This window comes from Lissotriton vulgaris, chromosome 2_1, assembly GCF_964263255.1.
Source record: "Lissotriton vulgaris chromosome 2_1, aLisVul1.2, whole genome shotgun sequence".
Taxonomy (NCBI): Eukaryota; Metazoa; Chordata; class Amphibia; order Caudata; family Salamandridae; genus Lissotriton; species Lissotriton vulgaris.
Genome location: NC_141687.1, coordinates 1,350,998,522 through 1,351,070,610, shown reverse-complemented (window position 1 = coordinate 1,351,070,610; position 72,089 = coordinate 1,350,998,522). Strand labels below are relative to the sequence as shown.

Below are 72,089 nucleotides of genomic sequence, written 5' to 3'. Positions count from 1 at the left end.
GCTATATCTTATTTGAGTGGTGATGCAGCCAATTGGGCAGTACCACTTGTATGAAATGACGATGCCATGTTATCTGACTGGGCGGCATTTCGTGCTGAGTTTGAGAAAGTGTTTGATAGAAGGGCCACCACCTTTAGCGCAGACAAGGAACTGTTGGAGTTGAAACAAGGGAGACAGGACTTGGTATCGTATCTTGCAACCTTTAACAGGTTGGTGGCAGAGACTGCATGGCCAGAGGAGAAGCAAATGTCGCTGTATTACCAAGGTCTAAGAGAAGGGTTGAAGGACATTATCGCTCAAATAGACCCACAACCCCTCACATGTGCAGACATGATAAATCTTTCCCTACGGTTAGATGGGAGGCTCACCAAGAGGGGAGGAGAACGGCGTAAGGCAGAGAGGGGTTATTATTGGTCTGATTACACCCCACGTAAAGATGGTAACCCTACAGAGACAGGCAGCGAACCGATGGAGATAGGAGCAGTTAGAGCACCGTTGTCCAGGGGAGAACGTGAGAGCCGTTGGACCCTGGGGTTATGTATGTATTGCGGGAAAAAGGGGCATTTCATAAAATAATGTCCTGTAAAACCCAAAAATACAGAGAGCTGGCCTAGAAATAAGAGGGTGGCCGTGTCATCCACATCCGATGAGGACACACCACCAATGGTAGGGGAAGATACGAATCTGAAGCTCCCTTCACTCACAGCCTCAGCCATTCAGGACCACGAATCACACATAGTGCTTCCTATGACCTTAGAAAATCAGGACCAGGTTCATCAAGTAATGGGGATGGTAGAATAAGGAGCAACAGGGAACTTTGTGGATAGAAGTTTGGTTTCTACTTTGGCTCTTTGAGGGGTACTTAGGGATAACCCGGAAGAAGTATGGGCAGTGGATGGAAAACCATTAAAGTCAGGTCTCATAACAGAACAAACAGAAAGTTTAGTCTTGTCTGTGCCGGTAAGCGGAGGTATACACCGGGAAGAGCTAAGATTGAACATTATAGACGCTCCCCAGTACAAAGGTATTTTGGGTATGCCCTGGCTGAGCCATCACAATCCCACTGTACAATGGAGGAACAAAACTATACAGTTTTTAGACCCTGAATGTCGGGATCATATTATTCAAGATCAAGACACACAAGTGATTGCCTTGTTGAACTCATACAGTATAGCCACTGCAGCAGAAAAGGTGGTGGTCCTACCTCAGTGCTATCAGGAATACTGTGATGTATTTAGCGAAGTCACGGCGGAGCAGCTACCTCCGCATAGAGAATACGATTGTCGTATTGATTTAGTGGACAGAGCCATAGTACCTACCCGTCGAGTGTATGCCTTATCAGCCCAGAAACAAAACACTTGAAAGACTACCTGGAACACTACGTAGAGATAGGCTTTATTAGACCTTCCCATTCTCCCGCAGCTTCTTCTCTGTTTTTTATCTTAAAGGCTAATGGTGATCTGAGGGCGTGCGTGGATTATCGTAGGCTAAATAAGATTACCATTCGGAACAGGTATCCTTTACCCCTCATTACGGTGCTGTTGGACCAGGTCCGCAACGCTAAGATCTACACGAGACTCGATCTAAGTGGCGCTTGCCATTTGGTTCGCATTAGGGCAGGGGATGAATGGAAGACCGCATTTAAGACCCATTATGGCTTATACGAATATCTGGTAATGCCTTTTGGGCTTTGCAATGCCCCTGCCGCGTTCCAATTCTTCCTGAATGATGTTTTAAGGGAGTATATAGATGTCTGTGTTGTGGTGTACATTGATGACATCTTGATATACTCTGAGGAGGTAGACACACACACGTCTCAAGTCATTTTGGTACTCCAGAAATTGAGGGAGAATAATTTGTACTGTAAGTTGAGCAAGTGCAAGTTTGGGGTGACAGCTGTTGAGTTTCTGGGGGTGATGCTTCACCTGGATGGGTTGCGTATGTCCGATCGCAAGGTATTAGCAGTTCAAGAATGGCCCACACCCAAGTCAGTGAAAGAAGTACAGAGCTTCTTGGGGTTTGCTAATTACTACAGACGATTTATTTTACATTTTTCACAATTAGCAGTGCCATTGACTCGTTTGCTCCGAAAGGGAGCTGTTTTTCTTTGGTCACAAGAAGCCAACAACGCCTTTGAATATTTGAAAGAGGCATTCACCTCTGCTCCTGTTCTGGCCCACCCCAAACCAGAGATACCCTTTATAGTTGAAGCTGATGCTTCCGATGAAGCAATAGGAGCCATTCTATCACAAAGAGATCCGGATACTGGGCAACTGCACTCAGTGGCCTACCAGTCCAAGAAGTTGAACTCCGCTGAAAAGAAGTATACTATTTCAGAAAAAGAGCTGCTAGCAGTTAAAAAAAGGCCTTCCTAGAATGGAGACAATATCTTTGGGGGGCTGTATACCCAATCACAGTCTACTCGGATCATCGAAATCTTCAGTTTATGAAGACGGCCAGACATCTGACTCAACGTCAGATGAGATGGATGCTATTCTTTGCCGAGTATGACTTTGTAATAACTTTTAGCCCAGGGTGTGAGAACAGGAAAGCTGACGCATTGTCCAGACAGGAGGAGGGTAACCCCTCGACAACACCCGTTATGGAATCAATCATAGAATCCTCAAAGATGGTTTGTGTTTTAAGCGCTGAAAATTTTCTAGATAAGATAAGGAGAGCAAAATCTACATCACTCTGGGATTCTTGGGCCGCTAAGGAAGGAACACGAACCATGAAATAGGGGTTGCCTTTTGTGAACAAACAGTTGTTCTTGCCCTCCATTGCGTTACAGAAAGAGGCTTTCCAGTGGTGTCATGTTTCTCCACTGGCAGGCCATCAAAGAGCACTCAAGACGATACATTTGGCACAAAGACACTTTTGGTGATTGACGCTGAGAAAGGATGTCATTTTGTGGGTAGCTGTATCAAAAGAAGGGAGTTAGAGAGGTGATCAATAGATCAACGGACACGGTTTACCACCCAGGGGGGTGGGTGGAAGGTCCAGTTGCAGCTGTGTCCGTGTTTTGCACTAAGGAAACAAGGGAGGTCGCTGTACTGTTCCTATGGAGAGTGTGGGAAGTGTTTAGCTGGCATGACCACAGATGTTAGAGTAACATCCTGGGGCATCCATTTTGTTGGATGTAATGGCCTCACACACCCCGAAGGATGTCATGCTTCATCATCGGCAGTTGCTCCTCGTCGGGGAGGCGGTGCAATCCCCGACGGGCTCACCTCAAAGAGGGGCTCTTTGGCGGAGATCTTTTTCCAACTGCCTTATGGTGAGGTGGGGGTGTGTGGACCGGGCTAGGTGTGGTGGTGTGTGGGGTATTAAAATGTAGCAAGGGGTACCGGAATTCAATTTATTCTGGGGGTCCCCTGGCTGCAGTTAAAAAGAGGGGTTAGGCTCACTAGGTGTCAGCAGGTTAGGTCAGGTGACCCTAGATGAGGCTAAAGGTGATGAGGGTCGACATGTTTCACGCTGTGGGTCTAGTCACCCGCGATTCATCAGGACCGTATAAATGTGCAGGGGCAAACATGCTAGTGTCATGTGTGTCTTATGTTACCTCTGTGGGTACTCCTATGCCTAAAGGTTGAGGACTACATGCCACATGAGGGGTCGGCGGAACTAGACATCGGGGAAGAGCCCAAGGTGTATGCTCTATCCTCCCGTGTCCGCGCAGATCGACCTACCCTTCTCCGCCGAGCTCGAGTAGATGCTCACAGAGGTAACATAAGACACACATGACACTAGCATGTTTGCCCCTGCACATTTATACGGTCCTGATGAATCGCGGGTGACTAGACCCACAGCGTGAAACATGTCGACCCTCATCACCTTTAGCCTCATCTAGGGTCACCTGACCTAACCTGCTGACACCTAGTGAGCCTAACCCCTCTTTTTAACTGCAGCCAGGGGACCCCCAGAATAAATTGAATTCCGGTACCCCTTGCTACATTTTAATACCCCACACACCACCACACCTAGCCCGGTCCACACACCCCCACCTCACCATAAGGCAGTTGGAAAAAGATCTCCGCCAAAGAGCCCCTCTTTGAGGTGAGCCCGTCGGGGATTGCACCGCCTCCCCGACGAGGAGCAACTGCCGATGATGAAGCATGACATCCTTCGGGGTGTGTGAGGCCATTACATCCAACAAAATGGATGCCCCAGGATGTTACTCTAACATCTGTGGTCATGCCAGCTAAACACTTCCCACACTCTCCATAGGAACAGTACAGCGACCTCCCTTGTTTCCATTTTGTGGGTAGCGCAATGCGATGTTTGTGCACGATCTAAGAATGACAGTGGAAGGAAGAGAGGGAAGTTGATAACGATGCCAACCCCTTGTAAACCCTGGCAAACCTTCAGTTTAGACTTTGTTACTGGCCTACCACCTGATAAGGGCAAGACAGCTATCCTAGTGGTTATTGACAGTTTAACCAAACTAGGACACTTCATACCATGTATTAATCTTCCTACTGCTGGGCAAACTTCACAACTGCTTCTCTCAGAAGTGATTCGGCTGCATGGGGTGCCGGAAGTAATTGTTTCTGACCGGGGCCCTCAATTTATTGCTAGATTCTGGAAGCTGTGGTAAATTCTAATTACCCATGCTTAATTTATGCGGTAAAGTTCAATAGGAATAACTCAGAATAATAAGAGGCAAAATCCGTGATATTTGAGGTTTCTCAAAAAGGGTTTTATTCCTTAAAAAGGAATTGGGCATTTGGCTCGAGCCAAGGTGGCATACCATTCCGTCACCACATAGGTTCGGGAAGGGACTGACAGACCATACTTTATTGACAGTTATTCATATATATAGTCAATGCATTACAGTAAAGGCATATGCAGAAGGCGTAACAGCTGAGAAGAGAGATAAAAATGCTCATACGTAACAGAAAAGGCGTTGCAATAGGCGTGCATGAAGGCGTGTACTAGAAACGTCATTTATCATGATGTCACAAGTAGGTGGATCCATAAGAGAATCCTGCAGTGTCAGCAGAAATACATGGCAGAGATGCGCACGCAGCAGCATGACGTGTGATTGACGTGTAACTGGAGGGTGAAGGGGACTTGACATTTAGCCCTACAAGTGGAGACATAAGTCTGGGATGTCAGATCAACCTAATCCCAAATCGTATCTAATATCTCATGTTTAAGGAACTGTATTATCTGGAAGGGAAAGGTCTCTCGGACGGAGGCTATTCTATACTGGTTGTGAGTGCGTGTATAAGCGTCTACGTGTCTGCCTGAGATGCGAGGGGGCATGGGTCTACCATGGCAACAGGAGCTATGAATTACTTGCACGGAGACAGTAAGGCCGGGCCCTTTGCTCTGCAGCTGGGAGGATGTTTACCTGAACTACGAGACAGGAATGTATTTTCGAGGAGCGGAGCAGATAATTCGAAGGTTGAATACAGTCTTGGCAGGCAGTAGGCTGAGCTAAGCGCCGTGAGCCGCGCAGGGAGTAAGGCAGAGGTCACGGGTACAGAGGCAGACCAGGCTGAGGCATTCAGAGTCAGAAGGCAGGAAAAGGCTTGATGGCAGAATTCAGGGCCTACTTCGCCTGGGCTGGAAAACGTGTAAAGTACACCACGAAAAGACGTTGGCATGGCATATTTAGAAACGGAATATTCAACCCGTTCATGGCGGATCTGAAAGAGGACAGGTTAACGTTGGACGCAAATGTATTTGCGTCTTCATAGCTGGCACAGGAGGGAAGTTACATGCACTTCAAGCTAGTACATGGAGACGGTGGGGTACACGTTAGGGAACACTTCTTGACCATAAAATTTATATTTCCTCATTCCCTCCTTGTTCCCTACGGACCCTTCATGATACATCAATCCTCATGAATCGATCAATCTGTTCACGCAACATCATTTGCTCTTCTTTCTTCTTTTCGCGTTTTGAATGGGAATTTGAATGCGGAATGCATGATGTGGCGCACAGGCCGCAAATCGCCAGCCCACATTGTAGACATAGGCAGCAACTTAATACTATGAGAAGGGCAATGCCTAGGAAGGATAGGATCTTCCATCCCCAAGCGGTCAACGTTGTCCAGAACCAACCGGACCAAGTCCAGGTGCCTGGATTCTGGTGTATCAAACTTGCAATTTTATGAAGACGTGTGATAGCTTTATATACAGTTGGCGCGTTTTCTGGAATGAAAACACAGCAACTTGACCCGATGACCTTACAAGCTCCACCTCTATCTGCCAAGATGACGTCAATAACAAGACGATTTTGAAGAACAACAACCCGCATCGCGGACTGCTCCTCTGTTAAGTTGCCTAGAGCTGAAGTAGTTTCATTCACTACTGCTTCGAGGGTTCTAGTTAATTTGCGTATCAGTTTACTATTAAAAACAGCACCTAAGTAGGGGAAGAAACCTTTATTGAAGTCTGTATATTGCTCCCATGCCGTTTCAGTGTAATCGACAATCGGGAGATCCCTTCGGAGTCTATTGTTTACTAAATTGGTATTTCTGTGATAATCAGGAGGGGCTAGGAAAACAGGTGGCAAAAGGAATGCAATGTAACAGGTACCATCCCAATCTGGAGGTAAGCGTATGTATGCGGTATGGCCGCAAACAAAGTAGGAATGACGTGTAGCTCTGAATGTAGACTTGCCTTGATCACTGAATCCGACCACAGTAGTGCATTTACTATGACCTAAATGTACTGAACCATTCTTTCGGACACATAATTCTCCTGTAACTGGTAATACTGACATAGCAGGTAGAACTGGTGCAGCTTCGGATTCAACAGTTAGAATCATGAGGTTAATTGTATAATTACCTAATCCATATACTTCATTTTCTAGATCAGTTCCTGTCCTAATGGGAAATCCCTTCTTGTCAGGGTAGCAGGCTTTAAGCAGAACTAAGTTCAGGTTTCCCCAAACCCAGCTTCCTTCATATACAGCACTATCAGAATCTAGGGAATTAATCAATCTAAACCATGCGCCACATGAGCCATTGTGAGTGAACGGGTACGGAAAGAGGGGCAGAACTCCCTGGTATTTCTGGTAGGGAGGGAGTCGGCCACATATCCAACAATTGGTAGCGTTATTAGTCTGATGGGAGTGATGTAACATACTAATGAATGTGTTGTTGCTCAGCGCAAGTCTGTAAGACAGTTCATGTGGAGGTAATTCACTAAAAGAATGTTCAGCAGTGACGTTATAAGCAGATTGTGCACGCTTGAAAATAGGGTAGTATATATGCAGTAAGATACTAGCAGCAATAATCAGAAGACTTAGGAAAAACATAATCAGTAACGTCACTATACAGTGACTACGAAGTGATTTACGATATGCACGTTTCTTGAGTTGTCTCTGTCTATCTCTCTCTCTATCTCAATCTAGGGGATACATGTCAGAAACTAATTTAACCGATTCACCTAGGGGAGGACTTAAACAATTAAACTGTCTGACTTGCTAGATCGTAACTTCAGTCTATATTCTTCAGAGGCGGTTTTCTCAACCAAAGGGAGTTTTGAATCAGTCTGTGTAGGAGGGCAGGGCTTAGAGTCCAAGTCCGAAGGGAGTCCGTGAAACTTCTTGACGTGGCTGGAATGCAGCCACCCTTTCCTGCCCTCAACCTTAATAGCTGTCCTCGTCGTTAGAAGAACCAATTTCGGGGTTTGCCAGCGGGGCTCCAACGGACTTCTCCGGTCGAAGTTGCGCACGAAGACAAAATCCCCAGGGACCACTTCGTGGGGCTTCACCTCGGTGTTGTCGGGAAAAGCTGCAGCTACCTGTGAACGACAAGATTGTAGTGCAGACATCAAGGAGGCAAGGTAATCTGTCAGCATAATACAGTCAACATCTGTGATTTTGCGAGGTATTGGCGTCCCCCACATATTCGGTGGCCTACCAAAGACCACTTCATACGGGGATAGCCCGGTTCGAGAGTGCGCCACCATCCTCATATAGAAAAGGGCGACTGGCAAAGCAACTATCCAGTCAACGCCTTTCTCTCTACAGATTTTTGAAAGTCGGATTTTTAGAGTCTGATTATGGCGCTCCACGAGACCTGCTGCCTCGGGATGCCGGACACAGTGGAACTTCCACTGATAGCCTAACAGGAGTGTAATGTGTTTCACAAGTTCGGATGAGAATGGCTGACCGTTATCTGAGTACACGATACGGGGCAAACCATACCGTGGGAAGAATTCGCGAACCAGCTGCTTGGCAGTGGTCGGAGCAGTGTAATCTGGGACTGGATATGCTTCTGTCCATCGGGAAAGTGCACATACGACTACAAGGACATATTTGAAACCTCGACAACGTTCCATCTGGATATAATCCATCTGGAGGACTTCAAAAGGGTGATCGGGAGGCTGAAATCCACCTTGCTCTACGGGGATGCTTTTACCTGGATTAAACTGACAACAAATCATGCAAGTACGCACTTTTTGTTTGGCTGCTGCTCGTAAGTTTTTATTGTACCATATGTGTTGAATACTGTCTAGCATAGCTTTTTCTCCTAGGTGTGCTGGACTATGTATCGTGTTAATGATGACCTGAACCATAGAGTCGGGGAGAAACCATGTAGATTTTCCCTTCGTCATCCATCCCTGTTCTGTTTGGATCCCTCCTAGTTCAGTCCACTTCTTGATTTCGTCTGGTGTGGCATGTGTCTGTATGTCAATTACATCATGTGCGGGATCCCTGACTGTCATACAGTGTGTCGGTGTCGGTACTATTTGTGTCGGGTCAGTTACATGAGTTCGATTTTGAGCAGTTTGCTTAGCTGTTCGGTCTGCCAGATCGTTACCCTGGGAGATCGTATCGGTGACTTTTGTATGTGCCTTACATTTCATGATAGAGATTGCAGTAGGTAGATGTATTGCATCTAACAGAGCTTGAATGAGGGGACCGTGTTGAATGTTGGCACCGTGAGAAGTTAAGTAACCTCTCTCTCGCCAAAGGACTCCAAAGTCGTGAACGACTCCGAATGCATAACGTGAATCAGTGTATATGTTAACTTTCTTACTCTTGGCTTGAATACATGCTTGTGTCAGAGCGATGAGCTCTGCTGCTTGGGCTGACAGGGTGTCGATACAATTGGTTTCAATGACTTCGGTGTCTGTCGTGACTGCGTAGGCTGCCACTAATTCTCCTGTACTTGTTCTCATACATGAACCGTCCACATAAAGTGTCATGTCTGGATCTGATAATGGAACATCTGTCAAGTCTTGTCTGGGTTTTGTGGTAATAGTAATGACTTCAATACAATCATGTGCCAATGGATCTACTCCATTTAATGGCAAAAGCGTGGCAGGATTTAATGTGCTACAGCGTCTGATTTCTATGTGTGGTTGAAACAATGTCAATTCATAACCTGTCAGTCTTGCTATGGTCAGGTGTTGGGTCTGTGTTCGATTTAAAAGGACTTCCACGGAATGTGGAACTTGTACTGTCAACTGATGTCCTAACACTATGGAATCGCTCTGTCTGATTGCTAAAGCTGTCGCTGCAACTGACTTCAAGCACGCAGGGAGGGCCTGGGCTACTGGATCTAATGTGCTAGAAAAGTAAGCACACGGTTTGTGTGAACCTGCTTGTTCCTGAGTGAGTACTGACAAGGCAGTACCTTCACGTTCTGTGACAAAAAGTGTAAAAGGTTTACTGTAACATGGTGTTGCTAAAACAGGTGCTTGACATAAGGCTTTCTTTAAGTCTTCAAAGGCTTGTGTATGTTCCTGAGTCCAAGGGAGGACAGTCGATGTCGCTGCCTCCTGAGTTGTCAACTGAATGAGTGGTTTTGCTAGAAATGCATATTGGGGAATCCATTGTCTGCAGTACGAAGTGAGGCCTATGAAAGCCCGCACCTCCTTCTGTGCCTTGGGTGGTGACATGTTTACAATTAACTGGATGCGGTCAGGAGTGAGCTGTCTCCCCACTTTGGACAGCAAGTGACCCAGGTACACAACTTGCTGAACACAGAATTGCAGCTTCGAAGGGGATACCTTGTGCCCCTTGTCAGCCAGGAAATTCAAAACTGTCAGTGATGCTTTTTCACATTCGGGTTCACTTCGAGCGGTGATCAGCAGATCATCGACATACTGAAGTAGGGCAGTGTTAACTGGCATATGGATACTGTCGAGTTGTCTTTTCAATGCTTGGCTATAGATGCTGGGGCTTTCTGTGAATCCTTGAGGTGCGCGTGCAAATTTGAAGCTTCGTCCATTTAAACTGAATCCGAACAGATATTGGCTCTCCGGATCGATCGGGACGCTAAAGAAGGCGTTCTTGAGGTCAATTACAGTAAAGAACGTTGCTTCTGAATCAATGGCTGTCAGTAATGAGGAGATATCTGGGACCACGGGATACTGTGGTACAATGCATTTATTCAATTCGCGCAGATCAATAACTAATCGATAAACAGGTGGTGCATTTGGATCAGTACGTTTAAGAACTGGAATGATAGGAGAATTACATACATTGGAGTCGGTTTCCACAACCACTCCTTGTGCAATGAGCTCGTCAATGATTCTCAGTAAAGCCACTACAGCATCTGGGGGTAACTTGTATTGTCGAATCCGTGGTAATACCACTCCTGCTTTGAGTGTGACTCGATATGGTGTAATGTGCATACAACCTACATCAGTGGGGCCTTGTGCCCACAAATGTGCAGGGACATTCTGTAACCGGTGATCCATGTCTCTCAATACATAGTGGCCTTTAAAATCTCGTAAGAATAATCGTACTCCTTCCGGAGAACAGCATATAATAGCTCCTAGAGCTTTCAATGTCTTTATACCTAGCAAGTTTTCTGGGCATGATTTTGTAAGCAATAAATCTGTAGTCCGTGTCAAAGGACCAACTGCAAGAGGAAGGGGTTGTGATACTTCATTAATAATGGGTTTTCCTGAAAATCCAAGGGACACATTCTGTGAGCCTGAGAGGGGTGCCCCTGGAACCTCATTGTGACTTATCGTGGTTCTGCTTGCCCCTGTATCAATGAGAAACTTTCTGTCTTTCCCTAATACTTGACTGTGTACATAAGGACCCTCTTGATCTACAGGAACCTCAATAAGAGGCAAGCCAAACTCCCTCTCTAGGCTGTTTCATGTGTATCGCTGATAATCGGGGTAATCATTTTGTGCATACTGGTACATCTGTTGTGTCGTATTTTGTGTTGCGGTAATAGGCTGTTGCTGTGGTACTGCTACGGTCTGTGGTGAAGCTGGCATAGGCGGAATATGTTGTATATTCTGGGGTACTAGTTGTTGGGCCTGATCTTGTCTAGGTGGACGCGGTCTCTTCTTGGTCTTACCCGTGGAGATATTGTGTTTCAGAACTGCACAGTCGTTTATATAATGACCTGGCTGTTTACAATAGTTACATACTCCCTTAACAGGTGCCGTCGAATTACTGGGCTGGGTCGCACCCTTTTTATGACCGTCAGCAGGAACTGACTGGGCAACTAACATTTTCATTTTTGTGTCTTTCATACGTCTTTGTTCGTGTTCTTGTTCTTCTCTAATTCTATTCTGATGGTACTGTAACATTTGTAACATTTGTGAAGGAGTATTAGCTTGCCAAGTGCTTTCGACTTTCAATACTCTGTTCTTAACCTGGGGCAGGGAATTCTCGACTAATTTCGTTACAAAAAGATGTGGATATGACTCGCTACTTGCTTTCAGGCCGCTATTAATACCAAAACATTTCTCAAATCGGGTATAGAAATCACTAGTGTCTTCATCGGGTTTCTGTTTGCAGGCTGAGATTGCACCCCAATCTTCCTTTTTCGTACTTAATAAACGCGGCAGTACTTGTACTAACAATCCTGGTAACGCCTTGACTTTGTCTCCATGCCCTAGGCCTGCGACTCGAGTATTTTCTTCATTTTCTAAAGCAGCCCAATCAATCTTTGCATCTCCCACCTCCCATTCTTTTTCTTTGAGTTTCTCGTAAATACCAGGAGGCAGTAATACTTTCAATATTTTCATAAGGTCTGGATAGGTGTAATCGCCCATTAGTAACATGTCTTTTATTTCACGGTGAAAACCTGCGGGATCTTTGTCATGGCTAGGTACTCATTTTTTCATTTCCAATAATTCTATTTTAGTTATGGGTGTGTACACAAACACGCGTCTAAGCGTATTATCTGCATTCTGAACTGGGTGCACTTCTCTAAATGGATTCTGTCTGTCTATGTAATACATTTTTCTTTCCATGGCATGTGCTGAGTCAGTCTGTGGACACAAGAAGGCATTATATCTGTGTCGATGTTCTAGAATCACTTTAATTAGATCGGTACCTAGACCTCTCCATTTATTCATGAGCAGTTCTGCTAATATATCAGGCAGGGGACCTGGATCGGAATGTTGGCTTCTATACAATAGGAGTAGGTGTTGTATCATGTATGTACCAGCTAAACGCTGTTCACTCGGTGTCATGTTCAAAAACGTGTGTGCTAACGCATCATCACCATATTTCTCAGAATTGTCAGCCCATTGCACTGCTGACCTGGCTAATTCTTGTTCGTCCATAGAATCGAGTACATGGTACCCCATTCGTTCTCGAAGCCTGTTGTCAGTGGCTTGGAATAAGTGTTCAGGAGTTCTCGGGTTACACATAGCTTCCTGAAAAATTCTTTTACTTTCTGGGCGCACTGGACGCATTGAATTATTATAAGGTCTTCCTTTACCTACATAAGCTATCATCTCTCTAACTGGTAACTGTGTTTGTTCTGCTGTCTCTTCTTGTTCGTTCTCCTCCTCTGAGGATTCAAGTTTGTCTGAATCTATTTCTGGTGGTGGCTGTCTTCTTTCATGCATTTTTGTTATTGCATTTCTGATTCTTCGGTACATATTATCTATACAGGCCTGTTTATCATGATTCCCATCTGCTATATTCTGTCCCCACCTATGGAGTGCTTTTACGTCATCCGGGTTCATACCCGGCCTATCCACTTCTCTTATTAGACAGTTTATAAGAAACCGTAATATCTTGGCTTGAGTATCCACTTTCTGGTAGGCCAAGGCCTCCTTAATACTTTCAGGCCCTACTCCTGTTTGGACAAACTGATATATTTTATCTAGATGATCTACCATTCCAGGTAGTGTTAATAAAAAGTTTGTGACTCGTCGCAATCGTACTGATGCGAGCAACATTCTTTCGTCATTCTTTTTACCAGGTACTGGATCATATCTACAGTCTGCAAGACGATCTCCATATATTGCAATATCGGCTGTTCGAGGTGTACGTTGTTGTGCTAGGTCTCTATAAGTCCACCGATGGGTGGGTGGCGGGGTTTGGAAACCTGTCGCTCCTCCGGACGCGCCTCCTGAGGCGCCGGCTCCGAAGGGATTCGTTGGGTGTAAAGCAGGGGGGTTAGGTCCAGGAAGAGGTGGAAGAACGGCTGGAAGACCAGGAGGAACGGGAGGAGGAGTAGCTTGTCGCGGAGGTGGGGGCTGACCACCTTGGCCGCCAGGAGGAGGTGTGCGTGGCGGTGCGGTATTAACATATTCAGGGCTACATCGTCTAAATAGGAAGAAAGGAAAATGTCCTTTGCTGTTTTCTGATGCACTTTAGTCGGGAGCAATGGGGGTGGTAGATCTTTCGGTACTTCCGGGGTGGCCTTAGGCAAACCCTCAGCCAAAAGAGGATACATACCATTCATAAGGGCGTTTCGTTGTCTATCTACTTGTTCTATTTTTACTCGGATACCTTCCTCAACTAATACGTTTTCTCGGGCCTTTTCAGACCCCTCTCTACTTTTCTCTTCTTTTCTGTGTGCTTTTTCTGTACGCCTATGCGATTCTTTACGCCATAGTTCAATGGCATCTTTCTGTGACTGTCTGGCTTTCTTTTTCCATAATGCTTCTTCTACTCTCATGATGCAATCTGCATCCCATGTCCCAGCAGCGGGCCATCTCTGATTCTCTGATAGATCTTTAGTGTAGTCCACCCATAAGTCGAGATATAAAACGGCGTCTAGGCCGTGCTTGTGGTACATGAAGTACCCTGGAGTGTCCCTAGGTGGAATGGAAACAGCTTCTTCTAGTATCCCTTTTCTAGTTTTTATTTGTCTTAATTTGGAGAATAACGGCATCTTAAAATCTGGCTACTTGGTTCTTACTCAGATATGAACACAATGAACACGATAATCACAATAAAGAAGATCGAACAATCACTCATACCACGACATTTAGATAACACATTAAAACATTTCAGAACGAACGACAATAATTAGAATAAAACTTACTAACTACGTGATACTGGATGTACTGCTAAACAGTACAGATACACCGTAAACAGTGCAAACTAGATATACTGCTAAAACAGTACAGATACACTGCTAAACAGTGCAGACCAGGTCTGTGTACCCAAACCCGTCTTGACCGGCACAAACCAATGCGCACGTCTAGATGCGTCCCCAGCAACGGTACTCACCAGGAAGCACGGAAACAGAAGGCCTCGGAAACTCTGGACTGGACTGGACCGGACTGGATTCGGACTCGACTCGTGACGCAGATACTTCGGAACTTCAGAACCTGGTGGGCCTCAGTATACCTCGGATCTTGCTCTCTCAGCTAGGCTCTGGTCGGGATCCTCCGCACTCCTCACCGCCTCGTCTGGGTGTTGATTGCAGCCTCAGTCACCTCCGTTGGCCTGAGGGAGATACAGGAAATCCTGCGGGTACGCGTAGTTGTCCGTCCGGCTGTGGCAGGGGCCAGGCCTGCAACGCACCGCCGGCGCGTGAGATGGGGGAGGGGTCCCTATTCGGGCGCCAATTATGTGGTAAATTCTAATTACCCATGCTTAATTTATGCGGTAAAGTTCAATAGGAATAACTCAGAATAATAAGAGGCAAAATCCGTGATATTTGAGGTTTCTCAAAAAGGGTTTTATTCCTTAAGAAGGAATTGGGTATTTGGCTCGAGCCAAGGTGGCATACCATTCCGTCACCACATAGGTTCGGGAAGGGACTGACAGACCATACTTTATTGACAGTTATTCATATATATAGTCAATGCATTACAGTAAAGGCATATGCAGAAGGCGTAACAGCTGAGAAGAGAGATAAAAATGCTCATACGTAACAGAAAAGGCGTTGCAATAGGCGTGCATGAAGGCGTGTACTAGAAACGTCATTTATCATGATGTCACAAGTAGGTGGATCCATAAGAGAATCCTGCAGTGTCAGCAGAAATACATGGCAGAGATGCGCACGCAGCAGCATGACGTGTGATTGACGTGTAACTGGAGGGTGAAGGGGACTTGACATTTAGCCCTACAAGTGGAGACATAAGTCTGGGATGTCAGATCAACCTAATCCCAAATCGTATCTAATATCTCATGTTTAAGGAACTGTATTATCTGGAAGGGAAAGGTCTCTCGGACGGAGGCTATTCTATACTGGTTGTGAGTGCGTGTATAAGCGTCTACGTGTCTGCCTGAGATACGAGGGGGCATGGGTCTACCATGGCAACAGGAGCTATGAATTACTTGCACGGAGACAGTAAGGCCGGGCCCTTTGCTCTGCAGCTGGGAGGATGTTTACCTGAACTACGAGACAGGAATGTATTTTCGAGGAGCGGAGCAGATAATTCGAAGGTTGAATACAGTCTTGGCAGGCAGTAGGCTGAGCTAAGCGCCGTGAGCCGCGCAGGGAGTAAGGCAGAGGTCACGGGTACAGAGGCAGACCAGGCTGAGGCATTCAGAGTCAGAAGGCAGGAAAAGGCTTGATGGCAGAATTCAGGGCCTACTTCGCCTGGGCTGGAAAACGTGTAAAGTACACCACGAAAAGACGTTGGCATGGCATATTTAGAAACGGAATATTCAACCCGTTCATGGCGGATCTGAAAGAGGACAGGTTAACGTTGGACGCAAATGTATTTGCGTCTTCATAGCTGGCACAGGAGGGAAGTTACATGCACTTCAAGCTAGTACATGGAGACGGTGGGGTACACGTTAGGGAACACTTCTTGACCATAACATTTATATTTCCTCAAAGCACTGGTGTCAAGCCTTGCAAATCAAGTCCTCTCTATCCACGAGCTTCCACCCCTAAACTGATGGCCAGACTGAGAGGTTGAATCAGACTCTGAAAAATACCTGCGCTGTTATGCAGCTACAGCACAAGACTCGTGGGTTTCCTTGTTGTGGATGGCTGAACTAGCTTATAACAATGCCTGGCATTGTTCTGCGGGAGTGTCTCCTTTCTATGCAACTTATGGGATTGATGCTAATATTCTTCCTGTACACATACCTGAGAGTGTGTCAGAGCAACCATCCGTGTATGGTAGAATGAAGAAGTTGCACGCAGTACAGCGGCAACTTACTAAACATTTAATCAAGGCCAAGACTGAGTACAAGTGATGGGCTGATGCGCACCGTCGTGAAGGTCCAGATTACCAGGTTGAGGATAAGGTCTGGCTTTCTACCAGGAACATTTGTTTCAAGCTGCGTAGTGTGTTTCATCCTCATTTCATTGGTCCCTATGTAATAGTGAAGAAAGTGAAACCTGTTGCGTTCAAACTGAAGTTGCCTGATTCCCTTCGGATCCATCCTGTCTTTCATAGTAGTCTTCTGAAGCCTGCCTTGTCCTCTGTACGGAGAGCTCCCCCTCTGGTTCTCAGTGATGGTGGATATGAGTATGTGGTGAGGTGCATACGTGACTCTAAGTGGAGGTGTGGGGTTCTATGGTACCTGGTTGCTTGGAAAGGGTATTCGGCTGAGAATGACTCATGGGAACCTTGTGGTAATGTACATGCACCTACTGCTGTGCGTCGCTTTCATGCCTGGGCCTAGGAGACGCTGAGAAGGGTGGCCTACTGTCAGGATCCGCGAACTTGTGCGCCTACCTGGCATCTAAAAACGATGGTACATGGTTGGATATGCAGGTTGCTGTTGCACATGTGGGTGGCATTGTGAATGACTTTAAGTGCGGAAGGCTGCCTTCAAGAAAGAGACCCTGAGGCATGCACTACAAAATAGCACGTACTTCGTTATTGAGCACAGTACATGGGTGATTTAACACAACAAAGTTTATGAGCGGTTTAGGTGCACATAGCATCATGATGTACTCTGGAATGAGATAGCTCTCTTGGATTCACATATGACCTTTCTTATTTCCTGAATGTCTGTTTTGTCAGGATCTGCCAACTTGTGCGCCTACCTGGCGTCTAAAAACGACATCTCCCATGAGCCTTGAAAAGTGGGAGGTATTTAATGATAAGTCGCGCTGAAGCGGATGCGCGTAATTCTGTTTCCTGTGTTCCTGATTTGGCGTCTTGGAGTTCCTTGTCACTTGTTGTTCCCCGCGAGCCCTGGATTCAGTGGTGCGAAGGTTTCCTTTGGTTCTACTTGTCTTTTCCCCGGAGCGGTGAGTCGAACCAGTGTGGCTGCGCATTTGTGTAGAACGGAACGCTGTGTGTCGGCCGACCACGCGTTCCCGTTCAGAACTTGAGCCTGCATTATTGTTTGCCTGCGGAGCATTGTGGTGAGAGCTACATGTTACAGTAGCATAAGAACAGTCCCCTATTCAGTAGCGGAGCACGGTGTGTTTCCTACCACGCGTTGCTGTTACCAGAGGTTTCTGGATATTTCGTTTGCGGAGCTAAGTGTGTCTGTTGGCCACTAGCTGCCGTGTTTGTTTTGATTCTCTTCCTGTGTAATGTACAGCGGAGTTCAGTAGTAGCCACTACGTTATACCGTGTGTACAAAAGACTACGGCTAATGGATTAGCTATTGAATCAAGACTCTATAGGAATATGAAAGTGTAATATTCCTGGATTTAATACTGCGATATGGGATACATATATAGAGATGCAAAGAGGTCGTACTAATCTCTATAGCTCTTTGGATTGTGAAGGAAGCTTTCAACCAGTATAGAAAGCTTTGTTTTCTTATTTGTTTTGGAGTGAGATTTTGGGCCTGACTATTTCAGTTACGTTTCAAGAATTACCATTATGAGTGGTTTCTTCTGAAGGAAGTGTGCTTCTATTATCCTTCAGGTATTCCTCATCTTAGTGAGAATATATGAGAGTAGCCTTTATTTTGGTGGTGTGTTGTATAACTGTGTCTTTATGTTTATGTCATTTCAGAGCCTTTTATCCCAGCAGTTCCTTCCCCTTCACTTATATCCCTCGCCTAATGGTTTGAACTCCCTGTTACTTAAAGTCAGAGAGTTGGTAACATTTGGAGGTGGACCCCTAAGAGCAACGATCGGATCCTGTGGAGTGTAATCCTGACATGTTTGCCATATGTAGCCAATAGATCTGATGGCGTCTGATTTTAATTATCTATGTTTTGTAGTTACCCCTGATGAAGGGTTTTTGCACCCGAAATACATTTGGTCATATCAACATATGCACATATCTTTTATAATTAAGGAAGAATTATTTTTTGTTCTCAGCAAATGTGAAGCAACATTTTGCAGTGTCAAAAGAAGATTGGAAATGGATTGAATAAAGATTTCATAATGTATAAGGAAATCTGAGTTTACATATTTGTAGAGCTGTGATAAATGTTGAATGCATATTTTTGACCAGCAGCCCTAAGGCGGCTAGCAGAGCAGGCCCAAACAAGTACACTTAGGTGGTCTAGCTATCTTGAAAATAAACCTTTTGGCAGACCTAAACCTTTATTTTTAATACTTATAAGTTACCCCTAAGTTAGGTCCTAAAGTATCATAGGGCAGGGTGTATTGTATTTTAAAAGTAGAATGTGTGTACTTAAGTTTGACATTTCCCGGCAGTGAAAAACTCCTTACGTCTATCTTTCCAATAGCTTGACTAATACTAGGTCAGCTATTACGCACCTTCGATTGGGATTAGATAGAGATATGCTGTTTACACTAAAATGAATTGAAATTTAAAATCCTCTTTAATATTAAAGTCGGATTTTAAGTCACATTTCTTAATATATCCCTTTTATAAAGTTCAAAACAACGAACAAGGGCTTTGACTCACCTACAGTAAAGCAGAGTCTATTAATATAATCAACAAAGAAGATGCCAATACTGAGTGCAATTCCGAACAGACCTTTTTGTTTCCAAGGCTAACAAACAATCAATTATTAGCCATATATTGGAATTTATCCATCAATATTTATTTCTTTTATAGAAATTTTTTATCAACACAACCACAATGAAAAACTTTCAATATATATATGTATAAAGAACAATCGAAAAAGAAGAATTTGGGGATAAGACATACACTCCATAAAATAGACAATTGAAACATATATTCACCCTCTCTTGAAAAACATCCGTCTTCCAATCATACTTACACTCCTTTCAACTTACAACATACCAGACATATAACACAATAGACAACATGGGAAACAGAATAGTCAATGACTTAATCCAAAGACTGTTCAAACAACATGAAAGAAAAACTATTTCTCTAAATACTTAATATATAACAGTTTTTGAACACTAATATATACAATTATTTTGACAGAAACCCAAACAAACAAGGTCGACGCGTTTCGAACCGGACCCTTTGTCCGATTCTCATCAGGACCAGACAGAGAATCTGAAAGAGGAAACACAGATTTCCTTTAGAATTGGCAAAACTTTTTTATAAAGGAGAACAAAGCGACCATCAACGTGCAGAGCTGCCTACCTGAGTGTTCAAGGCTTTTTAAAGCTGTTAATTCTCAAGAGAAAGGAGAGGTAGTCTGTAAACAAGGTCCTTGTTTACAGAAATAACCTGGTGATGGTGGTTTTAGGTCTCTGCGCACTTTTTCACTGTGGTCCAGTGTAAAGTGCGTGCGCTCTCTGTGTGTGTGGTGAGAGTGACCTGCCCTCCCATAGGAATGCATGGGGAATATGTGTGACCATGGTAGTTCCTGATGTGTGGGGAGTGCAGGGTCGAGTTTGGTATGTGCGAACTCGTGAGATTGAATGCTGCGCAATGATGTATGCGGCATGATTGTGTCTGGCATGTGATTGGCTGGAGCTGGCTGGAGTCAGGATAGGTCTGCCCCGGTGGTGAATGGAGAGGTTAGCATGCTGTGAGGGAGGGGTACACCTGGAACCTGAATAGGGCTGGTCCTTCCCTCCACAATGCTGGCTTCACCCCCTGTGGTGCGTCTGATGTCCCTAGCCTGGCCAGTGAAAGGGAGTTCCCCATAACCAGTTGTAGCTGGTTCTCCCTTGCCTGCACCTTTTACAACAAAGGATTTTGCTGTATAAATGAGGGGCTGTGACCCCATGTCAGTGCTCTTGTTTCCTGACTAGAATCAACCAGGGGCGTGCTGCTGCTGGGGCCCAGGGGAAGGCTTGCCTCCCTGGGCCCTGCCCAGCCTCTGGATGCCCTGGATGCTGGAGGACTTCTTTTGGACCCTTCTGCCTTGCTGAAGTGTTTCCAGGACCTTTTAAGAGACTTCTGGGGGCTGCCCCAGCACCCTGGTTGTTCTGGCTTTCATTTCCCATGCCCCTAGCTCTCCCTGCGCTTTGTCCCCCTCTAGGAGCGCTTTATTTGAGCTCTGCAGCATGGATCAGCTCCCTGTCCTGCTCGGATTGATATCAGGTGCCTACCCGGCATTTTTGCCTGTGTTTTTGGCGCCGTAATGACCGCGGGGTTTATTGCATTTAAATTATGTCGGGTGCCCACCCCGACGTTTGTGTCTGTTTCCAAGGGTGCCCACCCATCCTTTTTGCCCAAGATTACCGCCGCGGCCCTCGCACCACAAACAGGAAGTCAGGCACCGTAGTGCCTGACGTGGGCGGGACTTCCGGTTTTCGGAGGAAGTCCCGCCCGCCGCCGCGTTCTAATTGGGCAGCGCTGCCGGAAAGGAAGCCGGCGCAGGGAAGGCCTCCCCCGGAACAGTGACCTGAGGAAAGCCCCGGGGCCGCCAGGAGAAAACTGCCGGATGTTGCGGGGCTCCCATGACCAGGAGGGAGCCCCGAGAAGGTAGGAGGCAGCGCGGAGCCTGGTTAGCTTGTCCCCGAAGTCCTGGTCCAGAGATGGGGGACCGGGGGAAGACGCGCCACAAGAGGAATGTCCCGGGTAGCCAGTGCGGCCAGAGGATCAGAGGCCCCATCCAGAGCCTCAAAGACCTCGCCAGGAAGTGACCAGAGTCCCAGGTGCGGAACAACAGCCGCCACCACCGCGATAGGAGCAGAGTCCTCCCCGAGGAGGTGCCGGTGAGTGGGGCGGTGTTGTGCGTCTGTGAGGGGCAAGTTGGGATTCTCCTTCTGAGTCCCCGAGCAGGACTCCAACGTTTGGGGACCACAGCTGCGGAGCGGGCTCGCAAGAGGGCGAGCCGCTCTACCTTGGGGGCCATTTGTTATAAAACCCCTGTGAGGGGCTTGGGCCATAATTGTTTTCCGAGTCCCCCGAGTGGGGCTCACCAGCCAGAGGGGCCCGTGATTTCGCCCCGCATTTTGCCCCACAGTGCTAGGGGGGGCATGTGCATCTTAAGAGCCTCAGATGGCTCCAACCTTTTGGGACACATTTGTTCTAGAGCCTAGGGGGCTCTAATGTGTACACTGTTTGTCTCTAGAGCCAGATGGCTCTAGCATGTGGTGCAGTGTTATTCCTAGGGCCAGTGAGAACCCATGCCGCAGTTTTACTGATGTCTCAGCTGCCCAGCAAGTAGTGGGCAGCTGCACCGTGTAGGCTTTTGTTTCTTTTAGGGGGACCTGTTCTTTGTGAATCCCGGAGTGAGTCGCACTCCCTTCACCCCTACCTTGGCCTGTCTCAGCTGCGCAGCACTTAGTGCCAGCGCAGCGTTTAGGCCCTTGTGATTGTCATCAGCTGCCCAGCAAGTAGTGGGCAGCTGCAACGTTTAGGTTTTGCACCGGTGGTGCACCCCTGACTGGCGCTGCGATGGCAGCGCGCCCTGACATTCTGGACACAGGGCTTTTGAGCCCCTTCTTGGATGGCCAGTTGGCCAGGGGGCTGGTATGTGGATAGGGCACAAGGCCCTAAGGTGATTGTTGCGCAATGTGATTACCTGTTAGGTTTGTGATGATAATTGCCTGATATGATTTATGTGCTAGAGTGGTGTGGTGCTAGGAAATGTAATGCATTTAGTATGTTTTACGCACCCTGTGTTTTATTCCTCTAAACTTGGGTTTATGATTATGAGGTTATTTTACCTATGTAGGTTTATGCTAGTGAGATGTTTTCACTCTGTGAGTTACGCCCCTAAATGTGAGTTATGCTTAGGGGGTAGGGTCTAATGTGTTTAGACTAGTGAGAGATTGCCTACTGTAGTTATGCTGTTTAGGCCTAAAAGTGATTGCTGCGTAATGTGCTTTGCCTTTATACTTGTCTTATACTTCTAAAGGTGCTCATGCTTAGAAGTTTGCTTTGCCTAGTATAGTTTATACCAGAGAGGTTATGTGTCCATGCGTGATCTAGGCTTATGGTTATTAGTATTGCGTAGTGTGTACCTACCTGTTACCAGTGGTTACTGGTTGTGATCTATAATTGTTATTTGGTGTTACAGTTATTCTAAGTGCTAGTTCTACTAAGTGCTGATTCTGACAGTGGCCCAAGTGGCCCTGTCCTGGGGTAAATAATCCCTTGTGAATATTGCCGTGCCAGTTGGCACAATGTATATTGTGTGATTACTATCTGATGTGTTTTGACAATACAAAAGTTATTTTTATATAACCTTGTGTGGAGTTGCTTTTGTGGTGTGCCTAGGATGTTGTTGCTGATGTGTGCGTGCGCAAATGCTTTACACATTGCCTCCGGGATAAGCCTGTCTGCTCGTGCCAAGCTACCAAGGGGGTGAGCAGGGGTTATCTTGGCGTGTGAATCCCTTGCCCTGACTAGAATGGTGGTTTCTGCCTGGTTTTGGCGCAAGCCTTAGCCAACCGGAAATCGCCATTTCTAAGAAAACCCAAATAAGTAATAGGGCTACTTCAAACAGATTCTCTCCTACAAAAAGTAACACATGGTGTGCAAACCAGCTGTTGGAAGGAATGGCTAAGGAAACATCCCCAATGCACCCTGATCAAAGGACTACCTATGAATGGTAAACAACTGTCAATACTTAACAAGGCTTTGCGCAAAGAAGTTTTTCAGTGGTGCCACAACGCTCCTAGTGCAGGACATAATGGTATCGAAAAGACTCTTGACAGAATCCTACGTCAATTCTAGTGGCCTTCAGTCAGAAACGATGTAAAGGACATGATACACAGGTGAGAGACATGTATGCAAGCCAAAGTAGACCATGGAAAACACCAAGGAATGCTACAACCACTTCCTACCCCTATGGTTCCCTGGGAGACAGTTTATTTAGACTTCATAGTTGGATTACCAAAAGACAATGGCTGTACCGCCATCCTCATAGTAGTGGACAGTCTCACCAAGATGGGCCATTTTATTGCATGTGCACAGGAGCCCACCTCCGGACAATTGGCTAAGATGCTTATGCAACATGCAATCCGGTTACATGGCCTTCCAACTAATATTGTCGCGGATAGGGACCCACAGTATACAGCACGATTCTGGAAGGCCTGGTGTGCTGCCTTTCATATGAAGTCCTCTAAATAAACCAGCTTCCACCCTCAAACAGACGGACAAACTGAGAGACTCAATCAGACTCTGAAACATATTTAAGGTGCTACATCACAGGAAACTCTGAAGCATGGGTTTAGTTGTTGTGCCTAGCAAAAATAGCCTACAATAGTGCACAACATCAGTCAACCAAAATTGCTCTCTTCTACAGTAGTTATGGATTTCATCCACAAATCATACTGTTAGTACGTCCTGCGATCAACCAAAAGATGCCTGAAGTACAAACCAGGATAACTCACATACAACAGACCCTAAAACATACCTACCGTAATCTCCAAATCGCCAAAATGCAATATAAAGCAAATGCTGACAAACACCGTAAACAAAACCCCATATATCATGTGGGTGATGTGGTATGGTTGTCTACCAAAAGCATTTGTTTTCGTAAATGCAGCATCTTCAACCCCAAATTTATTGGACCATATAAAATCAAGAAAATCATCTCTCCAGTTGCGGTGCGCTTAGCCCTTCCAAGGTCCATGAAAATACAGCCTATCTTTCATGTATCGCTTTTAAAACCCTCTTATACACCAGTCAAAAATAGGCCTTCTCCTATATGGGTGAACAATGAGCCAGAATTCGAAGTGGAAAAATATTGGATTCCAAGATGAGAGGCTCACAACTGTGGTACCTGGTATCATGGAAAGGATATGGCGTAGAGGAGAATTAATGGGTGCCTGCTACGGGAATGCATGCTCCAAGGTGCATCAAATCCTTTCATGCTAAATATCCGAAAAAAATCTGGTTCATGTCAGCGTTCTTCGGAAGACGGATGTGCTGTTACGGTACTCACACGGACGAACGCTGCCACACCTCCGAACCACTCTAGGAGAAGAGAGGCGAGTTGGGAAGAATATGCCACAGTCCATCGGGCAATGCAGGCAAGGTGGCCAGAAGGAGACACAACTACAACCCTGATTCGGCCGTCAGACGGGAAACAACATTACTCAGAGGCCCATGCAGCGTGTCGCGTGCACACAGGAAATGATGCAATTCACAACCCGGAAAGGCTATGAAAGCCGGCAAGAACAAAGGAAACGCCGCAGATTATTCCACGCGTTTTTGTGCTCCGGAGAAGAAGGAGTTCCAGGGAGTTCCGGTGTGGTAAGGGTGTCTGTGACACCAATTACTATTCTCCCTCAAGTGTTTAGATATTGGAAGAGGCACGCTGTACAGTATACGGCAACAAACATTTTGGGATGTATACTCCAAAAAGGGTATAACCAGGTACCTTCAACCTTGTGTACATTTTTGGATTAATATTGAGAAGATTCGTCTCTGCCAGTAATATGCTAATCCTCGTAAATTCCAGGTGGTATAGTACCTGCTTTTAAGGCTATACTAAGTACGATAATTCTGAACTATTGCTTTATCACTGATGCAATCGAACTTACAGATTGGGTTCAGTGTTTTGAAACCATTTATATTATAAGGCTTACTACCCAGAAATTATGAACCATTTCCATATGGATATGTTAAGTGTAAAGTGTTTTTTTGTTCATATTCTAACAGGGGGACAGTAAGAGGTTGAAGCCAAGCCATGTCCTTCATCCCCCTGTGATGTTAGACATATCACACGCATAGGTGGGTACAAGCCAGCCTGATAGCATGCAGCTCCTTGTATTATACACATAGGCCTATTGTTAATATTCTTGTTTTTGTTTACAGCACCTTGTGAATTGAATCTGGGTTTATAGATATAAACATTATTCTATAGAAGATGCATTAGTCATTTGGAAGCTATCGATGAATACAAATCGTCCTTCTTAATGCTACTGCAGGAACCTTGCTATTTTTCTTTGCAGGTAGAAGTGAGAGAGAATGTATATGAATGTACTTTACAAGCATTTAGACTGTTTCTTATTTCAATATCTAAATAAGTTTGTCTCTCCGCAGGTCTCCTTCTCTGCTGTTCCCTTCCTTCCCTTCCCCCAATTGACCACCTTAAACTTCCATGCTATAATAGCAAATCGGAATAGGTGGACCAATTTGAGCAATGAAACGATACTAAGAAGCGGACAAGGTGCCCGTGACAGGGAGGGTTCTCTCCAGGATAAGCTGACGCTCTACTGGATGCAAGATGGATAAAGAGCAGATGTAATAAAGGCTTGTTTTGGGAGTTGGTGAGGACATGGTAAAGCATAAAGTTTCTTTTTTGGGGTCTGGACACTCGAAGTTTGCATTGATGCACAGTGATGATTGAAGGTGTAGGTCTTTAGGGCATTCCTCAAGTGGATGGGAGGTGACCACATTGGGTCTGACCTTCAATGGAGTGCTAGATTCTTGGAAAAATGCAGGAAAAGGCTTCAAGCCTGATTCACAAAGGTAAACTGAGACGAAAGCAGCTGCAGCCGGCTCAGGTAAGTGCGTTGGGGCAGGGCACGGCAGGGGGGAAGCCGACAGAGGCCGGAATAGGTATTATTTATTTAATTATGCCTATTCCGTCATCCTTCAGCTTCCCCCCCGCTGTGCCCTGCCCCGCCCTACCGTGCTAACCTGAGCCGGCAGCCGTGGGACAAAAGTCTAACTTTACGACTTTTGGTATTCACAAAAGGTATTTACTACTCGTAAATGCCCTTTGTGAATACCAAAAGTTTAACTTTATGACTTTCAGTATTCACAAAGGATAGTTATGAGTAGTAAATGCCCTTTGTGAATACCGAAAGTCATAAAGTTAGACTTTTGTCTCATCTTACCTATTTAAACCGGGCCCTGTGTGTCTAGTCTTCTCCTTGCATCTTTTGCATTGTGCACTGACATATGTTTCAAATGCCTTCTGAGAACTTCCTGTTGATTGGCAGGTAGGGGGACTAGTGGAAGTGTCTGCTTTGTACATTAATCAGCATGTGTTGAAGGTAAGTAATGCATATGGGTAGAGGAAATCAATGTAGTGCATGAGGGTTGATGAATCTTGTTATATTTCTTAAGGCATTTGATGAGAACTGCTGCTGCATTCAGGAATCTCTTAACAGGTTTTAGCTCTGCTTGAGGGATGCTGGCAAGAATAGCGCCAAGATGAGATGGACCCTGAACCTGGACAGTAGTGCTGATATCTTCTATCAGGAAGGATTTCACTCTGTGCTGAATGGTACTGGGGGTGGGGTCCCTTTAATTAGTAGGTAGTCTTCCACCTTGGGCTAGCAGGTGACATGATAGACAACATATGATTTGCTCTGTTAACTACATCTCCTGGAACCTCTGCGTGGATAACAACACCATTACTACTGGGAACCCATTTAAAATGTTATACGTCTATGGTGACACCGATACGTTTTTGTTTACTTGTATTTTTTTTTTTACTCAGCAAATGATATAAAAACTAAAAAACCGATGAGCATGAGGTCAGAGTTGGAAGCTTTCATTTGAGGTCTGCTTTTGCTCATCCGTCTGTAATCTGAAAAAGAATCAGCTTTGCGTCCCCTTCCGTTTGAAGCCCTACCAAGCACCTTTCTGTCTAGATGGTTTTAGACAATAAACATCTTGGGAACACAATTTACACATTGGGATCTCAATCCTTCTGGGGGGAGTGCCCTCCCCAGGAGTTCTTCGTCATCACTAGCCACTTCTATGGGCCTATGTCTTCAAGGCACGGTTACATCCTTGATAGATGGAACCTGTTATCATCTTAGGTTTGGGATTCACTGGAAACCCGTTGATGTTGACACCACAATCCTATAAATTAGTTGCACATGCATATCCTGGGCGCATTATTTAAAATCCTACCGCAGAGATTAATGCCAGATAATTACAATTCCATCACTGCACCTATCAACACTTTAAGTGTGAACAACAAGGACCCCCATCTAGTACTGAAAGCTCCCAGGGCAAGGAAAACATACTGTATATAAAGACCCTAGGCAGCCTAATAATTCAATGCAATGATGTTTATTGGACTCAGTCCCACCAAGAATCAGCCAAGATCTAAGCCACTTCCGGTCTTTATTTTCTGCATGCAATTGTATTGATTTTCATGACTTTTGACATGTATCTTTTTGATTAGATCATGAAACTGTGGTTGTAGATTACCTATAGGATAGGACATTGTCAACAGATTTATCAGAATTGTCGTAAGTTTTTTATTTCTATTTTGCTAATAAAATATATTGGCCTCTTTATGGTTTTTCTTGGCGTTCATTTGTATTGATATGTATAAGCATCATTGCATTGAATTATTAGGCTTCCTAGGATCTTTACATACAGCATATCAACACTTTATCCACATGTGAAACCTTTTGATGTCTTTGCTCCTTTGAATCTATTGAGCATTAAATTCTATTCAGTGATACAAGTGCATATTCCATTGAATATTACAGTTAAATTAGATCTTTGGTCTTATATCACCTCACCAGACTCTATTTCATGTCTTGGAAGCATATACACTCGTCCAGCTAAGGCACTATCCTGTGTTCATCAGTCTTGACGACCCAAATTTGCCACAACATTCAAGGTCCTTCGGCACTGTTGACATCTAACTTGTGTTCAAGTCGAACTGACTTTGCTTACGCTCAAGATTGAAGTGCTTCGTATTGCCAATGAATAAATATTTTGGATCCAAAGGGGGGTAACCACTGAAAAGACAGGACACGTTAGCCTCAAGTGCATATGTAGTAATGCTACAGAGCAAGGGTGTCCAATGTAGGTCCAAGATGGCCAAACCCATGCCTGATTTTTCAAGATAACCCCTGACTTTGTAAATTAGTTTTCATTCAGTTTCATTGCATGCACTTCTATTTGACTTGGCTATCATGAGAAGCTGATATGAAGCAGACCTTTCTGGGACTATGTTGCGCATCCTTGCTATATGAACTTTACCCCCCTCACTCTTGGGGGGATATGTACAAGGGAAGTGGCGAAGTGAGGCGTTAGCCTTCCTGGCTTAACACCTCTCTCCGCCACTTCTGAAACGCAAGGCTGCACCATATTTACAAGAATGTGGTGCAGCCTTGTGTTTCCCCCTGCGATGGCACTAAGTTTAGCAACTTAGCACCAACGCACGCACCCTTCCACCATAGTGCAAGGGTGTCTGCATGTAGGGGAGGATTGTTTATGTGTAGGAAGGTGTCCCTTCCGGCACATAAACAATCCTAAAATGCCATTCTGTCACTGTCATGTGTGCTGCTTCATGCAGCACACATGAAAATCACAAACTGACAAAAAACTTTTTAAAGGATTTTGCTTTTTTCATGTTTGCTGCACAAAGCAGCACACAAGAAAAAAGCAAAAACGAGGAGAAATAATGCATTTCTCCTCGTTTCGACAACTTAAGACCAGGTTTTACCTGGTCTTAATGTTGGTGCTGCTTCCTATGTATGCCACCCGTGTAGATAGGGGGCAGCGTCAAAATCAATGGGTGTTGTGGTGGAACGCCCACCGCAACACCCACTGCCCACTCCTTTCATGCTAACCATAGCGTGAAAGGGGGCCTTATTTACAAGGCAGCATTAAGCCACGTTAAGTGGCTTCACACTGCCTTGTAAATAAGGCACAGCCCCTTTCACCAGCACAATGTTGATAAAAGTGACGTTGTGGTGGCGATAGAAGCTTGTACATATGTCCCTTGGTGTGCAGAGCTTCATCATATTTAGAGAGTGGGAGGTTATACTGGTAGAGTGATCTGTGCAGACCCCCCTCCCCATGTTACCCATATTGTACAAATGGAAGCACATCAATGGTTTGGGATTTGGAGATGAATATTTTTGCCTTCAAAACCCATTAATTTCAGACAACATCAGTGTAAACAACACACACCAACAACCTTGTTGACACTACAACAAAACTTTTGAAAGATAACTCACGTTATACTTAAATGAAGAAACATGAGGCAGACCTCAAATGTGCTAATTTATTGAGTGTCTAAGCCGTCTACAGTTAATCAACAATGTAACTTTTATTGCAAGTGCTGAAAACTTCCTCTTGATTGTGTACAGGGATGACAAATCCATTTATTTTCTTGCCAGATCTCCACTTATGGATCGTACGAAGGAAAACACAAATTTACAAATATTGGCATCGACCTACAATGGATTTTTTAAAAATTATACAGCAATGTGTAAACGAGGTAAGCTGTGAAGTGTTTGCAAGACAAAACTGCGACAAAACAATGTTTTGTGTTGATGTTTTTTTTTACATCATATATTAGCCATTCTTTAAGTTCAGGACCAAATCGCGGTTATCCATGGTTTTTACAAAGATGAGCAGGTTTTTCACTTTTGTGTGGACCGTGCACTTTCCCAGGAAGGGCTCAGTACCCCATTCTATTATTTGGTGAGGAATTTTGCACTAGTTTAATGCACTTGTACATTTTCTAACGTTTTCTAAAAATTCTAAAACTAATAAATGGATGTGGTCTCCCACTCTCTGATGTGACTGTAAAGTTCATCTGGAGTCATAGTGTGATTGGTCACAAGATGTCCAAATGTTCTCAGGAGGGTAGGTGGACGGGAGGTACCCCAATATTTGGATTATTGGCAGCCTCACAATTTCTATTGTTGGGTTTGATCATTATTGTGGCTGAACTGCAAGGTTTAGACCGATCACATAACCCAGACCAAAAAATACCCAATTCACTACTGAGGTTGGCAGACTGGCAGCTGTCATACCACCAGCCACCTTCAAATTCATCAGCACAGTTGCGTTTCCATCTGTCGTTATCCCAGTCGTGGGTAGTGAACTTCATGTTGTCGTGGACACCGGCTTCATTCATGACAGTAAGTGCGTCACCAGCATCTCCAGAATAGTCACCGAGCCGCAGAGCGTACCCATTCTTCTCACTATCCAATCTAAAGCTATGGTAGTCAGCATTACGGGTTTGCCCTTGGGAGTCGACAATTGAGAACCTGACAGTGAATCCATTCTGCCTGGTTAGAAGGTAAATAAACTCATTGCCAAGCCTGTGGTTGCCCATCGGATTCCCAAACCCAAATTTATACTGGTCCCACGGATAAGACCACTTAAATGTTTCATCATGGATGTTTCGCTGTAAGACTGTCCAGCCACCACCATCACTGTGCAAATCACAGTAGACTATCAGCGGGGGCCCGAACTTTGGCTTGATGACGTAAAGTCCATCTCTTCTATGGCCACGCAAGTAAGCGTCTCTGCAGTCTTTTGGAAAGTATTCTGCGAAAGAGAACAACAAAGGATAAATTTATTGCAATGTTTTAAGTGTACTTTAAAGATCTCATTCAGTGATTTGATTGATTTGATTTGATTAGGGAATTTATATAGCGCATGGCTACCCGGAGGCTTCCCCGCGCTGACGATAAGAGCCGTGATAAGAAGGGGAACCCATTAATGGTTTCCAGGAAATAGCCAGGTCCTCCTATCATCACATCAGCTTGCATATATTAATACAAAAAACAGGAATTATCAGACTTGCCTAAAACAACTGCAATTTTTCAATAAAGGGCCATGTTGTTCAATTAAAAATTACAAACATTAAACGAACACCATCAAACACATAAAACTAAGGTCGTTTCCCAGTGCTAGGCTCAAACTTGGGGATCAAACTAACAGAGCCATCCATCAAAATCATCAGCTTGATTATCCTCTTAAAATGTTAGTGATAGATGTTTTTTGGACAAATCAGTGGTACTTATTGAATTGATTTCACATGAAAGGAAGGTTGTGCACTCCATGCAGACATCAGAACCCTCGACCTGAAGATTGCACACAGATCTCTGCAGTAACTGCTAGATACGGTATACAACGTTTACAACGAAGTTTTTACCACTCACTACCATTACAACGCAGGCATTACCACGCATACCATTACAACGCATTGCGCTGGGGGGCGCTCTAGGATAGGGAATAAGTATAATTTTATATCCAACGCCTTCCCTAGTGTCCACGGGGACTGGAGTTGGAATATAAAATTATACTTACCACTATCCAGCACCTCTAAGCGCCATGCGTTGTAACGGTATTCGTTGTAAATACCGCGTTGTAATGGTATGCGTGGTAAAAGTATGCGTTGTAACGTCATACATCCGCTAGATACACTTCTTCCCACCAGAATTATTAAACCACTTCCAGCTTCATAGCTGTCAGTTACCTTGTCTACATAATCCAGTACATTGCAATACCAGCTACTGGTCGAGTTCTTCATCTACAATTCATTCTAATTTTGGTGCTGTTGAGAAATTCTGGGTTCTACAGCATGATATACATTGGTACGAACGTGGGGAAATAATGTACTAATTGAGTCATGGTCATTGTTTCGTCACTACATGTTCAATTCTGGGCAGTAATGTTGGTCATTTATAAGGTAATTATGGTTGTAGAAAATCCATAATGGTATTGACTGTTTATGATCAAGCACAGCACATACACAGGTAATTTCTAACCTTATTTTTATCATGTTCTCACCCCCATTTCCTCATTCTAGCTGCTTCTTCAAATCTTATGGATATTTTTCACTTATTAAAAAAATTATTTGAAATAGGATTAAAATATCCCCTTTTATAAGCCCCAATTGCCGTCCATGCAGGTGTTTAAAGTTTGTTTTGTAATATTATATGTTGAATTAATGCGGTACATTTCTTCTTATTATTTGTGTACCATTTTATTTCTATAGTCAGCTTAATCATATTGCTTTTTAATGTAACAATGTATGTTACCCATACCCTCATCCAAATACAAATCTTCGCATTGATGCATATCTTTAGTATGACATTTTTCATTTACTTCTAATATTACAAGCAATTTTATATACAAGTTGCAATCTCTTATCTTTGAGAATTCACAGTACGTGTCTAGATAAAGGAATGTAACATAAGGGGAAGTAATATTGGTATTCACTGTATTATGTGTACCATTTTCTTCTTATAATAACAAATATAGAAATGAAATTAAATGAAAATTAGAATTATAAAGCGCACTACTACCCTGAGGTGCCTAGGCACTACAGCTCTGGAAATAAATCATAATCCATCAAAAAAAAGTGAATGCCAGAGTCATTAGTTTTAATAATTGAAAAGCCAGTTTTGAGAGATTTTTGAAAGGAGAACAACTCAGTTTTTTCTTTAAGGTTAGAAGGCATTGAATTCCAAAGTTTGGCGGTACAGGTGATAAAGCTCCTGCCACTCCATTTTAATCTTTTGAATTTAGGAACCACTGGGTTTCAAGTTGAGGATGATCTAAACGATCTGCTGGGCAAGGACCATTTAAAGCAAAGTCTGAAGATATTTAGTTCCTACCCCAAGAAGTCCTTTAAAGACAATGCAGAGTGCCTTAAAATTAATTTGTTTCTTCACAGTCAGTCAATGTAGCTGAACAAGACTTTGGGAAACAGAATGGTACTTGGGAATTCCCAAAATAAGTCGTTTGCAGTTTTCTGAAGTATTTGCATGTGTTTGTAGGCATCTTTTCCTGATGTTGATGAACAGTGCGTTGCAATAGTCTTTTCTTGAAATGATGAGAATCGAAACTAAATCTTTCCTGAGGTGGTTCAACATGAACAGAAGAAATGTCCTAAGCATTTTGATCACATTAAATGAACCAGATGTGATTGTGTTGAAATGCCCCTCAAAGGAAAGGTTTCTATCAAAGACAACCCCTTCATTTTTTGCTTTAGGAACAGGAATGGGAAATCTGCCAATGTCATGAGGCCACCATCTAGGAGACCAGAAAGATGAACTTCTGCCAAACAGCAATACCTCCAATTTGCTTAAGTTCAGTTTACGGTAGTTTTGGGTCATTCATTTTCTGATCTGTACCAGGAAGTCAGGGAACTTGGAGGCAGTGTAGTCAGGGTTACTGGCCTCTGACCCCACAATTTGGGTGTTGTTTGCATATGACAGCTCTGCAAAACCAAATCTTTTAATCAAATCTGCCAAGGGGGTGACATACAGATTAAAAAGAGTTGGGCTTAAGGACGAGCACAGTGGAACTCCACAAGGTAAAGAAAAGGTTAGGGAGATAAACTCATCCAAGGCAACAAACTGCTCTTGGTCTGAGAGAAAGGACTTTAAAAGCTAAAGAGCCTTATCTCTGATGTCAAGAGAAGACAGAAAGTCATTAAGAAGGCGATGATTTACCGTTTTGAATGCTGCCGAGAGGTCCAGTAGAACCAAGGCAGCATTCCCACCTGCATCTAGGGCTGTCTAAGTTCTTCAGAGGCAGTGATGAGGGCAAATCTGTGCTATGTTGGCTTCGCAAAAGCCAAATTGGGTATCATCTAAAAGACCATTGCTCCTGATGAACTCAGACAGTTCAATATTGATAGCCTGCTCTACAACCTACGACGGAAAGGGAAGGCACAAGATTGGGTGATAGTAATTAGGATCTTTAACATCCAATGTGGGCTCTTTTAGAAGAGGGAGTGTCCTGTCTTGAACATCCTTTGAAAGGTATTGGTAAGGTATTTAGATACAGTTTCTGTTGTAAAGTTGAGAATTTTAGGAAGGCAAGGATCAAGTGGAGAACCAGATTTGACCTGACTATGTAGCCGCTGAACAAAAGTGGTAGAAAGATGTTAACGCTTGTTTGTCCAGAGGAGAACCATCAGAAATAGTATCTTGAGGGGCCTAGTTGTTTGAAGGAGTAGCAGTGGTGAATTCCTGCTCGATCCTAATATCCTGTTCTTCAAGAGAAGATGAGATTGATGGACTAGATGAGGGTGCATAATAGATGGTCTCAACCTTAGATCTAAAGAATGAGGCTAGTTCATTGCAAAACGCTTGATCAGCAAAGTTATTTTTGGGATCAGAAGCCTTTCTCAATTGTTTTATTACCATAAACAGCTCTTAAGAGGAATTTACTGAAGGCTGAACTTTTGCTGTTGAGTAACTTTATATCGTTTTCAAGATCATATCTTTATAAACTGTAATGGCCTTTTTATATAAATCTCTATCTAGTGGCTCATAATTGATGCGCCATTTCCTTTCCTGCTGACGACAAATTTGTTTTTGTAGTCTCCATGTGTCATCCAATCAGGGTTCAGAAGGAGAAGCTCTATGATTTTGCTACTTCTGTCATTGCATCCAGTCATATAATACAACAAGTCACATTACACCTACCAGAAGCCAGGACTATTGGCTTTTTCAATGATTGTTAGTTGGTAAGATAAATAAGCAACAACTATGGCTTTGTTGTATATAAAATTGAAAATGCTTCTGTTCTGAAATTATAAGACTGTGAAAGTGCTACAAAGAGTCTCTTCGAAGTTACCTCAAAGGCAGTGAAGGGTGGTACAGCTACAGAGTTAAGATGTGGTTTTCACCCTGAAGGTGAGGGCAGAAACAGAGAGCCCCATAGGGACCCGCTCAGCACCTACTTTTTAGAACTGCCGGTGCTCAGCACCGGCAAGACCCCACCCACTTAAAGCCCAGGGCATATGGAGGGTGTGCATGGACAGAGCGAGAGAAGCAAAGGGAACAGAAGGAGAGAGTAAGAAACTCAGAGAAAGTGAAAGGTGAGGGTGAGATCTGTGGATGGAGGATGGAAGAAAGTGAAATATGAATTGAAATGAAAGACCGGATGAGCCTCACTGTGAAGGCACTCTATCACTATTTAACCTGCAGCCATGCAGTCACATTATACAGGAAACTCTTAAAATGGGTCATCCAGTGAAAACACATATCACTGTACTCAGTCCAGTAGCAGCACCTATGATCACACACGAGGACACAGAATATCCCTCTGGCTGGTGACATCTGTCTGGGTTTTCAGTTCCAATGTGGGCCTTCAGCACTAAAAAAGAGTAAAGCTAAGAATCCAGGACTTTCAGCCACAGTTCTTGCAGATAATCTTAAAGAGTACGCATGTATGGCTGTCCCTCCTAACTGTACACCTGCAGGAAAATACCCAACTGCCAGACTTTTCACTGCAGGGAGAGGAATATACAGCTGAAATATTAAATTACTGAGATAATGCCAGGATGGGTTTAACTTTTACACAGTGCGTTATCAAAACTCCACTCCTAGTTCTGAGTGTCAGAATGGGGCATAATGTGGTAAAGCTGCTTGTTTACCCCATTCTGAGCTGAAAACTCAGGGGTCGATTTACAAGCTTGACACTTTGGCGCCACAGTTGCGTCACTGTTGAGAAGCAGTGGCGGCGTAAAAAATTAGCTCAATTTACAATGTGACGCATCTATAGAGATGTGTCACGTTGTAAAGCCCTGCGTCACATACCTGAGTCAGGTATAATATATGCAGGGGGAGCATTCCCAGGCAGGATAGCCTCATAAAAGTGATGCAGTGAAATCTACAAGATTTCATTGCGTCACTTCTAGGATGCCACTGCGTCAAAACCTTACGCCTGGTTGAAGCAGGCTTAAGGAAAGACGCAGTGTAGTGTGAATAGGTCTCAAAATGTATTGCTGGAATGCGTTGTGCTTGTGACACGACTCCAGCACTGCGTGACTTTTGCCCCAACTGATGCGTCAGAATTTCTGATGCATCTGACAATCTTTGCGCCATGGTGTGCCTTATCGTAAATATGGTGCATACATGGTGGTGCAAAGTTTTCTCAGGGTGGCGCAGGGAAAGTGACGCATCTCTACAGATGCGTCACTTTCTTGTAAATCTGCCCCTCAGAATCTTGCCATTTTTCCTGTAAAAACTTTGCCACATTTCAACCAGGGAAATGTCACAGACAAACAGTTCTCGATCACTACATGAATTGTGAATTGTGCAACAATTGTAATCCCAATTGAGATGGAAACACCAATTTGCCCTCTCGTCAGGCCTACCGCACCCCTTGAATTGAAAGCCTTAGTCTTAGAACATTTCCCTCCTGACTGGCATAATTCATAGGGCTCCTGTAATGTGTCTTTTTGAGCATCCATATTCACATCAGATCCCGGTCTCTCCTGCCTCTTGGTTGAATATTTTAGCAGAGGGTGCTTCCAAGCTCTTCACCCTACCAGTAGAAAAACTCAGAATGAAAAATCGAAAAGCCATGCGAAACCTGCAAAAAGTTGGCGGAGTGGTTTTTTCAGACCAAGTAAGAGAAAGAAGTGGGGAAAAGGGAGTGTAAGGATTTGGGTTGAAGAATGAAGTACGAAGAGCAGAAGGGAGACCATTACATTTTGACCCTGTTTAGTGCCGATTAGGCAAAGGTGACATTTCGAGTTCACCCTTTCAAATACTAAATGGCAGAGCAGGTCCATGTAGAATGCAATTCTTTAATCGAATAAAAAATCAGACATGTCAATATATATATTATTGTTGGTCATTGTCCCTTAGGTCTTATCTGTTTGGCTGGTTTGGTCCCTCGGGCATAAGAACTTATACAAAGCAGAACCTAGATTTTACTGGTCCTACCCACCTCCTTGGATAATCATCTATGTCCAAGAGGGTCAGACCTAACTTTTCAGGAGAATCTAAAGACAATGTAAATGAGCTGCATTTAGATTCCGTGTATGGAAATGTACCTTATGTGACTAACGGACAAATCTGTCCTGTATACGGCCCTAACTGACCTACTTCAGACACCTCTATCTGGTGGGATTTATGCCGATATGTTGTGCTCAAGTGTAGGTAGGGCTTTAAGTGGGATGAAAAAACTGGGGGGCTCTTAAAGGGGTGTGACCTATGTAATTAAGGCTGTGGCTTAAAACACCTAAGATAAAAGCCTGTGCTTAGCAGAGTGTGCCACCCGCCTGGTATTTTGCTGTTTCTGTTAGTGCATCCAGATATATATTAAAGCAAGTAACTTTACACCTACGACAAGCCGGGACTATTTGCTTTGTCATTGGTTGGTAGTTGCATAAAATAATTAAGCAACAACGATGACTTCATTGTATATAATATTGAAAATGCTCCAGTTTGAAATGATGACACTATGAAAGACCTAGAACAAGTCTCTTTAAAAGTTATATCAAAGGCAGTGAAGGGTGGCACTTTTGGTACAAAGCAAAGTGAAAAACATAAAATGAGGACTGGTCACAATGCTTTCAGTCTGAAATGCTTGTGCTGAATTAACATGTGTTTTTTGCAGTGTAGAAGAACACTCGTGATTTCTGTGGCCCTTATAGCTTTGAAGATAACCATGGAATGTGTTCTCTCTTCCCAGCTCTTTTTCTTGTAATCTACATTCCCTATTCCTGTCTTAAGAGACTTTGGCTTTGTTGCATATTTAGACCATGTATAATTCAGTTCATAACAGATCTTCTTGTAATGTGTATTAATTAACCATGCACAAGCACTACATGCAGGGCTAAAGCATTTTTCATGAAAAGCTATCTAAAACATTAGAGCATGTTGCTGTGAGTATGTATTAACTGTGTGCGCTTTGAAAATTTACACTAGTGCATGTTTTATGCTATGTTGTAGATTGCACATTTTTTTGCATGTTGTGCACAAATAATAGAAGATCTGCTTTAAACTAATAGCTTTTGCTAGGTAATCATTTATACAGGGTAGTAGTATGGGGGTGGGAAAACATAATGGGTTTATTTACATAAAAATTAATACTCTTTTATGTTTGTTTTTGTTTGTGAGCCCACCATTAAATGGCTGCCTAAGAATCCAGCATGGCTGAGAATTGTGCTGAAAAACACATGCGCAGGACTGTCAAGAGCGTCAAGACATGAAGGACTCAAGGCCACTGTGAACTGTACATTCTTGTGATCGTGCCAATGTACCAGTGTTAGTTAAAGTATCTTTCCTGCGAGCGATGTGACAGGAAGGAGGAAATAGACTGAAAATTGTTTCCTAGTAAATATTGTTAAAACCTATAATTGTATTAATCATTAATGCTTCCTTTGTTAAAACCGGTATGGTTTGGAATTTGCAATGAGAACAGGATGGTGAGACCCTCATGCCATCTATGCTAACCAATCAGGTACAAGCTTTACTGAAAAATGCAACATTATTAGTAGAGTCAGCCAAGAATTAGAATATAAATAATGACCTCTTTGGAGGCGTGTTAGCTTTAGGGGACGTGTGCAGCCTGGATGGAGGTTGCGTCCGAGGAGAGACAGAGAAAGGTGGGGGTTCTTACTCATATTTTTTTCAGAGAGCCTTGCACGTCATATTTTTAGCAAGACAGATCACATTCCTCCGTGGTCAGTGAAGGAGGGGGCTTTCTAGGAGCAGCTTCTCTCAGATTGATCAGACCAGGGCAGAGAGTGGAGCTGGATAGAACATGTTTAGATGATAAATTTCTAAGTTTATGCTTTGACTAGTTAACTAGTTTTTGAAAGGATTTATTTGCCTAACGCATTAATTTCTCTTTATGGGAGATATTTGCCATTTACGTATTATTAATTAGCCTTGCAAGACTCACTCTTTTCTTAGAAACTCTTTCAGAGTTTTGATTGACATTTTGCGTCACATTTTCTTTTCTGCGTGTGATGCTTATAGGCAGACTGTAATATGTTCTGTATTAATGCTATTTTTCCGAATTTCCAAATTCTGTAACCTGATTGATATTTGACTAATGACTAAAGGGTCAGAAAAACTTCACTTTTAACTAAGAAAATAAAACCCTTTAAAATACTCACCAACTCTCTTCATTGGCTTAAATAATAATTGTATTTAGATGCTTCATGTTTATGTAAAGTCTCCTGAAGGTAATGCACAGTGGCAAGGGTCCAGTACCTTTACAGCGGTAAATTAGAGGTAAATGAGGTTTTGCATTGAGAAATTTCCTTCCTCCTTAAACATCCAGGAAGAGAAGTAAGAATCATTTTAAGTTGAAATGCTAAAATGCAAGTATTTACCAGGGTTGGATTGGGATCAAAAATTAGCCCGGGCACACCAAAAAAAAGTAGCCCACATTTGCGTATTGCCTTTGCACAAAACACTGATTCAGCAAAGTTGTATGAAAAGTAAGGGGGTGAGGGGCATGTTATTTTAACTTCACTTAGATAAACAAAAAATGCACAGATTAGTTCACACTGCTGAGCCACACATGAATGCAAGTGAGACCAGACCACTTCTGCTCAGGCCCCCTACCCCGCTCAATCAGCATACCTTAATGGGCGGGCCCAGCCAGAGAAAGAGAGTGATACCTCCGCCCATCTGACTCTAGAAAGGTCACTCAGGTACTCACTGGGCGACTGGCAACATCCTAGCAGCACAGACAGCCCCCAGGCTGCCCAAAAAAGCAGCCCAAAGCTAGAACTCGGCTAAAGGCCCTTCGGCCATTTTCCGAGTGCCCGCGTTACCAATTCGACCCTGGTATTTACCTATAATAATGTTGCCTTTTGGTACGTTTAAGAGAGGTGCCGCCTGCTTATTCATTATGACGTGCCGGTTTCCAATTAAAGGGATGAGTTCTTCCTCAGATACTTCTGTAAGGGCCGCTCCCACGGTAACGACCATCAACAGCCCTAAGGGCCCCAGAAGAAGGGCAGGAACCAGGCGCATCTTAAAAATCTGCATGAATATAAGGAAGACAACGAAAAACATTTGTAAATATTTAGTTTATTATATATCACTTGATTCTAGGACATAAATTGTCTCCGAACACTCCTAGTCTGGGCATTTAAGGGATCAAGTCACAGGAAGATCAAGCTAAATTAGCCAGAATCAAACAATTTGATAAAGCCAGGATTAAAAACCAGTTCTCCAGGCCCTAATCCTAACATTTATAAGGTAATTATAGTTGTAGAAAATTCATACCGGTATTGACTTTTTATGATCATTTAGTGAATGAACCATATCTCCCCCATGCTCACTTGTAATATTCTTTAACCCTCCCATTCTTGCATGGATACAGCTGTCTCATCACACTCTAATCCTGTGTAAATTTCCAATGGGTAATGATGTATCCCCTCTCCTCACCTCTGCGCGCCTCCTTCCAACATATAAATGAAAGGAACAAGCCCTAGAGAATGTCAGAATCTGGCCAACTTCCATTGCGTGAGCCTGAAGAGAAAAACCAAGGGAGGGAAGAATGCTACTCAAAGAGATTGCTTGTGGTTTAGCTTATTTGTAAGCATTCCTCTGATCACCTTTTGTGTGTGATATCACACCCTAAGTGGTCAAGACAATGTCCAGATGTAGGTCCATCCCTTGCTGTGTCACAGCATCTAAACTAGAAGTCACTTATGAGGTCTAACAAGGCTGAAACTGGTCTAGGGTTGCTTGTTTTTTGTTCTGGAGCGGGTCTCGCCTAGTAGTGTGGTATGGACTGTACCCACGAGGAGCAGGGTCAGTACTGATTTGGATAAGATGGGTGTCTGTCTGGAATGCACAGTGAGTTAGAAACTGTGGGATTGAATGCTACACAAATCGATTGAAATGGGTTAGACTACTCGCAAGCATTCCTTCCATCACCTTCTGTGTGTTTAATGAGACTGAAGAGGTGCAGACAACAATACCCAAACATATAGAATTGCGTTCCAAAGAACGGAGGTCACAGCACTGCTTAGCTCACCTACTAAATGCATTAGTAAAATATTGCGTAATTAGCCTATTGCAGAGTAGCTAGTCTCACTGTATAATTTATTTCCTTTTGCAATTACTGCTTCGTCCAGCACTCCCCCGCTTTTGACTGCTCTTAAAACACACTCACCTGTCAATATGCGTGGTTAAAAAAAAGGTGAAGAAGGTGTAAAGCTGCATAAGATCAAAATATCAAAAATGAAAAATGAATGAAACTTATATAGCGCACGACTTACCCTGGGGCATCTCAGCGTTTGCTTAGGGAACCTGTCCTGGTATTCCCCTGTGAGATAACCCTGGCAGGGTATCCACAAGGTGAAAGCCAGGCATCCCACCGCGAGGGGCCGTTGTGGAGATTAAGCAAGCTATTGCCCAGAGTCGCAGAGTGTGAACCCGTGAGTCGAGGAGGCACCGGAGCGAGAATTAACAAGTCCGTGGAATTTTGAGCCCAAGACCCGCCGAGGTAGGGAATTGAACCCTGGTCCCGGGCCGAACTCAAGCTCCAGGTCTGCCGCCTCTAACCCCTGAGCCACACTTCTCCACAAACAAATATCATGCACAGAACCTGATCGTAAAGCCCTGTGTTACAGAGGTGATTCCTAAGGTGGCAGTTCTACAACTGCTCCTGTTATGATGGGCGAAATAGCTGTTTTGTGATCTTTAGGACATAAAATTACACCTGACTGGGCACAACTTGACAGTGGCAAACTCACAAATACATTGGTACTTACCAATGAGGACATAAACAGGTGCATGAACCTTACCCCTACCTTCCCTCTGTCTTATTACTCGGGATCCCACGATTTACAATTAGTTTGTCTCGATTCATGCTTTTATTTCTATAAGGGCTACCTTTGGCGCTATAAAAAAGATGTTACACTTCATGCTTCTACTTGCGCAAATATTAACCAGGCGACCCCTTCCAGCATTTGAACTGTGCAAGGCGTATTTAGCTGTTGATGTCGGAGGGTGCCGAAAAGGCAACAGCAGAAAGGAAACAATCTTAACCTACTTCCAAACATTCAAATAGACTCACCTATTCAAATTACTCTTCCAAGGCTACCATTTCCGGTTCCTTTCGAGGTATTATCTTCAACATATTGTTACTTGTTCGCATTTATTGTAACTCTTAAAAGTTCAATGCAAAGGGGGCCGCTACTCGTGTGGTTGTGTCCACGCTATATGTAAATCAATGTTTATTACATGATTATATAGCCTTTCACAGTGTAGACAACCTCTTTGCTGCCTCTAAACACCATAGGTCAGCTACACTCTTGATAACCTAAAAATCTATGTAATGCTTGAGGATTAATACGTTTACCATTTTCAAATCTCTGACCTCTCAAACTCGGTCAAGTAAATTAATTCATGCTAATAAAATTCACTGCAATTAGAATCCAGCTTTCGAGGATCACATGATTAAGTATTTAATTTAAAAAAATGTTTAATTAACACACATGTTACAGAAACCAGATATCTATGATTTTACTTCTTGGGCCAGTGAAGTACAGCAGCTAAAAAATATTGTATTCATCCAACTGTCTGAACACTTAATCCATTGACAAATTAATATCGATGGATAGTCGCTGAATTATAAGAACATTGAACATTTTTACTCACAAAGTGAACCATGTTAGCCCTTCCCTTGCCTTATGCAATTCATGCTCTCTCACCTCACAAACCTCCGGTATGCCTGTCCCAGATGCTTGACCTTAAGATGGCGGACCTTCCTGCAATCAAAGCGCGATCAACACTAACACCCAGAGGAGCACACATTTCCCTGTCAGGATGGGGGCTGGGGCCTGCCTTAATCACCGTCGTGGGGGACCGCCGTGGCTCCGGGGCACTCCCAAACTGAGCTGTTGGCGCACTCCAACTAATATCCAAGTCAGCGCACCGCATTTCCCCCACTACAGTGAGTACCTCTCTCTACCAGCCTGACTCCCTAAAATGGCCCCCCATAAGTATGCCCTTGTTCCAAAGCACTCCCACTCCCCTTGTTGGGGATGGATCCAGCATTTGTGCCCTGGAGTCTCAGAGACCAATCTCAGAGAGTCCACAGTGACAAGGGAGTCACATATAGTGGAGGACTGGGATCGATCCCCTTACCACTGGGAACCGTCTCCTACCCCGCCGGACGTCGGACACTGTTCACGCTGGGTTTAATACCCGCTCCCCCTCCTCTTCCTTCCTTCATTCTTCTAAGTGTGCCCACAACCAAAGCACTCCTCTCCCCGTGTTGGGGAGGGAGTCAGCATCTATGCCCTGGAGTCTCAGCGACCCTGCTGAGAGAGTCCGCTGCGACAAGGGAATCATACGTAATGGAAGACTGGTGAAAGATTGCTTTACCGCGGGGAGCTGTCTCCCACCCCGCCGGACTTCAGACACTGTTACTTTCTCGTCTCCTCGCTGTCTCCTAACCCCTCCCCCACCTCTTCCCTCCTACATTCTTTGCCTGCCTCCCATGTTCCTTTCCTCTCTCCCCTGAATCTCACTCCCCCTGCCTGCATTGCTTATCCTTGTGCCTATGCTCCACTTAAATCTCCCTCCCCAACACCCATTTACATTACCCCCTTCCCCTTTTACACGCCATGAATCAACGGGTGTAACTTGTAATTGATGTACCTTTTGTAACAATGTGTAACTTGTAACCTATATAACTCGTATCATGTAAAGCGCTCTGATACCTCCGGGTCTAGCCAGTGCTATATAAAACTCAAATAAATAAAATAAATAAATTGAATTATGTCTGGCACTTGTTGGTGAATAAAATATGTTAGTAATTTTCCAACACCCCTCTCCCAACGGCATCCAATAACAAAGTGTTAGCGAAGGAGTATTGTAGCAGTCTCGATAAACACGTCCGAGCAAACAGACTTATAAGGACCATGTCTACACAGAGCAAACATTACTGCCTCTCTACCTTCTCACCGGCCACATTGAAGAAACAATGGCTTTCGCAAACAGCTACATTCAGGGGCTAGCAAAAAGTGAGTTAAGTTCTTCTTTCGATTAATATTTGAGCCCAGGAGGAGCAGTACCTCCATGTGTGATACTATCCTGTCCAATTCCAAGTTCACTAGTTGTGGCCTTGCACCTTGTGTCTCGTCTCGTGTTTCTGCACAATTTTTTGTAGCAGGAGTGTTTTGGGTGCAGAAACTGGCTTCGAATCAATGAATGCATTAAACAGCATGGTAGTTCAAGGACCATCGCATTATTTCCAATCCTAGGCAGACTGATTGTCCCCAAATTGATATGTTTCATTGAATACCTCTCATTCTTCCTTCTCATTAAATCAGTAATGTATCCTTAGTTGGCAATATTCCTCAAGTGAAGATTAGGGATGAACCTAGGCTGTTTGGGTTACTTCCAGTGTCACACACGTCTCCATTTTTTTTACTCTTTTAGGTCCTGCATCAGGAAAGAGGTCAAAGCTACCAACCACCAGTGGTCTGTGCAAGTCCACTTCAGATAAAAGCTCTAATTGAACCTAGAACTTCTCCGCACAGCCTGTTACAAACAATAAGAAGTTGTGAAATATACAATAATATTTGTTTATACAGACTAAAGCCCAAAGTGATTTTTACCTGGTAACTTGAATGTGGCACATGAAACAATGCACTAAACATTGGGAAAGATCAAGGCACCTTGATATTTTGCCTACATAGGCAACATGACCTCAGAGTAAAAGCCCACATCAATGTAGCTTTGATGATACAAATGGAAGGTTTGATGGTAAGTTCATGAACTTTCTTCCCGTGTACCTCCGACTGACTGAAGCTGAAATAACATGAAGCCACAGACTCACTTTCCTGGCTGTTTCCCCTCTCCCTTTCTTTTGCTATGTCACCACTCTGAACTGTGAGACCACTCCAATAAATGAAAAAACAATATTTACATTTGTAACGCAGGATGAAAATAAGAACATAAAAGTGGGATTAAATTGTGTAGTAGAAGTACTGCATCATGGTGTGTGAAAAATAGACATACAGCAGAAACATTATGCCTGACGCAGCCATTTTGATTGTTGTTTATGCCACAGAAGAACATGCAGCTTTAATTCCCCCTCTGCTCTCGGCTTCCAACATTCACCCCCCACTCCCCGCACCAGGCATCCTTTGCCTGGCTGTCTTTTCTGCTTCAAGTCATTGCTTTTTTTTCTCACTGTATCTCTGCTGGGAGTCTGATCTTTTCACCCTCACACTTTCCTATCAGAAGCCGCATTTACATTCCAGAAGCATCTCGCGCTTCCGGCTTCAAGACTTAGGACTTTCTACAGCAACATCCGATCCCCGGTATGGAAAATTCCAAAGTATTCTGCCTCTTTTAACCCTTGGAAAACGTTAGCATTCGATCACATTATGTCTCCCTTAAAACCAATGCGAAGGAGGTTCATTTGGAACAGAATTAAACATGTTCGCAACTTACTTGGCGCCTTCTGCCTTCTGAAAATCGGACTGTGTGACCCTCTGCACACACGTCAAATGAGATCCTGGCAACTCACTGCCTATCGTTTTATACCCTTTTCAGCCAGGCAAATACATCATTCTCATTATTTACTCAAGGGGATGGTGCAAAATGCCACGTTTATGACGCCTTCCCACCAGACGTTGACAGCTTGCAGGTGAGCGGTTTATAGAGAAGGAGAATAAACTATTGACCAACTTCCTGCAACATTGGCACTAATGTGGTATGCTCGCAAATAGGTCTGTGCATGCCATGCCCTAAGCAGTTACGTTATCCTGTAGCTCACGAGGGCTCGGCCAGTTGTCACGTAGGTTTTATTTTTTATGAGTGAAAGGTCAAATTGTGTAGCATTGCACCTTTGCAGTGACAGTATTGGCATTTTCTATGAAACCACAGTGTTGCCAATGAAAAACATGTCAATTGTTTCTTTAAAACTAAATATACTAATCGTAAACTATCATATATTACGATATTCGTTGTGAGAGGCCTTTTCCCGCAAGAACACCTGCAATGGCTGGAAATATATTTGTCCACGAAGGAAAGTAAGTGCCCCCGAGACTTCCTTGGTGCACCTCTTCCTCTCCCATGGGATGCAGGACAATCCTTCAGGTCGAATTCCCATATCTCTGTTTGCGTCATTTATGAGGCTGGACTTGTCCAACCACTCAACAGGAGAGGGGTTTTCAGACTGAACATGGAATATGCAAAGAGGTTCTAATGAACTCATTATATGTAAATTGGGCTCATAGACATCCAGGGAGGCCCTTGCGCCCTGATGTTTGGTGGCGCAGGAGCCACTTTTTTGGCTTAACTCTGCCTTGTAAATATGGTTACCTTTAAGGCAGTTTTCTGCGTTAAAGGAGAGTGTAATGAGTGTTGCTGTGGGCGTTCCCAGCAACATCCATGGCTTTTTGACACTGCCCCAGATTTACGAGAAATCGTAAATCTGAGGCACTGCCAAAAACTTACGCCTCTGGCGTAAGGGAAGCCCAACAAGGAGAAATATCTTTATTTTTTCTTTTTCTTTGTGTTCTGCAGCACACAGAAAGAGGAAAAAGCCTTTTGTGATTGTTTTTGTGCAGGAAGATTTTCCTTCCTGCACAAAAATAATCCTCCCCACAACACAACCATGGTGCAAAGATGCCTGCGCAGGCACAGAGCAGCCTGTTGTGCGCCTGCGCAGGGGAAAAGGACAGGAATGCACCGTATCTGATAGATACAGCGCATTCCTGCCCTTTTCTTTTGTCGTAGGGAAGCGCAGCAGGAAGGACTGTGTCGCTGCCCTATGGCAAAACTTCATAAATGAGGCCCTTTATTTCTATTTGGTGGCTAGACAATCCCAGCCCTATTGAACATACACCATCAACTGTATGTGGAGAACATTCCTTCAAGGACCAGAAGCTTTTTCAGGCCCTATATTTTTTGATGGGTGTCTCTGAAGAGAGTTTCTTAACACTGATAACGAAAACGTTGTCCTGAGGGTTTTTATCTTCTCATGATGTGCATCAATGCTTTTGATATACTTGATCAGCTTTCTTTCCTTCTCTCATACTCACCTACCGACTATCAGTGTGTTCTTGTCTAAAGAAGACTGATGGTGCTTTGAGAAATCATGGTTTTATGTGCGGTCCCAAAGACTACGATTTGCAAAATCACATGGCTTTTGACTGCAAAACAGCAAGTCGCAATCTACAAAATGTACTTTGAAAGTCAGACAGGCCTTTCTGACCCACACCTTTGTAACTCTTTGCAAATCGTAAGATGCAGAGTGCTTGAAACTGGAGCTTTCCCCTACTCCTGCCCATTATGATCCTCAATGCCATGTATCAATGAGTTCTGACCAACAACCATTGACAGGTCACCATCCCATCAAAGCAGGTGATACTGATGAGCAAAGTGGAAACTGTCATGACAGAGCTTCCACTCTTTGAACCACAGCTGGGGGTATCAAGAGAGCAGGCTGTATTCATGGGGATAACCAGCTGATCACTCAGTAGCATTTGCAAAAGGTTTTTAAAATATTTTTTTATTCAAGGCCTTTTCTTTTTAACCGCATCGCTGCGGCGTTTATTTTTGCGCTACGCAGCTTTTTTGCAAAAGCCCCGTTAGATGACGAGCTCAGCTCGTCATCCGCACACGCCCCCCGTGGCTGAAGATGAGCTGAGCTCGTCATCAGCATCGAAGGGGTTAAAGGACAGAGGTTGAAATAAAAAAATTAAAAATAGCCGTTCATCAAAGGCAGGGACAGAGGTCACCAACCTCAATCCCTGTATGCGCAGCCATTTGAAATGAGGTGTAAACAAATCCTGCCTTGAGGATTGGCAAACTGATCTAAACCGGTGTTGGTTGGAAGAATGTACTATTTACCAAAGTAAAGGCTGCCTGAAGAAATGGGAAAAGATTTGGGGCAGTGGCAAGCTTAACATGGGCTGTCAGGGGAGTATTAGACAGACCATGAAGGTTGCTTATCATTGGTGTTGTATCCTCTCCGACTGATAAAAGACAACTGTAAACTCACTGGTCGGATTATATGTAAGACAATGGTATCACTGATGTACTGCTGTTGTGCTGTTTGCAATAAAAAAAGAATCCTGCCACACGAATACTACTGAGTCAAGTCTTTTTGTGACTCCTTGCAAGTATGGGTTTCTGTCGCAGTGCAAAACTGAAATCGGGTCACAAAGCAGAAACAGCAACAGCTTTGTAACCTTCTTCTGTTAGTGTAGTTGCTCAACCTTGAATTGTTGGGCAAGTTTTGTCAGCAGTCTCTTTTTCAGTTTGTCAAGTCAAGTCAAGTCATGAAATTTGTATAGCGCACTACATACCCAGAGGGTTTCAAGGCGCTTAGGAAGGGGAGGAAGATTATTTGTCAAATATCCATGTTTTGAGCTGCTTTCTGAACGCTAGGTGGTTCTGGGTGAGGCGAAGGTAAGCGGGGAGTGAGTTCCATGTTTTAGCAGCCAGGTAAGAAAAGGATCTGCCTCCCATGGTGGTCTTGTTGATGCGAGGTACAGTGGCGAGGGCTTGGCTGGAGGAACGTAGTTGGCGGGAGGGGGTGTAGAAGGATAGTCGAGAGTTGAGGCAATCTGGTCCGATGTCGTAGAGTGATTTGTGTGCGTGGGTGAGCAGTCGGAAGGTGATCCTTTTATTGACGGGTAGCCAGTGGAGGTCTTTAAGGTGACCAGAAATGTGTTCGTTGCGTGGGATGTCTAATATGAGCCTGGCTGAGGCGTTTTGGATTCGTTGGAGTTTCTTCTGGAGTTTAGCGGTGGTACCTGCGTAGAGGGTGTTTCCGTAGTCCAGTCGGCTCGTGACCAGAGCGTGGGTGACTGTTTTCCTTGTTTCGGAGGGGATCCAGCGAAATGTTTTTCTGAGCATGCGAAGAATGTTGAAGCAGGAAGAGGATACGGCGCTGACTTGTCTGTTCATTGAGAGTGAAGAATCCAGAATGACGCCAAGGTTCCGTGCGTGGTCTGTCGGGATGGGTGCTTTTCCGAGGGCTTCCGGCCACCAGGAGTCGTCCCAAGCAGAGGGGGATGTACCTAAGATGAGGACTTCTGTTTTATCTGAGTTCAATTTCAGACGGCTGTCTTTCATCCATTCGGCTACTTCTTTCATTCCTTCGTGTAGGTTAGTTTTGGCGGTGCTGGGGTCATTGGTGAGAGAAAGGATCAGTTGAGTGTCGTCCGCGTAAGAGATGATGTTGAGGTTGTGTTGGCGTGCGATGGCTGCGAGGGGGCTCATGTATACGTTGAAAAGGGTGGGGCTGAGTGAGGATCCTTGAGGTACTCCGCAGATGAGTTCAGAGGCTTCGGACTTGAATGGAGGAAGGCGGACTCTTTGGGTTCTTCCGGTGAGGAACGAGGTGATCCATTCAAGTGCTTTTCCTTGGATTCCGATGTTATTGAGGCGTTGTAGAAGGGTGCTGTGGCAGACTGTATCGAATGCTGCAGAGAGGTCGAGGAGGATGAGGGCGACTGTGTCTCCATTGTCCAGTAGAGTTCGAATGTCGTCTGTTGCTGCGATGAGGGCGGTCTCAGTGCTGTGTTTTGCTCGGAAGCCAGATTGTGAGGGGTCGAGGGATTTGTTGGCTTCGAGGAAGGCGGCGAGCTGGTTGTTGACGGCTTTCTCGATGACTTTGGCCGGGAATGGAAGAAGCGAGATGGGGCGGTAATTTTTGAGTTCGGTGGGGTCGGCTGTTGGATTTTTCAGAAGGGCGGTGAGTTCAGGGTGTTTCCAGTCTTCTGGGAAGGTAGCGGAGTTGAAGGAACAGTTGATGACGTCTCTGAGGTGCGGTGCTATGACGGAGTCTGCTTTGTTGAAGATGTGGTGAGGGCATGGGTCTGTGGGGGATCCTGAGTGGATGGAGTTCATCAGGCGGATGGTGTCCTCAGTGGAGATTGGGTTCCAGGCGTTAAGGGTGTTCACGGGGGGAAGATGGTCAGCAGATGGTAGGGTGGGTTGGTTTCCGGGTTGGTTGTCAAAGCTGTTGTGGATGTCTGCAATCTTGTTGTGGAAGAATGAGGCTAGGGAGTCGCAGAGGATTTGAGAGGGGGTGATGTCGTTGGAGTTGGCCGAGGGATTGGAAAATTCCTTGACGATGTTGAAAAGTTCCTTGCTGTTGTGGGCGTTGTTGTCAAGTCGATCCTTGAATGCTGTTTTCTTGGCTTTTCGGATCAGTTGGTGGTGAGTGCGGGTGGCGCTTTTGAAGGCGTCCTTGGTGCTGGTGGTTGGGTCTTTTTTCCAGGCCTTTTCAAGGGAGCGGCAGAGTTTCTTGGACTTCTTGAGATCATCGTTGAACCATGAGGCTTTCTTGCTGCCAGGTTTGCTTTGACGTTTTTTCAGTGGGGCTAATGAGTCGGCGGTGTTGGATAACCATAGGGTGAGGTTGGCGGCGGCTTCGTTGGCGTCAGAAGAGAGGGCTGGGGAGTTTCGAAGGAGCGATGCGGAGATTTGGTCCGTGGTGATTTTGTTCCAGTTTCGTTGCAGGGTAGGTTGGGAGTGGTTGATGGGTTTCGGCTTGTTGTAGGTGAAGTGAACGCAGCTGTGGTCGGTCCATAGGAGATCCGTAGTGTGGCTGAAGGAGACATGATTGCTGGAGGTGAAGATGGGGTCGAGTGTGTGACCTGCGATGTGGGTGGGGGAAGTGACTAGTTGTTTAAGTCCGAGGTTGGCGAGGTTGTCCACGAGGGTGGCGGTGTTGCGGTCGTTTATCTTTTCAAGGTGAAAGTTGAGGTCTCCTATAAGAATATATTCTTTGGAGGGGAGCGCGTGTGGAGAGATGAAGTCCGTGATGTCTTCACTGAATTTTGCGCGAGGTCCCGGTGGTCTGTAGAGGAGAGTGCCTCTGAGTGTTGTTTTGGGGTCGATGTGGATCTGGAAGTGAAGGTGTTCCGAGTTGGCGAGGTTGGCGTCAGAGCTAGTAGAGATGCGGATAGATTTCTTATGGACGATAGCGACTCCTCCTCCTGTGTGGCTGGTACGGTCTTTGCGGGTGATCTTATAGTCTTCAGGGATGGCAATGGTGATGTCTGGAGCGGAGGAAGCGTTCATCCATGTTTCTGTTAGGAAGGCGACGTCTGGAGAGAAGGAGTCTAGTAGGTTCCATAGGTCAATGGCGTGCCTGTGCACCGATCGGGTGTTGAGAAGGATGCATTGTAGGTGGTTGGGGTCGGGAATCTGTGGTGTGGTCGTAGCGGAGATGTTGTCGGTGCCGACGAATTTGCAGGAGTAGCAGGAGAAAGGTCCATGGGTGTGTCCAGGAGCGGCTTGGACGCAGTTGGGGGAGCGGCCGGGGTTGAGGGCTAGGAGGGTGGCGGCATCATAGGTAATGCGGGAGGGCTGGGGAGCGCGAGGGACAGGGGGTCTGGCGCTGGGCGCGGTACAGGCGCGGACGGGCGTAGACGGGCTTACCTTTGGCGCACCTTCGGCGCGGATTGGGCGCGGTCGCTGCGCGTGAACGCTGCGCGCGGGAAGAACTGTCATATATGGATAGTGGAGGGGGGGGGGCGAGGGCGTCACAGCTGGGAGGCGGGGCGGGCACACGAGGACAACAACAAACAAAATGGAGGCGGAGGGGGGGGCACAGCGTAGCGCTACAGTCAAACGCGCTAACAGGACTGAAAGCGGTGTGGAAACAATTAATAAAGCGCTAGCGAAGCAAAGCGGCAATAAGCAACACAGCAGATGAATAGTATCCAAATGAAATAGTACAATTAAAGCAGTTCAGGCAAGGCAGCGCTATGGAATAGTTGATACAGCAGGCGGAATGTAACAAATCAGTTCAAACAAGGCAGCGCTAAGAAATAATTAATGCAGCAGGCGATATGAAATCAAATGAAAGACACTTTTTAAATCAAAGTTCTAGCAATGCAGCGCGATAAAACCAGAAGCCTGCAAGAGACACTGGGAGCGACCACTCAGCTTGTAGGCGAGGAGCGAGTCACGGCGCATGTAAGGAGTGGAGCACTATTTCTATTCTGTGGGAGGGCGTCACAGCTGGGAGGCGGGGCGGGCACACGAGGACAACAACAAACAAAATGGAGGCGGAGGGGGGGGCACAGCGTAGCGCTACAGTCAAACGCGCTAACAGGACTGAAAGCGGTGTGGAAACAATTAATAAAGCGCTAGCGAAGCAAAGCGGCAATAAGCAACACAGCAGATGAATAGTATCCAAATGAAATAGTACAATTAAAGCAGTTCAGGCAAGGCAGCGCTATGGAATAGTTGATACAGCAGGCGGAATGTAACAAATCAGTTCAAACAAGGCAGCGCTAAGAAATAATTAATGCAGCAGGCGATATGAAATCAAATGAAAGACGCTTTTTAAATCAAAGTTCTAGCAATGCAGCGCGATAAAACCAGATGCCTGCAAGAGACACTGGGAGCGACCACTCAGCTTGTAGGCGAGGAGGAGCTTGTCGTCAGACTAATAGTTTGGTATTTCTACTATCTTCTTCTTTGTTCTAAAAATATCAGCTTGTAGGCAAGGAGGAGCTTGTCGTCAGACTAATAGTTTGGTATTTCTACTATCTTCTTCTTTGTTCTAAAAATATCAGTGCTCTCCAGCTTAGTTTGGAACTCTCCAGCATCACCCATATACCTGACCACCCATTTTGGTTACTACTTTCTGTTTCACTAAAGACTTCATAGCTAATCACATACATTTTCTTACATTTTAAGTGATTCAGTTGTATTGGTTCGATTCCCTTAGACCACCAACCAACGTGTTATGTTGAGTGAAACTATTTTAGGACGGCCGCCAAAGTCCATATGGTCAATCCAATGTTATGCTAATTAGCTGACACAGCCTCCACCCTTCTCAAATCATCCTGGATCTCCAACTCTATCTACCGCTATAAAAATTTCAATGACAACTTCCCTTCACTGCATGAAACCTTCTCTAAATTCTTAGGTTTTCCCTGGGTTTTGCAGGCAACTGTATAAGTGGTGCTAATACGAATGTTGCGGTGAAGTTAGAGTGGGTGGAGTTGCTTTGTAGGAACCACCTTTTTAATTTAATCTCCTCCCGCTGCTCTCCGACATACCCATAATGTGAGGCACTGCAGTGGTAGAGAACGTTGAGTAGAGAGAATGAGACAGGCCCCTCTCCTATACAGCCCCTCCTCATTTGTTGGACTGGGCTTGTACCTCTGACAGCACATGGTAGCCACGCTCCTCTCTGCTGATTTGCACCTGGAGGACATCTACCTGCTTGCACTGTGGGACTATGCACTGTACTCTGGTACATCACGTTTTCAAGGCTAAGAGTGCCCTTTGGAATTCCCTCTCCGTTTTGCTGTTGGAATCGGCCTTTTCGGCAGGGTCATCCCCAACTTTTTGCCTTCACTCCTCCTATTTTTGACGAGTTCATGTTTGTTGGCCTTAGGACGCTGTGCACTTTACCACTGCTAAAGAGTGTTAAACTGCTTGGGCTTTGTCCAAAACATGGTAGAATTGGCTTACACCCAGTTGGCGTTTTTCATTTACTTGTAAGACACTAGAAAAGTGGCACTACATGTGCCTAGAGCCTGTGAATTAAATGCTACTAGTAAGCTTGCAACACTGATTGTGCCACCCAATTAAGTAGCATTTTAAACCTGTCTCAGGCCTGCCATTACTGCCTGTGTGTGTAGTTTTAAACTACCATTTCGACCTGCCAAAATAACCCTTTTGCCAGTCCCACACCTTCCATTTCAATACATATGTCACCTCCAGCCCAGAGGGCAGGGTGCAAATTATTTAAAAACTGGGAAATAAACTTTTTCATTTTACATGTCCTGGTAGCAAAGAGTTTTTCACTAACAGGACATGTAAAACTCTAAAATTACATGTCCTACTTTTTAAATACATTGCAAGGCCTACCCCTCCCATAGGGTAACATTGGAATTACTTTATTACATTTTATAAGTGTAATTTCCAAATGGGAACAGGTGACCCCTCTAAGTTTGGTGTCTCTGGAATTGGACTTTAAAATCCTAACTTATGGTAAAGTTGGATTTTATGTTATAATTTTGAAAATGGCAACTTTAGAAAGAGAAAGTTGCCATTTTCTAACCTTAGCCATTCAGTGCCTGTCTCTTGGTCACTTGAGTGGGTGAGAGTGACAGTTGGGCTTTGTGTATTCTCCTAGACAGTCGCACTAAATGGGGGGCAATCACTGGCAGGATGAGAGGGAGGAGCTAGGCCCACCTCCACTTACACTTACACTGGAATAGCCTGTGTCCTATGTCCATACAAAGGGCTACATACTACCCTGTAGTTAGTCTGGAGCCAGGGCCAGGAAGACAAGGCATCTGTACACTTCAAAGGCATGCCTCTAGAAACTTCTCCCTACTTCAGAGACACAACTGGGCATAAATACGGGATTTCAGACACCATATCTTTAGTACACTTCGGTACCTGTGGATACTCTGCCCGGAAAAAGGACAGCTTTGCTGCCTCAAGGACTTTATTTCTGCTGGACTGCTCTTCTTAAGAAATTGCCGCCCTGCTGTGCTGACCTGCTTCCTGCCACACTCTTGCCTGGGGAGGGAGAACTGCACCTGTAACTTCATCTTGAACCCAGAGCCCGGAGTGACTCCTAGTGCTAGTCTGCTGTCCTCCTGAACTGAGCCTCCGTGACATAAAAGGCTCCCAAACAGCTCCTGGACCAGGTTGCAGTGAGTTCCTGACCCCTCAAGCAATGTTTTTTACAGCTGGCATTTTGGTGATTTCGTTTCCCTAAAGACCTCGAGGCACCAGGGAAGAAGGTCCGAGATCAACCTGTCATATGGCATTTCCACCCAGCAACTAGGTCAGGAAAGTGTCACAGAAAGGTCAGCCACAGAACCAGGAGTTCAGAGATCTCCACAGCATTGGCCGAGTCAGACAAATGCAATGCTCAGCTGAATCAATTCGGCAATAGCTCTCATATTGTCATCTCATCTGTAGCATATGTTTCTTGTTTGCGCCATTAGTCCTCCCCCAGTTCTCAGACCTCGGAGCAGAGGATGCACGGTAAGCTTCATCTCTTGCTCCATGTACATAGCTATACCCATGCAGTCTGGTCACCATCCTTGAGTAAAACGAAGAAGCAATGTAGGTTTACAGTGATATTTTTACTAGCTGGATAGTGCACATTGTTGTTTGCAACAGAAAACGGTTTAATGCATAAATGCAACTTTTGTATAGATCGATCAGTGAAAGTGTAAATTTTGCACTTGTCGGTCAGTTGTACATTTTGGTTGGTTGATGCATATTTGAGTACAAAATTGCACTGCACTGAGAGAAAGTGTATATAGTCCATACATAAGTGTGATCTGATCCCTCAGTTATCTAAACGTAGGCACTGATTGGGGGTAGACCATCTCTTTGATAGCTGCTAGCTCAAAGGTTCTTGTGATTCTCTCTTTTCGAGGACCACACTCAGATGCTGAATTATTAAGTGGGGGGAGGAGCTGACACGTCTTCTTATTAACACATCCAAGAACTTTTCTAGTTTATGCAACATAAAGATTGATGTAGGCTTCATGATTGGGTTTCTGGGCTTTTCCAACGTTTCGGATTGGTACTATAACAGTAACTACATTAAAGAAATTGTGTTATTAGTTGCGGGACTGAGAACCCCACTCAAGTAATAAACAAAATCATTTTCAGGGTAGACCTTAAAAGTCACTAAATAAATCTGTGCTTCATCCTCTAGTAGCTTGGTACGAAAGCAGTCAGGCTTAACTTACAGGCAATGTGTAAAGTATTTATGCAGCACTCAAACAGTAATAAAGTGAAAACACAGTACAGGAAAAAGCCCAAATCAATTTAGAAAAATAAAGTACATTTGAATCAATAAAATGGCACCAAAAGGACAAATAACCAATTAGTAGAACCAGGGCTATATTCTTTTTACGTTTTAGGTTAAAATAGCATTTGGAAGCACAAAATGCTATTCACTGTAATTTGGTTGCACTTGATCGGGTCAAACTCAAAAGTTCAGGCCAACTGTGATAAAGTGCGGGTCCGATACAAGGACCAGGGTTATCCCAGTGAAGTGTTTACGTTCTTCCAGTCCAAGTCCACATGAGGAGTCTCATTGGCTGGGGTCACTAAGAGCCTCAGCTGGAGCTCTGTAGAGGCTAAGGTCATGAGGAGATTGTTGTTGCGGTGAGGAGCTGGTCACATCTGGAGCTTCAATTTGGTGTGAGATGTGGGCGGTCATTGTTTGACGTGATGAGCAGATCGCTGTCAAAACTTTGTGTTGCTTGGAGAAGTGGCCACCGTTGCTGATGCGAGGAGCCTACTTACGATCCCAAAGTGCCCCAGACTTCTGAATTTTAGCCTGACGTTGCAGTCTTGAATAGTAGTGCTACACTCTGATGTCAGTCAAGGGCCCAAGACCTGGGGGCGCCTGTTGTGGATCAGGACTCTCTCCAGCAGAGGCAGACAGGAGGGCTCAGGCAGCTCCAGTTAGTGCTGGGCAGTTTCAGGGAAGGCCTCTGGAAACTTGTGTCCCTGTAGCTCAAACAGCAAAAAAGAAACTTGGCCTAACTTCTGGGGGAACCTGTGTTCAGGCAAGCAGGTCCAGTATTCCTTCTTCAGACAGCAGGGCAGTCCTTTTATTAAATCTTTCACAGGCCCAGGACTGTTCTTATGAGAGGTTCTGAGGGTGCCATTGTTATATTAAGTGCCAGCCTGCAGGAAGTGAATGCCTCCTTTGACTAGCCTTCCCCCTTTCCTGGGTTTGGCTCCATTCCATGTAGGAAACAAAGGCAGGCCTCAGTGAAAGCTGAACTTGTCAGTGGCAGAGTAGGCAGCCTTTGAAGTTAACAAGAGTGTGGGCACACCCCTCAGGCTACCCTTTAAAGCTCAGAAAAGGCTGAGTACAAACCCTCAGGCTGTCCTGGTCAAGACAGGAACAACCTTTCCCACATCTGAGGCCTTTTAGTTCCCATATCTGGAAGAAAAACACATCACATCACAAGGGAGCTATTACAGTTTTTGATTCCGGAGACTGGCAGAAAGGCACATTTTGTCTATCCAGAAAAATTGCATTTTTAGAATAGTAACTTAATATCTGACATTACAACTAAAGAGGATTTTAAAATACAATCCAAATGAGTGGGCAAAGTATCACATATTAAGTGTGACCTAGTATTAGTCTATGGGAAAGATAGTCTTGCTACAGTAAAAAACAACTTTAGGAGTTTTTTTTACTGTCAGGGCATGTAAAACATGAGTTCACATGTCCTACCTTTTAAATACCCTACACCCTGCTGTATGAGCCTTTACACCCTACCTAGGGGTGACTTATAATTATTAACAAGAAAGGTTTAGGCCTGCAAAATGTCCTCGCAAATCATTTATTTTGCAAAGTTGAAATGTCAGTTTAAATCTGCACTACAGGATGCAGTGGTAGGACTGAGTCAGGATTTACAGCACTACACTTGTAGCATTCAATGTACATGTCCTGGATACATGAAGTACCATTTACTAGGGACTTATAAGTAAATAAACATGCCAATTAGGTGTATGCCAATTTTACTATGTGTAAGGGAGAGAGCAGTTTACCACTGGTTAGCAGGGGTAAACTGCACAGAGTCCTAATGCTACCCAAAACAAGTTCAGCAAAAAATAGGGGAGTGAAGGAAGAACGTTTGGGGTAATATTATGCCAAGGAACTTATGTCTAACATTATTATAAAAGGTATAGACAAAAGTCTGCCATTTAAGAAAACTATTGAGGTAAAATGAGCTCTCAATTGATCACTGAAGCAACTCACATTACACCATACAAACATTAAGATTGCTGGTAGGAGCTCTGTCTGAAAATATTCCTATTGTATATCCCGGGGATGCATCAGTCTTATCTAAGCCTGAGGAGATCTGTGAGTCCATTGCTGACCACTTTGTGGCAAAGGTAGAGAAAATGTATCTCTCTTTCCAGATGGGGGAGGGAAGGGGTAGGATTGATCCGGCGAACTGTTTTAGGCAGATGGAGGATAAAATCCTTAGCTATTTCAAGATTCCATCTAGACAGGAATTGATGAGAATTGCGTGCAGCATCCAATCAGGATCCCCTAGTGATGCTGCCCCACCAAAGAGGTTTAGAGCCAACATGGAAGTTCTGATTGACCAGATAGGTCATATGGCCTCTCTCTCTTTCCAAGAAAGCTATGTTCCTGATGACTGGAAAAGGGCCCAGGCCATCCCCTTGAAAAAGAAAGATAATCTGCCCATATCTCAACTGGATAATCTCCGACCCATCTCGCTCCCGCCTTTTTGCATGAAGGTAGTGGAAAAAATAGCGAATATCCAGCTCATGAAATTCCTGGAAGATGGCTGTCGTCTCTATCCATCACAATCCTGCTTTAGGGCCAGGCACTCAACAGAAACAACCCTCCTTTTCTCCACGGAAATTCTCCGGCAAAAAGTGGACGAGGGTCAGACAGCGGCTTTGATATTATTAGACCTGAGTGCGGCCTTTGACACCGTGTTGCACACCACACTGCTGACTCGTCTTGCGGAAATCGGAGTGGGAGGAACGACTCTGAAATGGCTCTGCTCGTTCTTAATGGACAGAAGTTTCCAAGTGCACTGCCCCCCGTACAAATCTACACCTCGGTGGTTAAGGTAGGGGGTGCCGCAGGGTTCAAGCCTGAGCCCCACGCTATTTAATCTGTACATGGAGACCCTGGCACGGATTGTGGAATCTTATGGGGTGGAGATCGTGTCATATGCCAATGACACACAATTGGTGATCAACCTCTCCCAAGATCAGACTGAGGCAGCTGCCAATTTCTCCTCCTGTCTTTCGACATTAGCTGGATGGATAAATGACAACTGCCTGCGTCTTAATGGGAATAAAACGGAGCTACTAGTGATCGGAAGAGCCCCATCTATCTGGTCGCCAGTTTGGTGGCCTCCTGAGCTCGGACCTACACCTACTCCCTCAACCCATGTGAAGAACTTAGGTGTCCTATTGGACACCAATCTTTCTTTTGAGCAGCACATTGGTAGATTGGCAGGCAAATGTTATGGCATTCTGAAGACCATACGTAAAGTTCTTGATCTTCTCCCCATCAAAACAAGGAAAACGCTGGTGCACACCCTAGTCACTCCTCACTTGGACTATGGGAATTCCCTCCTCATTGGACTGAACGTGAAAAGGTTCCAACAACTTCAGTGTGTCCAAAATGCAGCGGCACGACTTGTCCTGAGCATACCGAGAAGGACATCAGGGAGGCGAGCCTTGGCAACTCTCCATTGACTCCCCATACGTGAGCGTATCCTGTTTAAGGTGCTGTGCATTGCCCTCTGTATAGCACAAGGAAAAGGTCCTGCCTATCTCCAAAAGCTTCTGGCAATTCATCGCCCCAAGCATAACTTGAGATCGCTTGGAAGTATGCCGTTTTTGGTACCTTGCATCTATAAAGCATGTATGGGAGGGCGCTCCTTCAGATACTTAGCATGTAAACGTTGGAATGAACTCCCCGTTGAACTCCGTATGGAGCCGTCTGAAGCAGGGGTCCGTTTGATCCGTAAAACGCACCTCTTTCCGAAGGACTAACCCTGTAGTGGTGTCTCCACTTCCCCCTTTCTTTAGTTGCTGATCAGTGGTAATCTACCTGCTCCTGGCTGGACTGCATCCATAGCACGGGGACACAGTGATATAGTGTAACCAGGCGCTTTAGAAATGTTTTTATTATTATTATTATTATTCTCAAGTCTAAAGATAAGTAACAAAGTCCTTCATTCAGGAGTGACATTTAGATCCTACACTGATTTAGAGTCTGCAGAAAAAGTGACCTACCTCGGACACTTTACTCAAGCTTTGGGAGTGCATTGTCTGGTCTTTCTGCAGAGCTGTCTACGGCTAGACTGGGAACACAAACCAGCCCTGGCAATTAAGTCAGACCGGCAGAGAGGAAGGGGGTCCTGATGGGAAACACTGCTGTTGCTACTATTACAGAGGGCTGATATTGCAGCACTACGGCAAAACTGGCTCAGTTGTACTCTCTCACGCTCGCACTGTGCAAGGTTTTACTGCTTTTTATGATTGGGCATGAGGTCACAAAGCATTTTCCTGTTGGATCGTTTGTGAAATTTACAGCCACTTCTGGATTCCTTTATCAGGTTCTTTCCCCTGCCCATTTGTGATCCTTTGTCAATCTTTAATTTATTTGGTTTGGTCTATTTTTCCCTCATGGAAGGCTTGACTTCTCTCTTTCATTATTCTTGTGTGTTACAGCATCTCTGGAGCCAATGATTTGTTCTACAATCAACACCAGCTGCTATTTACATTCTGAGAAAGTGTTACACTCACTCCAATTTGTTATTTTGTCAAAGTATGCTGGTTTTTCTGAGTGATTCTAGTTGATTTGTTGGGTGATCACATCTGTCACTACAGAGCCCTAAGTGTCTGGGATGATACAAAAAAAACCTCCTTTATATGTTAGGCGCCCTGGTAGAAACTGCATTAATCTATCATGAATTTTACCCAGCGATTAGGGTTGCAGGTTGGCTAATTAGCAAATAGGAATCATTGGGTGATATATTTGAAGAAGAAAGAGCTTGCACATAAATTATTTACCATTATGAGCCCACTAAATAAGGTAAATAAGTTCAAGCTGTGGGAGAACTACGAGACGTAATTCCAAGATTTAAAAGAAGGGTTTAGAAATACTCCAAGGATACAGTAGTTCAGTAAAAGGGTTCTGTGTGCATTCACCAAACATCTAAATTCACGCATGTTTAGCAAAAGGGAGTTGAGGGGTTGTAATTGGTTTTGCCTCATAGATTCTGCAAAAAGCTTTGGTGAAATTATCAGCCGTTGAAAAAACAGACTTTGACAATATTGATTAGGATGTTTCAGAGGTTTGTGTTGGAGACAAAATGTGTGACTCATACAAATAGCAAACATCATAGATTTTTTTGAGAAGAACCTGTTAAAGCCTAGGCCTATTTACAAAATTCTCTCCCCAGAGGGAATAGGTCTTTATAGTAGAGTGAGCGCTGAAAGTAAACAAATCACTTATCATCATCCCAATACAGTGCACCCAATGTGGCTACACATTAATACACTCGATTCTCTGATCTGAGTTTAGTAGGTTTAATTATAAGTTCAGATACAAATCAATGTACATCAATCTCAGCAAAATCGTATAAAACTACAAAAACGCCAGGGTAAGTTAAAATCTCCTTAAGAGATGTACCCTATATAGTACAAAGCAAATGACTAACTCTAAGATAATGACGCAGGCAATCAGGAAGACGAAATTAAGGTTAAATTGTATCAGATGATTCTCTTTTACAAGCATGAGTAACCTAACATTCCCTACACAACCTTGATAAGGGCAACCCTAAACTGAAAGCATTTGAGTAAAGACATAATCAAATAAGAGAAGAAGAAAGGTGTCAGCCATCAGAGTCCTCAGTAAAAAAACACTCCGACAACGTGTCAAGTAACTTAAAGCCACGCAAGCAGAAGTATAAGTCTGCTCTCTAAGGAAACAAAAGATGGACTCGCTAGCTAAATAAACACAGCACATAATATCATCTGCTGTCGATGTGACATTCTCCTGTGTTGTCTCCTTGGGAAATTTCCATAGCTCTGGCACAACTGGATACTTTCAGCACCTGTCCCAGCTAGATAGCACATTATCTCTTCTCGTCCATTGCTATTCCTCTCATGAGAACTCCTGTCCTCGTTTGTTACCACGTTTCCCTCGATTAACTCTTACTTCTCTTGCTGTGCTATCTACTAAGACAAAACTCCTTTATTCTAAATAATGAAGCTTATCCACACCTGCAATAGAAACATCTCAGCAGCATACATTCCATGATGAAATTTAATCATGAATTACATTTTGAGTCTTAACATGAGCTGCAACTGAACTAATTTCTTCTCGAGGCCTAGTTTTGCTAACTTAACATATGCACAGGGTTATAGAATATGTGTACCTTTCTACGCATACAATAATGCAACTGTTTAAAGCATGAATAAATGCAATGAATTATAAATGTCTCAGTGTAAATGCATTTGCACATCATTAATTCAAATTAGCCATATAGATGTTAAACATTAGTTGTGCACATCCTAATTAAATATCCCACAATTGGACAATTCATGTTATATTCTCCTGTCACATTAATGCATAAATTGTTACATAACTTTATTAATCACATTCTAAATACATATATTTCAACTAAAATACCTTTTAGTATAAAATACTCACTCCTTTTAGTATATTAGTTACAACAGAGTCTATTTGAGTGTTGACTATGCATGAGTATGATGCCCTCCTACATTATCTTCAGATGGCATCAAGATTACACTTCATCAAAAGCAGTTGGCAACATCTCCTTTAGCATGTGCTGACTTGTGAAAATTCCGCAAATGCATACCTTCAGTGTTGAGACTGCACCAGAAATAAACATTTACACAGCTGACCACCACCCAGTGATTAAAAGGGGCATAGAGGTTGCATTTTTCAAAAGTTAGTGCAAAATTTAGCCATGTGGTCCAGATTCTTCTTCTTAATTCATGGTTATAAGCAAAAGCAAAATGCATTACTTCAAAAGTCTCGAGGGATGTACTCGTGTGGAGGGCTCTATATCTGCAGGACTAACATGGGATCTCTCTGTGAACTGGTCAATCTAATGTGATCCTGAGGCAGACGCCTCGCTGAATCATATCCATATACCGATTTTCAAGCTAGTACTGCTTTCAGTACATCCCTCATTCTCATTTTGCCTGGTTCCCAAAGGTTGATTGTTATTTACAAAGGAATTTATGAGTAGTATCTTTACGAGTGCAGAGTCTCCGCACATAAAAAGATACGTATTTTTATGTACCGAGACCCCGCTCTCATAAAGATACTACTCAATCGTAAGCTAACACAAAAGTATAAGGTTACCTTTGTGAATCAGACCCATAGTCTACAGTGCTCCAAGTGGACTCCAGTTTTCTATCTTATATGTGTTTTCTTAGTTCCCAGCTCCATAGGGTGCTAAATCACCTGATTTATGCTGAGTATTTACCTTGTGCTTTCTGCCTTTCATACATAGTACTAATTTTCCTTTGTATCTTGTATCTATATCATGTCTTTAACCATTTGCTGTTACAGGCTATTGAGTCTCTGAGTTATTGCCGGGATTTAGGCACACAGCCACCATCCTGTTTGGTGTTGGACATACTTTCTTTAAATTGTCTTTTATAACTTCATGGAAGCTATGAGCTCCACTGAGTCTGCCCTTACACCTGTGTCCTATCTGTGGATATTTCCCAGGCAGGGTACTGTAACAACAATTATGGGTAAAGAACTTACTGGGCTTCCTCTCACTGTACAGAGCACTTCAATGCTTTAACCCGCTCCCCTTTAATATTGACGTAATTTGTTTTGTATAGCACATCCTGGCTGTTAGCTTTTCTATAAACTAAATTGCCTCTTGGGAGCCTGTTTTATGACCACCCACTCCCGTAATTACCTTGTACAAACAGATCCTACTGGGCTACTCTTTTCCTCTGACTCCCTGTGTGATATTTCTTGTCCATTTGACTATCTCGCTATAGCACTCAGCAGGTCTTTGACAATTTCAGAACAAGTGGGTTTTAAATGCACCTTCTCCCCTGCTCGTAGCTATCAAAATGCACCAAAAGAAGGAACACATGCAGTACTTCAAGTAACAGAACAGCTCCCAACCATTACTAGTTTATATTCTCAAGTACTAACATTGATATCAAAAGTAGTCAAAATCCCAAAGTCAAAACTCCAATGATTTTTGGCAGAAGAAAATAAAGTGAAAAGACTGCTCAGCCTAAATCATATCGCCTATACACAAAGGCAGTGCATGGAGATTCCATCAACGTGGATGTGTTGTCAGTGAGGGGCAAAAAGATTTCCATCTGGTTACTGGTATTTGTATCATGCAGAAGAGAAGGTACCAATGTTGCTGCAGGTGCAGTGACACCAGGGCTCAGAGTCCTTAGAAGCTCATTGAACCCTGAAAATTACTGCATTCTACTAACCCAACAGCAGTCAAAATGATCTTTTTGATTCCTTGCATAGTGGCCCGTGGTATCCTTGCTATGATACTGGTCTCAGACAGGTAACTGGCATGGATATCCTTCTTTCAAAACTATAAACAGTTCAAGTGCAATGGTTTTAACCACCTATGCATGAATTAATTTCACAGTCCAGAATTCCTTGAATGACTTTCTTTGGCATGCTCTATCATTCTCAATTCCTCATGTGTCACATGAACTTCCCACTTACTTCAAGCCCTCTCCCACCCCATGACGAATTGTCTTTTTGAGAGATTAGGAAAGCAAAGCATCATCTCATACACTCATTGTCTCTCAATGAAAGTCACCAGGCATGATTAGAAATAGTGGCAACATCAGACAGGCCTCAAAATGATGACTATATCAGGCAGACTTTGAAATAATGCCATCTTTATGCAGAATTAACTATAATGGCCCCTTAGTCAGCAGTTCAAATAATGTTATATTCGGCATGGGTTGAAATAATGACGACATGAGACAGAATTAGACATAATGACCCCAATCATTACTAATACTGCTCACAGAATGAAACAAAGGTAACACCTACATTAACAGACCAGATTGCAAATAATACCCCTAGCAGTGATTTGGAAATATTGAACACATCAAGTAAAATATCAGTAATTCCAATAACAGCCTAGAGTAGAAAGAATGACCATCTCAGGAAGGATCATAAACAATAAACATACAATGCAGGGTAATAATCAGTGACCATTGGAAAAATATAAACAATAATGACCATCAGGAGTACATCACATTTATACAAGAACACACTCTAGCATATAAACAGAGATACTCACAGACCCAGTCACAGAAATGACCCCACACAAACATCAAATTCAAACATGACCAGGCACAGAACCAACACTAACCTCTCTTACACAGACTCTCCCATCCACAGATATACACACCCAGGCTCATTCACACATAGGCCTACACACAAGACTTCCAACATAAAAGACAACAATCTCTATTCAGTACAGTAAATCTTTATTTCGATGATTAAAAACCATCATAAAAATACAATTTATACAATAAAAATTTCATTAAATTACATTACTGAACTCTATTGAATTAAAAACAAACAAATGAAAAGCAATGAGGCAAAACTAATACAATTCATAGAGAGGAATACATATTATGTACATGATTAGTTAGTCTCTTGTATTCCTTAACCTTACTGCTACTTTAAAAAAAACTTATAACAGAGCATAAAGTGCGCATATCATTAGCTCTTTGTAGAAACAGTAGTGCAACTTTAGCATGACGAAATTCCTTCTCTCTTAAAATGTCAACGAAAAAACTACGCCATGGATTCCGATAAAATGGACATAAAAGTACAAAATGAAAGGTGTCCTGCGGAGACCTATTGTCGCAGCCGCAGGCACCCTTCTGCTCAATAGTTACAGTAAAACCTGATGGATAAGCTAAAATATTAGGTAAAAAATTGAGCCTAAAACAACACATTAAAAACCTATCCTGCTGATTATGCATCAGAAATAAGTAGGGTTCTATGCCCTCCCCATTGTTAACTAAACAATGAGCTGCTACTGATCGCTTTAAGGGTTCAGGACCTACTCTGACCATTTCCAATTTTTCTAGCAGCAACTTTTTAATTCTTGGTTTACAGCTGGTAGAAATTGAGCCAGGGTTACTAAAAAGGATATGTTGATCTATAGTCTCTAACGTACTTTAAACGTATTTCAGCCAGGGGATCTGTAACCCCTTATCCCTTTGCAGACAGTCTACAACAATTTCCCTACTCAATTCTGCCTCAGGGTTGGCCCATATTCTGAGCCATGCCACAATCGGCCTCATCTTTACCTGATCTGTAATATATGGGGTCCCAAGTTCCGTATGCGCTATCTCAGCTGGGGTGGACTGTGAAATCTTTAAGATTCTGCGAAGAAATGTATCTTCCTCTATCTGTAGTTGTTTGGCATCCCTGAAGCCCCACACCTCAGCACCATACAAGGCCTTTGCTGTACTTATCGAGCCATATAGGCTCATTACTTGTTCGGGACACCAGCGACCCAGCCTGCGAGCAAAATTTAATATCGCACCGTTTGAGGAGACAAGCTTTGTACAATGTTCCTCAATCAGGGAATTAAACTGGATTTCGCCATCAAAAAGAAGGCCCAAGTAGGGAAAGGTACTTACAGTGTCTAATGTATGAGTCCCTATTTTAAACATAAATTTCTTAGAGGGTTTTTTACCAGCCACCATCACGAAGGATTTGCTCAAATTCACCGACAGGTCTAAATTGTCCATGAAGTTCACAAACCCATCAATGAGGTGTTGTAGGCTCCGTGGTGTTCGTGCAAGCAGGACCGCGTCATCGGCGTACAAAAGTACCAGAATTTGACGCGTTCCTGCTTTGGGGCAGTCTATATTCTGGGATACAAGGGTGCTCTCGAGATCGTTGATATACAACGAAAACAAAAAGGGAGCAAGGATGCACCCTTGCCTTACTCCACTTGAGCACGGAAATGGGTCAGTACGTCCCCCTTCTGCACTAAAGCGGACCCTAGCAGTGGTGTTCCAGTGCAACTCCTTTAGAATGTTTATAAGGCCTGGATCTATTCCCAATTTGTACATCATGGCCCATAATTTGTTCCTGTTCACATTATCAAAGGCCGCAGCCAAATCTATGAATCCCATGTAAACAGTGCCATTACTTGCTTTGGTGTGCTTAGCGACTAATAAATACAAATTGAGACATTGATCACTGGTCGATTTACCCGTTCTAAACCCATACTGTGTATCGGCTATAGTATGGTGCTCCTCTGTCCAAGCCATCAGCCGATTCAATATCACTCGACCAAGAATTTTGGCTGAGACGTCAATTAATGATATCGGTCTATAACATTGAGGATTGTCTTGAAAATAGGGGCAATCAGTGTGGTAGACCAAGATCGTGGGAGACCAGATCTAACAGCCGCATTTAGGACCCTCGTCAGGATTGGCGCCCACAGATCCGTGTTACTTCTGTGTAAATCTGGGGGTGTGCCATCGGGCCCTGGGGCTTTGTTCGGTGTTAGTGAGAAATCTATGTCCGAGTTCCGGATACCATCCCAGCCCCCAACTTGGATTGTTTCCTTAGAGTGGTTATAGAGACCCTCAAAGTGAGTAACCCAGTGTTCCGGGAGGATATTAGTGCTAATCACCGGGGTACTATTATCCTGAAAACAGGGCCTATTAATGATCCTCCAGAATTCAGTGAAATCCCTATTTTCTCCTGCCTCTCCTGAATCAGCCCAAACTTCCATTTGTAGGGTAGCCTTCCTCTCTTTTACCTTAATTTTATAGATTTGTCTACAATTGGCCACTTCTACCTTATCCCTATGGTTGGCTTTAAGGCTTGCTTTTAAATTCCTTAACCCCTTCCACGCTGATGACGAGCTGGGCTCGTCATGGCGTAGCCTCCTCGCACGCTGATGACGAGCCCAGCTCGTCACGTAACATGCGATTTAAAAAATCTCAGCGCAGGAGCGGAATTCCGCTAGCGCGCATGAGGTTAATGCTCTTGAGCAACTTGTGTCAAACCATTGTGGTTGTCAAATAGGCTTTCTGGGTCCTTTTGCTTACAGTAATTTGTCGGCCAGTTTGGTCAGCAACCCAAATGTCGTGACTAGCTCAGCGTCTACTATTAGAGGGTCTAAGCAGTCTTCAACCTGCTTTTTGCCTTTTTCAATTAATGTTATATAAAACTCCTGGGAATTAATTTTCGCCCACTTTAGTCGCCTCCCCTGATCCGTTGGCCTCAGACTTATGTCCGCTTGTTTGTTCATATATAAGCGGCCATTGTATATTAGTTCTAAAATTAGGGGATTATGGTCACTGAAAGTGCTCCATTCCGTTCTGGCCGCTATGATTCGATTTGTAGCAAAAGTGGATATCAACATAAAGTCTATGATGGAGGAACAACCTCTTCCTTTAAATGTTGGGATAAACGTGCCCTCTAACCCCGAGTCTATCAGGTCAATTGTATGTGCTAGTATATGAGTTTCAATTAATGTGGTTAGTATTGTGCCCTCAGTGCTGTGCTCAAAATGTGGCTCATTCTTGGCCGGGCAAGCGGCCCAATCTAGTTACAGGGAGCAGAGTAGGGCAAAGGTGGCATTTTAGGTCTCCCATCAATAACACAATTGGTTCCCCCCCCCTTTCTTTGTTCGGCCTCTTGAGTGAGTCTTCCATCTAGTTCCCGCAAAACAGCATTATTCCCATTTGTTGGTCCTGAGTTATAAATATTAAACAACTGTAACCTCAGCCCTCTTCCTTGGAATGTTACTGCTTGAAGGTTGTGTGACGTCCAAGATGGTAGCGACCATCTTCCTTTTAGGTTAAGATCAGCGTACAATGCTAGCCCACCCTTCGCCCTACCCGCTCTACTTTCTTGTGCTGGGACGAAAAAACACTTATAGCCCTCTATTTGGTAGGGAGAGGATTCAACTGCCCAGGTCTCCTGGAATTCTAATATATGAAAACCACGTACGTGATGTCTCCAGTCTGCATTTCCAAATTTTCCGGCTAAGCCTGCTATGTTCCAGGACATTATATTCAGCCCTCCCCCTGGCACCTTCACGACATTAATGCTCTGAGCATTTAACCTACATTTGTCCTTCCTCATTAGCATAGCCCCCTGTTCTCCCCTTTCCTGACTTGATGGGAGTTCTACCAGCCCCTTCCCCTGTTGGCTGTTTTGAGATCCTTGTTCGCTACCAGCCCCCTGTTCTCCCATGTCCTGGCTTGGTAGGAGTACTACAGGCCCCTTCCCCTGTTGACTGCTTTGAGATCCTTGTTCGCTACCACCCATTAGCACCCTTCTATCCATACCCTCCTGATAGTTCCCTGATAGGGGTAGTCATTCGTTCTCATCCAGGGATTGTAGGGGACTAAATCTATTTGTCCATTGCAAATCACCCTGGTTTAATATAGGCAGGCAAGAGTATTCATTTTTCCTTGCCCAATATCCTTCTGTTACTGTGCCCTTTCTACCCTGTGTGAAATTTAGGGGGTATGTAACACATTTTCTCTGATAGAAATACCCTAGTGGCATGGTTCTTATAATACTGGTAGCATTCCTATTATAATTATCCAGTATATACTCCACTAGGTTCGGGTTCCTGAAGTTTGCGATAATGCAATTCCCTTCTATATCCTTCCTTCTACTGCCAACCCATTTTGCCCTCCTGACATGTAGAATTTCCCCTGGTTCCTCCCCTTGCAGTGGCCTACGAATATTCAACCAGTTAATGATTTCATTTTTGAGTTCCAGATGCGACTCTCTCTGCCCCATTCTAAGTTCACGAACCCCGGCAAAGATGACAACAAAAGGGCTCGCTTCCGGGTGGGAAAATTTAAAGGACCCTGAAATCTATCATTTCGCTCCCTACCTGACTGATAGGTATCTGTCACCTTGGAGATTGCAGGGTTCCCTATTTGTGTTTGTGTTACGTTTGTTTCCTCCTGAGCTTTATCTCTACCATTATTGGCGTCTAATTGCATACTTCGGTCCCCCTTCTCAGCCGAAGCTTTGGGCACTGCATGAACTTGTACGATGGTACACTGTTCATTGCTTACACAATTATTGTTAGCTGGGGGTTGCTGGACTAAGGGAGCTGCTAGTAAGGAAGCATTTCCATTTAGGTTAGCGTTTGTGGTCTCCTTTATCTTACCCTGTCTATGCAGTTCGTTAGCAATTTTATCTGATTTGCTAACTAATGGTTTTATTTGACTGACTATAAAAGCCTCCAGGTGTTTTTGGAGGTCTGAAATTACAGGATCCAGCCACCCCGGGGGGATTGAAGGACATGGGGCTTCAATTATCACTACTTCACCCTCTGTTTCTTTTACCTTGTCGCCCCTAGTGGGCTGATTCACTTTTCTGGAATGATTTCTGGGTATTCTCATTTCAGCCCTGTCTGTCTCTACCCCAACGTCTATTACTGGTTGGGCACAAGGGACAACTTCAAGTGAGTTGTCCGGACTGCCATTGTGTAATGACTCGCATAAGTTTAAACCCCCAGTTTGTGTGGGTGTGAGGGGGATAGTTGTTGGTGTCATTGATAAGCGCCTCTCAGTGCGCTCTATCTCTCCAGCGACAGCCCCAATGCCCTTCCTCAGCATTAGGTCAACAGCTGTTGGTGTTGCTTTGTGACCTACTATATTGTTGGGGTCAGTCCCTGTTTTGGTGGATGTAAAGGGGGTTCCCGATTTGCCCTTATTAGAGCGAGTTTTCGGTTTAGTAGCCATGGTGGTTGGGCAGTAATCTACACTATTTCCTGCCTCCCACTTAGCTGAATACAGAGCTAGTAAGATAATACTTAAAGAAGCAACAGCTATCAACATAATTAATCAGTTTTTGCCCTTCCCACAAACCGTCTATCATTCGCTTTATCAGATGTTATACAATATCCCAAGTTTTGTTGTAAGCGAATTAGTCTCTATACGGATCAAAGTCACACAGAGGTACCTGAAAGAAGGTCCAAGGGGGGTGACCCAGCCCGGCCTCCTCTGGCCCCTGATGGCCACAGATGGTCCCGTCCTTGTCCCGGGCTTCTCCCGGCGCCGCCCGTGTGCGTCCCGCGAGGCAGGAGGTCAGCCTGATTTTTAAAACGCCACCTGGCGCAAAGGGGGCGTGTCCCACGATGTTTCTGCTGGGGCCTCTGGGCCAGGTAGTCTCCCCGCACAGCGGCCGCGCCTTAGATGTTTGTAGGCTGCGGCAGCGGGGAGACAGCAGGCAGCACAAGGAGCACCAGGCAATGGGCAGAGCGGCAGCAAGCACCCCAGGAGCACAGCAAGCGGTGAAGTGGGTCCCTCCTCAAAAAGTCGCAAGATGGATCTCCCGCTCCCCCGAAGGTCAGCCTGATTTTTAAAGCGCCACCTGGCGCAAAGGGGGCGTGTCCCACGATGTTTCTGCTGGGGCTTCTGGGCCAGGTAGTCTCCCCGCACAGCGGCTGCGCCTTAGATGTTTGTAGGCTGCGGCGGCGGGGGAGACAGCAGGCAGCACAAGGAGCACCAGGCAATGGGCAGAGCGGCAGCAAGCACCCCAGGAGCACAGCAAGCGGCGAAGTGAGTCCCTCCTCAAAAAGTCGCAAGATGGATCTCATTCATTGGTAGTCATTCGTTCTCATCCAGGGATTGTAGGGGACTAAATCTATTTGTCCATTGCAAATCACCCTGGTTTAATATAGGCAGGCAAGAGTATTCATTTTTCCTTGCCCAATATCCTTCTGTTACTGTGCCCTTTCTACCCTGTGTGAAATTTAGGGGGTATGTAACAAATTTTCTCTGATAGAAATACCCTAGTGGCATGGTTCTTATAATACTGGTAGCATTCCTATTATAATTATCCAGTATATACTCCACTAGGTTCGGGTTCCTGAAGTTTGCGATAATGCAATTCCCTTCTATATCCTTCCTTCTACTGCCAACCCATTTTGCCCTCCTGACATGTAGAATTTCCCCCGGTTCCTCCCCTTGCAGTGGCCTACGAATATTCAACCAGTTAATGATTTCATTTTTGAGTTCCAGATGCGACTCTCTCTGCCCCATTCTAAGTTCACGAACCCCGGCAAAGATGACAACAAAAGGGCTCGCTTCCGGGTGGGAAAATTTAAAGGACCCTGAAATCTATCATTTCGCTCCCTACCTGACTGATAGGTATCTGTCAGCTTGGAGATTGCAGGGTTCCCTATTTGTGTTTGTGTTACGTTTGTTTCCTCCTGAGCTTTATCTCTACCATTATTCCCGTCTAATTGCATACTTCGGTCCCCCTTCTCAGCCGAAGCTTTGGGCACTGCATGAACTTGTACGATGGTACACTGTTCATTGCTTACACAATTATTGTTAGCTGGGGGTTGCTGGACTAAGGGAGCTGCTAGTAAGGAAGCATTTCCATTTAGGTTAGCGTTTGTGGTCTCCTTTATCTTACCCTGTCTATGCAGTTCGTTAGCAATTTTATCTGATTTGCTAACTAATGGTTTTATTTGACTGACTATAAAAGCCTCCAGGTGTTTTTGGAGGTCTGAAATTACAGGATCCAGCCACCCCGGGGGGATTGAAGGACATGGGGCTTCAATTATCACTACTTCACCCTCTGTTTCTTTTACCTTGTCGCCCCTAGTGGGCTGATTCACTTTTCTGGAATGATTTCTGGGTATTCTCATTTCAGCCCTGTCTGTCTCTACCCCAACGTCTATTACTGGTTGGGCACAAGGGACAACTTCAAGTGAGT

The 72,089-nt window shown here is 44.3% G+C and overlaps 1 protein-coding gene across 1 annotated transcript; it reads right to left on the bottom strand.

Annotated features, from left to right (window-relative positions):
* Window positions 1–29,335: 29,335 nt before the first annotated feature.
* On the bottom strand, window positions 29,336–45,338 carry LOC147732592 (fibrinogen-like protein 1-like protein). Its single transcript, XM_086957113.1, has 3 exons — window positions 45,275–45,338; window positions 39,646–39,835; window positions 29,336–30,626 (listed from the first exon to the last, which is right to left on the bottom strand). Exons 2-3 carry the CDS (start codon window positions 39,824–39,826, stop codon window positions 29,929–29,931), a joined length of 879 nt encoding a protein of 292 aa, XP_086813239.1. The 5' UTR covers window positions 39,827–39,835; window positions 45,275–45,338; the 3' UTR covers window positions 29,336–29,928.
* Between the last annotated feature and the right edge of the window lie 26,751 nt (window positions 45,339–72,089).

What these genes read in the sequence shown, in the direction of transcription:
- LOC147732592 (XM_086957113.1), bottom strand. Translation starts at nt 39,826, where the DNA reads ATGCGCCTGGTTCCTGCCCTTCTTCTGGGGCCCTTAGGGCTGTTGATG. An exon ending in AAAAGGCAACATTATTATAG is followed by an intron (nt 30,627 to 39,645) that starts GTAAATACCAGG and finishes TCTCTTTCGCAG; the next exon opens with AATACTTTCCAAAAGACTGC.